This window comes from Colossoma macropomum, unplaced genomic scaffold (assembly GCF_904425465.1).
Source record: "Colossoma macropomum unplaced genomic scaffold, Colossoma_macropomum, whole genome shotgun sequence".
Classification (NCBI taxonomy): domain Eukaryota; kingdom Metazoa; phylum Chordata; class Actinopteri; order Characiformes; family Serrasalmidae; genus Colossoma; species Colossoma macropomum.
The window spans coordinates 44,689,994-44,762,082 of record NW_023494785.1 but is presented as its reverse complement, the minus strand read 5'-3'; the positions used below and the strand labels follow the sequence as shown (position 1 = coordinate 44,762,082).

General features: G+C 41.5%; 1 protein-coding gene across 1 annotated transcript; it reads left to right on the top strand.

Moving 5' to 3' along the window:
* Window positions 1–37,786: 37,786 nt before the first annotated feature.
* On the top strand, window positions 37,787–59,538 carry has2 (hyaluronan synthase 2). The gene is made up of 4 exons (XM_036596329.1): window positions 37,787–38,150; window positions 49,401–50,027; window positions 55,759–55,860; window positions 56,898–59,538. Exons 2-4 carry the CDS (start codon window positions 49,401–49,403, stop codon window positions 57,825–57,827), a joined length of 1,659 nt encoding a protein of 552 aa, XP_036452222.1. The 5' UTR covers window positions 37,787–38,150; the 3' UTR covers window positions 57,828–59,538.
* The last annotated feature ends 12,551 nt before the right edge of the window (window positions 59,539–72,089 follow it).

Below are 72,089 nucleotides of genomic sequence, written 5' to 3'. Positions count from 1 at the left end.
CACCTAGCAGCACCCTAGCAATCACCTTGGGTATCACAGCAACCACCTAGCAACCATTTTGGGTCCCACAGCAACCACATAGAAACACCATAGCAACCACTTTGGGTACCACAGCAACCACCTAGCAACATCCTAGCAACCATCTTGGGTCCCACAGTAACCACCTAGCAGCACCCTTCCAACCACCTGGAATTTTATAGTAATCACCTAGTGACACCCTAGCAATAATCTGGATTACCATAGCAACCGCCTGGAATTCCATAGGAACTACCTAGCAACACCCTAGCAACCACCATGGTTACCACAGCAATGACCTAGCAGTTCCCCAGCAACCACCTGGAATGTTATAGTAATCACCTAGCAATACCCTAGCAACTATCTGCATTACCATAGCAACCGTCTGACAATGCCACAGCAACCACTTGGAAAGTGCTTAGGCTCCGCAGTAACTCTGCATTTTCTACAGGAAATGAAGAATTCTGGTTAATTATGTAATTACAGTGAAACAGTGCAGCACAATGACACTCATAACTCTGGACGAGGTAAAGAGTGTCATTAGCGTAACAGGAGTGCCGTTACTGATTGATGACTGAGCGGCAGTGAGGGTTGCAGAGCGGTTGGGGGTGAAGCAGATAATCTGAGCAGGAGGGCTCTCTAAACGGGGGGTCTGTAGTAAAGTGTGCTGCCCCCCAGACTTCAGCAGCCCTGTGTTTATCTTGGCTTCATGCTTTAGAGTCACTGCTAGAGGTCCAGAGGTGCCGGACTGGTCCAGGGGTTCTGGAGGAGCCTCTAATGAGACCCGACTGAAGGGAGAGGGTGGAGTGGTTTAGAATAATGCATGTAGCCCCCCGCGCTCCCCCGCCAGCCTCTGTGGACTCTATAGATCATTTTTTTGGGGCGGAATGGTTGTGATCAGTGACATTAAACCCCACAGCGTCTTATATAAGGTCTCCATGCATCATGATGTACAGATGTGCAGGGTTGGAGGAGGCGCTGTATTATATGTCTCCTCGGCTTCTTGTGCAAACAGTACTGTGCCAAAGTCTTAAGCAGCTGAGAAGATTGTTTAAATCTGTTTATCTGGGCATTAAGAGTGTTTTTGCCAATACAAACATCATATAACATTAGAATTAATACAAATAAACATTAGAATGTGTTCTTTTCAGTAAAGTTATTAATATGCTGGTTAGATTTATACAGTTAGAACAAGGTTTAGCTCCTGACTTCTCAAAACAAGTCTTAAGCCTCTGAGATGCAAGTCTGAGTCAAGTCCCGAGTCTCTGAAGTGTGAGTCCGAGTCTTGAGTCTCTGAGGTGAGAGTCTGATTCAAGTCTTGAGTCTCTGAGGTGTGAGTCTGATTCAAGTCTTGAGTCTCTGAGGTGTGAGTCTGATTCAAGTCTTGAGTCTCTGAGGTGTGAGTCTGATTCAAGTCTTGAGTCTCTGAGGTGTGAGTCCAAGTCTCAAATGTTTGAGATGTGAGTCCAAATCCGTTTCTCGAGTCTCTGAGTTGCAAGTCTGAGTCTCAAGTCACTGAGGTGTGAGTCTGAGTCTCGAGTCTCTGAGGTGCAAGTCAGAGTCTCGAGTCTTGGAAGTGCGAGTCTGAGTCAAGTCACTGAGGTGAGAGTCCAAGTCAAGTCTTGAGGTGTGAGTCCGAGTCAAGTCTCGAGTTGCTGAGGTGAGATTTCGAGTCAAGTCTTTGAGGAGTGAGTCTAAGTCTCGAGTCGCTGAGGTGAGATTCCGTTTTGAGTCTCTGAGGTGCGGGTCTGAGTCTTGAGTCTCTGAGGTGTGAGTCTGAGTCAAGTCTCTGAGGTGAGAGTCCGAGTCTCGAGTCACTGAAGTGTTAGTCGAGTCTCTGAGGTGATAGTCCAAGTCTTGAGGCTCTAAGGTGCGAGTCTGAGTCTCAAGTCTCTGAGGTGCCAGTCCGAGTCTTGAGTCTCTGAGATGTGAGTCTGAGTTGAGTCTCTGAGGTGAGAGTCCGAGTCTCGAGTCACTGTGGTGTGAGTCTGAGTCGAGTCTCAAGTCTCTGATGTGAGAATCCCAGTTGAGTGTTTGAGTTGTAAGTTGAAGTCTGAGGCTTGAGTCTTTGAGGTGCGAGTCCGAGTCAAGTCTCGAGTCGCTGAGGTGAGATTCCGAGTCGAGTCTTTCAGGAGACGAGTAAAACCCCCATACGTTCACGTTTGAGGACCAGCTTTGTAAAGCAGCTCTCTCTCATTCGAGGAGGAACATGACATGGTTCTCCAGAGGAGCTTTAGTTCCAAGGATATTTTTGGTTCCTCGCGCGTGCCTCTCTCCAGGCTGATGGTAAAGTCAGATATTACAACAGAGCGAGTGAGAAATTGCAGCATCACAGTCTGAAGAACTGAATGAGCCTTTGTGGCCTGGCAGGCGAATGTGTTGAATCACGTCTCAACTTGGCCAAGAAGTGAAGCTCCAGTCTGCGCAGTGAGAAACGTGATACGATCCTGCAGCAGATTTATTTTCACCAAGTCCAAGTTCCAATGAAAACAGCTACACTGAAGACTTTCCAGCACAAACATAGATGAAAGCAGGAATCATCAGTGACTGGAAAAGATTCAGTCAACAAATATTCACTTCTGAAATGGGCTGTTATGGAAAAAACCCTTTTCAGGAATAAACTGAACATGATTAGCATATTTGTTACCGTAACTCAGTTATGACTGCGCGTGATTTTAAACAGCCATGTTTAAATCGATAAAAGTCTGTTTACAGTGTAAGAGAGTTTGTGAGTGTGGGATCTAATAGTTTCCAGTTAAAGCAGTCAAGCTTTTAAATATTTATTAAGTATATTAGCGAGAATGGGCCCTGAATTCATGTTGACTATGGCTTCGTTCACACAGCACTGCACAAAATAGTATCTTGTCGAGTGAACTTACAGACACAGTGCTGTGCTAAACACTGTGTCCACTCACTGTCCACTCTATTAGACACTCCTACCTTGTCAGTCCACCTTGTAGATGTAAAGTCAGAGACGATAGCTCATCTGCTGCTGCACAGTTTGTGTTGGTCATCCTCTAGTCCTTCATCAGTGGTCACAGGACGCTGCCCACAGGACGCTGTTGTCTGGATATTTTTGGTTGGTGGACTATTCTCAGTCCAGCAGTGACACTGAGGTGTTTAAAAACTCCAGCAGCACTGCTGTGTCTGATCCACTCAGACCAGCACAACACACACTAACACACCACCACCACGTCAGTGTTACTGCAGTGCTGAGAATGATCCACCACCCAAATAGTACCTGCTCTGTGAGGGTCCATGGGGGTCCTGACCACTGAAGAACAGGGTAAAAGGGGGCTAACAAAGTATCAGAGAAACAGATGGACTACAGTCTGTAACTGTAGAACTACAAAGTGCACCTATATAGTAAGTGGAGCTGATAAAATGGACAATGAGTGTAGAAACAAGGAGGTGGTCAGAATGTTATGCCTGATCGGTTTGTATGTATGTAGTTTACCGTACTACGTAAGAACATCTCCTCTATTTCTGTGAAGAAATGAAAAAGCAACACAGCAGGCTCCGTTGTCTCTCACCGGTTCCCTCAGGCGTTTGGCGCCGTTCTGGTGGCGTCACCACACAGCCTCGTTAGGACCGCTCCATTTGTGTGGCCAATAAGCTACTAAGCAGGAGTCTTCATAGGACAGTCCTGCCGAGGACCCGCGCTACCTCAGCTGCAGCCTAGGCTCTGGAAGGCAGCTAGAATCAGACATTTTCAGTTCCGATTTGGGAGACTTTCATATGTGGTATTGAAATCTGACACGTATCTGATAAGCAGTCTGAACGGATTACAATCCAGCTCAGCATTTATCATAATTTAATGCTGCTGAGACTCCATAAACATTTGGGCTGATGTTTCTGTAAAAACCGCTGGAAGAGATTTCAAATGCAGCCTCACGCTCTAGAAAAGACGGAGCTTCAAGGGTTCTTTAGTAAAGAAAATGGGCCCTGAATACAACAAAGACAAAAAGGGTTCGGTTGTTATGGTGTCAAGCTTGTCACAATAAAGAACCCTTTTTGGTGCTCTATAGAACTGTCTATAGCACATTCATGCACATTTTCCATCAATCCGAAGAACGCTTTCATGGTCTCTGGCAGTGACTGCATGTTTTTAACCATTCCATTTTTTTATCATCGCACTGAGCGCCGGTTATTTCTTATTTCTTAAGATTACTTTCTATTTCTAGACTTTATTTACTTGTTCTAGGTTATTTTATTAAGTGAAATTCTCTCACTGTAGTGGCAGATAATTTGCTGATTTCAAGCTCATTTCTTAAAACAAGCTAAATTATCTGCCAATATAGTGACATAATTTTACTTGATAAAATTAACAGGAGAAATATTAGATTTATTCACTACATACATACATCATCTAAACCGCTTATCCTTCTGGGTCGCGGTGGGGTGCTGGAGCCCATCCCAGCTGTCATTGAGCGGAAGGCAGGATACACCCTGGGCAGGTTGCCAGTCCATCGCAGGGCAGACAGACAGACATATACAGTCACACTCACTCGCACCTAGGGGCAATTCAGCATGTCCAATCAGCCTGACTGCATGTTTTTGGACTGTGGGAGGAAACCGGAGTACCCGGAGGAAACCCACGCACAAGATAGAAAGTAAGCAGCCAGGTCAACATGAAATCTTGAGTTCAAATAACTTGTAATATTAAGACACTAGAAGAATTACTTGTGTTTTTAAGTTGTGTAAACTATTATTTTAAGGTAATTGGGCCCAACATTTCAAATTAACCCGGTTTCTTACTTTTTTAGTTTAAAAGCTGCGTTTTCTAACTGTGCAAGCTTATTCTAAGATGATTTAGACTATTTCTATCTATCTCTACAGGCAGATAATCTGCCATGTTTCAATCTACAACAAGCAAAATTGCCAATGCAGCACGTCATTTCTCTTAATAAGATCACTTAAAACAAGTAAAAATGTGTAGAAATGAGTGGAATACTCTTATGGTAAGTGTACGAAATTATCAAATTGAGATATATTAGCTGTTTCAGCTAGATTTAGAATAATTCCACTTGCTCAGATCCCATTTTTACAGTGTGATTAATGACTGTAAATGCCGAGGCAGTAAACAGTGAGGCCTGCAGGACGGTGTTGTTGTTCTCAGTGGGGGGGGTCTGCGGGAGGAAGTTAGCCACTCGCTAAGAAAACAAACGCTGCCAGTGAAGGTCTGAGGGTGAAGCCACAGGAGACCCCACACTCTTTACACTCTGACAGCTGGACCCCCGCTCTCAGACGGTCACATGACCCAGCATGGGCTAGAGAGGTCAAACATACAGTCCAGTGCTCCATGCTAACGTCCCCCAAACCACTAAAGCTGAGGATGAAAAAGTAGCATGGTGAGTCAAATGTGTTCCTCACTTCCACATCTGTAAAACAAAAACACCAACACAGTCACTGCCTTTCGCTTCATCACTGACTCCGCACTTTATTTATTTAGATTTACATTAGCGCAGGACAGTTAGCGACACTTTTAGCTCATTTTAGGCCTCAAAACTCTAAAAACGTACTTTTTTCGGTGGTGTTTTTTGACAATGCATTAATCAAAGCAAGTTTTTAACCTTCACAAAGTGTTACTTCCCACCTCAGGCTGTCAAATCAGAGACTTATGAGCTGTTTTCACCAGAAATGACTGAACAACAGGGTTAAATCCTCGCTAACAGGGTCGAACTCAAAGATCATGTTCCCCATTAGGAGGATATCAATGAAAAAACAAAATAAATGAAGCTGAAAACTTGTTTTAATAAAACTGTCTTCATTGAAATCTTTGTTTCGAACCATTTTCATTTAAAAAATTGGAAGGTTAAAGGTTACAGGGTTGCTAATTCAGCCTAAAATATGCAGCACTCAGGAGCGGTTAGCTCATCAGGGTGCACATGCTGCATGCTAACTGCTAATAATCATGTAGTTTACAAAAATTAAACGAATATAAATATTTATTCTTTTTTCTAACAGTAATTGTGGTAAAAGGGTTGAATAATCCAGCAGCTAAATCAGTGATTTGTGTGTAAATTGGGAGAACACTGACCAGTCTGATGGTCATTCTGCAGAAAAGAACAAGAACGTTCTGTACACTGAGCTCATTCAGAACAGCGGCCCTGTGGTCAGGAAGGTGGGAGGAAACGAGAGCGCAGCTGGTGGAGCTGGACGTGGAAATTGAGAAGAGGGCCTGTATACAGACGCGTGCAAAAGTTTGGGCACCCCTCGTCAAACGTTTTTGTTGATCTTTATGAGTGAAGATAAGTTACAGAGGACACAGATCTGCACATTTTACTGCAGAATGCGTGTCTATTTGCTGAACTTCACGTACTAATTTTGCATTAAAGCATGCAGAAGTGTGTTCTACGTGTGTGTGTGTGGTGTGTGCAAAAGTTATGGCACCCTTTTTATATGTTAAACTTGGCAAATACGTAGAAACCGTGCACTAAAAGTTGCATCCTGTACAGCACTGGTCGCCAACCCTCCCCCTGGAGATCTACTTCCCTGCTGAGTTTAGTACCCCCATCCCCCCACCTTACCTAATACTAATGCATCTGATCCAGCCAATCAGGGACTTCTGAAGAGCTTAATTAGCTGAGCAGGTGTGGCAGATTGTGGTTGGAACTAAAGTCCAGAAGAAGGCAGATCTCCAGGACCAGGGCTGATGACCTGCTGGTTCCTGGTGGTGCCCAATAGTCTCTAATGGTGTTCTGTGTTTTCCTGATGGGTTGATATCACAGTGTAAAGGACTCTAATGGTTTAACAGGTGTTCTAAGCCAATTTTTTTTTGCCAGCAGGGCACTGCTGCAATTTAAGTGACCCTTATCAGTCCCACAACGGGGAAATGTCACCTCCACATTTAACCCATCCATGCAGTGAAACACCACATACACACTAGTGAACACACACACTAGGGGGCAGTGAGCACACTTGCCCAGGGCGGTGGGCAGCCCTATCCGCAGCGCCCAGGGAGCAGTTGGGGGTTAGGTGCCTTGCTCAAGGGCACTTCAGTCACGTTCTGTCGGCTCAGGGGATCAAACCGGCGACCTTCCAGTCACAGGGCTGGTTCCCTAACCTCCAGCCCACGACTGAAACTCATGGGTTGGAGGATGTTAATCGAGATCAATAAACATGTAATGTTCACAATACATGTCAATATACATTTGATTTAAACTGTTTGAATACATTAGACTTTAATACATGCCGTATTTGAGTTTGAGTGCATTGCTGTGTGGTGGAAATGGTGCTATTTTTCCTCTGTTAAGGCTTTAAAAGGTATAAAAAGCACTGAATTTAATTTTAATAATTGTACATTAACTGTGGCAAACAGCAAATCATATTTCATGCAGCAAAGTGTCTCCATTTAGAGCCAACTGCAGAGTCATAATCAGCAATAACCCATCACAGACCAGCGTGCTTTAACCTATTTCACCACCTCAGTGTGTTCAAAGGCCTGGAAGCTGATGATCTTGGCTGAGATCTCACAAATCCCCCAGAGACGGACCCTCGCTGACATGTTTATGATATCAGAATAAGAGCTGAAAGTGCAGCGAGAGTGAAAGTGCGCTGAGTGAGTGTGCCGGGCTCTTGAGCTCGAGCCCTCCAGCCTCAGCGTGGTGAACGTACGGCTGAAGAGTGGAGGCAGATGGCCTCGTGGGGGGTGACCCCACCCCCCTGAAAGTTCACAGAATCTAGCTCGGTCCTGTGGCCTGGAAAAACTCACATTCAGGCTAAAAGTCAAAGTGTTAAATAAATCTGTTTCCACTGAGCTGCTCATAAAGCTGCCTTCATGGAGGTTTTTAACCCTTCAGGTCTAGAATCATCATTGCTTTGTTACACTACACTGATGATGATTTAACTTATTTCTAGACAATTTTTCTTGTTTTAGGTATTTTTATCTAGTGAAAGTGTCTTATTTCATTGGCAGATCTTGTTATTGTTTTGAGAAATAGTAAAGATAATTTTGCTTATTTCAAGAAATAAAGCTTAAAATGATCTGTAAATGGAATGAGACACTTTCATAAGATAAAATTACTCAAAACAAGGGAAAAAATCTAGAAATATGGTCAGTAATCTTATAATGTTCTTACAGCAATCTCATAATAAGAAATATTAGACATATTGACTACATTTACGATGTTTTCACTCAGGAAGATCATTTTGTACAGTGTATTTAACTGTAAGTATGTAATTCATTACGTAGTCGGTTACATATCTATCACATTCAAGCCACGTTCTGTATGTACAGGTTCAAGTCTGCACTTTTTTTTGATGTTTTGACGTTAAAAAGTGGCAAGAATAGCAAATATTTTTTGTTTCCACAAAAACAAGACACACAACAATAAATTGTTTGCATCCAATTCAAATCATAATAAAATACCTCCTGTTTTACTTACAGACCGTAATGTGCTACAGATTGAAAGCGTAGAATCTGCACTTTTCACACAGTTTATCCGCTTTTTTCAATGAACAATGAGTCAGAAACAATCCATATAGAATCACAGCATGACTTTGTTATGGCCGGTCATGACTAAGACTAATGGTCAAGCTGAGGAATTCAGATGGGGGAGCGCATATGAAAAAATATATTCCAAATTTGTTTATCAAATATATTTTTGCATGATTAAATGGTTCTTTTCATGGTGAAACAGTTCTTCAGACTGATGGAGAATGTGTTGTATATGGTTCTGAAAAGAACCATTTTGAAAAGGGTTCTATATAGCACCAAAAAGGATTCTTCTACTGTAACAGCACTTAAAATGATGGTTCTTCACAGGTTTTTTAGCAAAGAAAATGGTTCTGTATAGAACAATGAACAATTAAAGAATCCTTTCCGAACTGGTTCTTCAGATCGATGGAGAATGTGTTGTATATGGTTCTAAAAGGGTTCTGCTACTGATTCCATGCCAAGCTTGTAACAATATAAGAATGCGTTTTGATGCTACAGAACTGTTTTCAAAAAAGCTCTATATAGAACCATGTACAGCTCACTCTCCATCAGTCTGAAGAACCATTTCACCATGCAAAGAACCATTTAAGCATGCAAATGTGTTCAAGGTTGTATAAAGAACCACTGTCTTTACTAAAGAACCCTTGAAGAACCATCTTTTTTAGAACAACAAGCATGATATTCTATTCGATAATAAAAGTGTATTTCACAGAAATCATTAGTCCTTCTCTGAAAAGCCGAGAACACTTTGAAGGTTCCCCGCTGATGCCAATTAGCCTGAAGAACATTTCTCGGTCAGAGCTCTGCAGAAATAAGAGCTTGCTAGTGCCAAAGATGGCTCGAATTCCCAAGTCCTCCAACATAAATCAGCAGATATCTGTCGCTCAGTGACCTTACGACCCCTGGAGGTTGTGTAATTCAGCCAGCGGTGTTGCGGCAGTGAGTGCTCGGTGGGCCGTGCCGGAGCAGTGAGGATGTATGGTTCTCTTTAGGGGGAGCAGTAACCCAACACTGATTCATTGGGACCCCAAAGTGTAAATTGTGGGCTTTCTGCTTGTTTTCATTATCCGCTATAGACTCCTTTAAACGGCTCCCATTACCGCCTCCTGCTCTGCAGCCTCGTGCTTTATTTCACTGAAGTCCAGCTCGAGTTTCGGAAGATTAACAGGCCTGAAATGTCATTTACAGTGAGGCTGCGCAGTGGACGTGGGCTAAATGGTGCTCGAACAGATTAATCAGTCCAGACTAACTGCACCACTCGGGCTGTAAGGCTAATACGCTTATAATGGTGATACAATCACAATAAATATACTTCATTACACAACTTTCATGCTGAGCAACTGTGCACAGAGGAGCTCAGCGTCTCTATGGAACGTAAATTCAGTGTCTGAGCTAAGCCCCTGGGGTCTGAGGGCATTCTCCCTTTAAATTCTCCCTTAAAGGCTTTTGCATATAACATAATACTCATATATTTCATATCTTCATCACTACTTTCCAAAATCGCTGCAACAAAAAAAGTTGAGATGATCTGTGCAAAAGTGAAAACGAAATGCAATGATGTGCAACTTATTTAAACCCTATTTTATAAACTAAAAACTGTACAAAGACAACATATCAAATGTTGAAACTGAGAAATTTTATTGTTTTTCAAAAAATATCTGATCATTTTCAATTTAATGCCTGCAAAACGTTTCAAAAACGTTGGGACAGGGCAACCAAAGACTGGTATAGTTGTGTATTACTACAAAAACATCCGGGGGACGTCTCACAGCTAATTAGGTTAATTGGGAACAGGTCAGTGACATGATTGGGTATAAAGTCTTTTAGAAGTAAAGACTGCATAGGTAAATAGTGTGACAGTTCAAGAATAATGTTTCTCAACATAAAATAGAACTTGAAGCTATCATATACAATACATAATATCATCAAAAGATTCAGAGAATCTGGAGAAATCTATGTATGTAAGGGACGAGGCCAAAAACCAGTATTGGCTGGCCGTGATCTTTGGGTCCTCAGCGGCACTGCAATAAAAAACAGACATGATTCTGTAGTGGAAATCACTGCATGGGCTCAGAAACACTTCAGAAAACCACTGTCTGTGAACACAGTTCATCACTGCATCCATACATGCAAGTTGAAACTCTAAAACAAAGAAGAAACCAAATATAAACAGGATCCAGAAATGCTGCCACCTTCTCTGGGCCTGAGCTCATTTAGAATGGACTGAGGGGAAGTGGAAAAGTGTCCTGTGGTCCGATGAATCAACATTTGAAAGTAAAGGGGGCGCTGTTCCACATACTTTGGGCTACAGTCATGATCTTGGTCTCATTTGAAAGGAAACACTCTCAAGTTTTCAGAATAATCGTGTGAATTACTGTCACAGAGTAACAGAGTCTAGAACGGACTCATAGATCCCTAAACTGACCTCTGACTCTTGCTGTGTTATCAGACCACACGTTCTGGATTATGGTGTCTCTGTGGAGGCGATGAGGCTCTGAAGGTGAGGACATACAGATCTGCTGGCGTTGGTGATTGTAACTGCTGTGAATACAATTAAAAATAGTTTGTGGGAATCAAATCCTGAAATTTCAAGCTTTTTAATGGTTTATTATTGATATTTCAACATGCAGAAAACACACCACTGAGTAAGGGCCTCATTTTCCTCAAATTCTGACTGATTATGTTGAAATAATGGTTTGTTATCTAGATATTCTGATTATTTGGTTATGTTGAAATAATGTCTTAATTTCTAAAGCTTTTGACAAATTAGTCAAAATGATGTCTTAATTTCAAATAATTGTGACTAATTATTTTGAAACAATGGCTTATTCTGTCAAGATTATGACCAATTAGGTTGATTTTGGCCAATTGTGTGGAAACGATGCCTTGATCTTTCCAGATTTTGACTGAGTGTGTTGAAATAATGTTTTGTTTTCTCAAGATTTTGACCAGTTACGTCAAAATAATGGCTTATTCTGTCAGGACTGCGGCTGAATTTGTTGAAATAATGGCCTATTTTCCTTAGATTTTAACAGATTATTTTTAAATAATGTTTTCTCTAGAGATTTTAACCAATTATGTGGACACAGTGTCTTAATTTCTCAGGAGTTTGACCAATTATTTCATAATAATGTCTTATTTGCAACAGGACACTTTCACAATGTTAAAAACAATGGGCCTCATTTACAAACCGTGCTTAAGAAGAAATTTCTCCTTCAAACCCACTTTCTGACATTCAGTCAGAAATGTCAGAAAGTTCTCTTATGTGGGATTTGTTCTTAGGTAAGAACAGAATCTACACACACTCAAGAGCACAAAAGTGAGAACAGTTCTGCGCTTCAAGAACACGTCATGAATCTGACGTAGACTTTTTCTTAGAACCTTTCACACTTAAGAACAAACTTAGGAAGATATTGGAGAACGAGGCCCAATGAATGTGGCATCAGCGCATGAGTGATTGGAGCCGCCTGATTCTGATAGTCAACACATTTTAGCATCAGCGTTAATCACCCCCACATAAAAATCACTGCTCTCCCACTTTCACTGAAAATCAGGCACCCCTCAGTGGGGGGATGGGGCCAACCCAAGCATCCTGGTGGGCCACACTGCGTGCAGTCCAGCTCAGATCCAGCTGGGCAGTGTAGAAGTAGAGGACAGCACTGCAGCACATCTTTCACCAGCAGCTGTAAAAGCTCTTACTGGAAAATCTTCGTAGGCAGACGTTGCCAGAATGAAACAGGGCCGCAGTTCGTAAATCGTTCGCACATTAGACAGACGCACTGCGTGTTCAGTGCCAGTCTGCGCCCAAACCCCTCTGAGATGATCTCACAGGGGCTGTTAGTGATAATTACCGCCCAATAACAGAACACAATGACAGCATGCTGCACGTTTCTGGATTAGGCAGCAGAGTCCCGAACACTGAGCCAACTCACACCCTGAACGTCATCCGCTGAGGAGCCCACCCTGAACGAACTCCGGCTCCACACTGACCGAGCGGAGCTGAGTGAAACAGCACCGTCCTGCATCAGCCTGATTAACGACAGCACAGGTTAGCCTCCAAAATGTGCTGCTCTTACAGAAGGTCCTATCATCTGACCTGCTGAGGCCATCAGGACCACCTTGGTGTTCTCTTTCACCTCTTAAAGTGGCGGTCCGGTCAGTCAGGTCAAGTCCAACAGAAACACCCTATTAACCATGCGGGATACCATAGCAACCACCTAACAACACTCTAACAACCACTTGGGATACTAGAGCAACCACCTAGCAATACCGTAGCAACCACCTGGGATACCATAGCAACCGCCTAACAACACCCTAGCAACCGTCTGGAATGCCACATCAACCACCTATCAATACCCTAGCAAACACACCAGCAACCACCTAGAATACCATAGCAACCACCTAGCAACACCATAGCAACCACCTGGAAATCCATAGCAACTACCTAGCAACATCCTAGCAACCACCTGGAATACCATAGAAACCACCTAACAACACCCAAGCAACCACCTGGAAATCCATAGCAACTACCTAGCAACCACCTGGGATACCATAGCAACCACCAAACAACTCCCTAGCAACCACCTAGAATACCACAGCAACAACTTATCACCACTTTTGCATCCATCTAAAATACCATAGTAATCGTTCAGCAACTCGCTAGCAACCAGCTAGCAACTGCTCAACCTGCACAATCACTGCGTTTTCTTCAGGAAATTCACTCTTCATCTTCTTCTTCTTCTTCTCTTGGTTCTTATTGTTCTGACAGGTTTTTGTCCGTTAACTCGTCTCACAGTACTTTACAATGGTATAAATCCATTAGCAACACCCTAATAACCATGTGGGGTACCATCGAAATGATGAGGCACAGAACCCCTCGCTCCATCACGTGACTCCAACCGGTCCACCTGTCAGCGCTCTGCTTCTGTTTCTCCCAGTTTATAATTAGCCTGTTTGTAACCACACATTGCGAAGTATCGTCACCTTGTCGTGCACACGGAGTGTTTCTCATGTTTGTTATCTCTTTTCCGTTTATGACCTCGATTTCTGCCTTTGCTCTGTTTTGGTTTTGTGGTTTTCAACTCCCTGTTTCTGTTTATCGACTGTGATGTTGGATTCTCCCTTTGGCATTAAAGTTCTTAATTCAAGCCTGTTCTGCAAGTGTCTGGTTCCGTCTGCCACCGTTACGCTACAGGGAACACACTTAAACATGGCATCTTAAATTCATTTGTATATATTTGCTTAGCTCCATGTGTAGAATGTAAAAATGTAAAACATAAAATGGAAAATGTGATATAACTTTTTGCACAGGCCACATTTTATATCTTAGTACACACCATCTCAGTTCCGAGGGGCAAGGTGACACCCAAAAACAAGGGGTAGCGTAAAAATAAGAAGTGGGATTGGACCATAGCATGTTTCCTTAATGTCTGATGACATATCATAGTCATTTGATGATTTAGTGCAGTAAATAAATGACATATTGTTCCTCTAAGGGGTTAATGAGAATCTGGCCGTTGAGCTCAGCCCACTAAAAGAGCTGGTTTGGCTCCTTCTGATCATCTAACACGCTGAGAACCGAAGTGATTTCCATCAATCATCTGCACATCAGCGCTACACTGCGCATTGAATAATCACAACTGCTGCCAAACACTATAATAACCGCAAGTACCACCAGTGAGACGTTGCAGCCGCAGCCTAATTATGTCTGGTTATTGGTTATTGGTGGTGACTAACACAGTGGGTTCTGGGAAACGGCTGCACATTCCACTCCTCACCTTATTCACAGCTTCTTGCGTCAGCGCTGGGTGTGAACAGGCTAATTATTCAGGCAGCAGCTGCCCTGTTCAAACTTTAAGAGCATCGAAATGGAGAAAAACTGTCTGTAAAGACACCTTAAAGACCACCCAACACCTGAAAGACCCCCAAAAACACTGCAGCTCAGTTTCAGCATGAGATACTAAGCCCAAAGTCCACTTTAGGACATTTAGAGTCCCTGACCTGCTATCAAGCATCCTTCACCTTTACACTACATCCTTAAAATAGATTTCTTTGGTCAGGAGAATGGTTCTATATAGAACCATGAACACTTAAAGAACCATTTGTATGTTTAAGTGGTTCTCTGCATGGTGAAAATGTTCTTCAGACTGATGGAGAATATGTTGTATATGGTTCTGTATGACAACAAAAAGTGTTCTGCTGTTGTTACAAGCTCAACATCATAACAATAGCAGAACCTTTTTTGGTGCTAAATAGAACCATTTTCAAAAAAAGTGCTATATAGGATATAGAGGATACTATGCAGAACCATATATAACACATTCTCCATCAATTTGAATTTTGTACAAATGCAATATATTTTAATATATTGATGAATATGCGCATATATTGGTTAATATTTAAATAATCAAAATAACAGTTAAATATATTTATATCACACATGGCTGCACCTTTAATATGAGCAATGATTTGTGCATATAATTTCCTCCCATATGGGGTTTATTAGTTGATTAGAAAATCATAATATAAAATAGATGGTTCTTCCAGGGTTCTTTAGCAAAGAAAATGGTTCTGTATACAACTGTGAACACTCAAAGAACCCTTTGCATGATTAAACAGTATATTGAGTCAAGAAATGGTTCTTCAGTTCTTCTATATAGCACCAAAAAGAGTTCTGCTATTGTTACACTACAAGCTTGTAACAATAGAAGAACCCTTTTCGATGCTATATAGAACCATTTTCCAAAAGGTTCCACATAGAACTACCTAGAGCACTTTTTCCATCAATTTCAGATTGAACCATGAATATTCCAAAACCCTTTCCATGATTGAAGGGTTGTTTGCATCATGAAAGTGTGGTGAATGTGCTGTAAATGGTTCTATATAGCACCAAAAAGGGTTCTTCTATTGTTGCAATGCTTGTTGAAATAGAAGAACACTTTATGGTGCTATATAGAACCATTTTCAGAAAGCATCCATTTAGAGCCATATACAACAGGTTCTTCATCAGTCTGAAGAACGCTTTTACAACGCAAAGAACCCTTGAATCATGCAAAGGGTTCCTTGAGTGTTCATGGTTCATTTTCTAAAGAACCCTTAAAGAGTCAGCTTTTTTAAGTGTGTATATATCGATGATGCAATTTCCAAACAACCCAAGAACATCAGGTTCCCCAGGCCTGCCTGAACATTTCTGTTGGGGGGGAGGATGTGGGGGTTGGAAGCAGGCAGCTTGTCATGTTACCCCCCCCCCCCCCCCACCCACTGCTGTCTAGACCACAGCGCTGACTCCAAACTCATGAATGAGCCCTTTGAGCTGACGTCACGCTGAGCAGCGTGTCAGCAGACAGGTATTCCAGCAGCTGAGAGGAGAGCGTGGAGGAACCCTCTGAAGAACTCAGACCACCAGGCCTTCGTGCCGTCACCTCCGCGTGTGAGCAGTGCTGTAGAGCCCTGTCTGATGTCTGAGTTTTAAAGGCTGGCGAGGATTCTGACACATTCAGAGCGGGTGAGATAAACCCGCCCTCTGTGAAGCGGCAGTAGCAGCTCGAGGGGAGAACGTGCTGGACGTGCTGAGAGGCCTGAATATTCATGATGACTGTAAAAGCTCCGGTGAGGTCCTGTTTCAGACTTTGAGGAACAACGTTCCTGACTTCACACTGTGGAACCCTTCATTCACTTCATTTACAGCCATTTAGCACCAGCGTTATTATAGTTTTCTTAATGAAAGAGATGGTCCTTCAACGGTTCTTTAGTAAAGACAGCGGTTCTTTACAGAAACCTGGTTCTTCAGATTGATGGAGAATATGTTGTACATGGTTCTACATAGTATCCTATTCATCCTATTTAGCAGTTTCTTGCAAATGGTTCTGTCTAGCACCAAAAAGGTTCTGCTATTGTTATGATGTCAAGCAGAGCCCTTTTTGGTTTTATATAGAACCATATACAACACGTTCTCCATCAATCCGAAGAGACTTTTCATGATGCAAAAAATGCTTTAATCATGCGAAGTATTCTTTGAGTGCTCATGGTTCTATATAGAACCATTTTCTTTACTAAAGAACCCTTGAAGAACCATCTTTTTAAAAGTGTATATAGCAGGTTTTTAAAAATGGTCCTATATAGCACCGAAAGGGCTCTGCTATTGTTACAATAATGCCAAGCCTGTAACAACAGCAGAAGCTTTTTTGGTGCTATTAGAACCATATAGAACACATTATCCATCAATCTGAAGAACGCTTTCATGATGCAAAGAACCGTTTAAGCATATAATTGTTCTTTGAGTGTTCTTTTCCATGCTTAAATGGTTCTTTGCATAGTGAAATGTTCTTCAGATTGATGGAGAATGTGTTGTATATGGTTCTACATAGAACCTTTTTGAAAAGGGGTCTATATAGCACCAAAAAGGGACGATGTCAGGCCTGTAACAATAGCAATAGCCTTTTAGACCCTTAAAGAACCATCTTTATTAAGAGTGGTTTTCATTTAGTGTCTCATTTTTGATCTCATTTGGTTTCAGTTAGTTTTAAATGTGCATTAAAGGTTAAAGTTGTTTTTGTTTTCTGAAAAGTCATAGTTTTAGTTCTAGTTTTAGTCTTTAGTCTTTAGTATGATGATGAACGCTGTGATAGCAGGTTTTTAATAAAAGTAGAATAAAATGACCACAGCAGTAAACTGAGCTCAGCTCGGCTCCAGCTTTATTTAAAGACCAAACACAGAAAGAAACACACCTCTGAACTCCCATTCACACTGAAAAACTAAAACTAAAGCTTTTATTTCAGTAAATCTATTTAGTCTTGGTCAGTTTTGCAGTGAACAACATAGCTCTGATTTAGGAAACTGGCATTTTTATTTTCATGCAGTTAACGAGCACATTTTTCACTGTAGTTTTAGTTTTAGTGAACTATAATAACCCTGTTAGGAACCAGTTATTCAGGAATAATAGCAGCAAACACATTTAACAGAACATTAGTCATCATCAAATCTAATCTCAGCTGTGTGAGAGTTCAGTGTTCAGTGAGTCACTCTTTCCCTTTATTCCAGCTTCCATTCTGTTCAGGAGCCTCACTTTCAGCTCCTCAAAGAATCTGCAGACACACCTCCAAAGTTCTTAGAAGCTGATTTTCTCAAGTAATCAAACACATTCAGTGGTATTGAGGTCTGGACTCTGGGGTGGTCAGTCCATTGTTCAGCTTCTTTGTTTGATGTGTCCGTCTCCTTTTCTCAGTGAGGTTCTTCTTGACAGCTACACATCCTTTCAGACCCACAGCGCTGAGTCGTCTTCTCACAGTGGAAGGATGGACAGAAACACCTGTGGATGTTTTCAGATCTGATCAGCTTGATTTTCTCCTCTCTCTCAGAGATGAAAGCTTTAAGTGCTGTTTATCTGAAGGGGGCAGTTTTGGGGTCGACCAGCTCTTCCAGGTGGTTGTTAGGAGACCCATTTTCTCTGGAGCTTTAAATCAGATTGTTTTCATCCAGTTCATTTCGACCCGAGTGGATTGTCTTCTATGTAACCTAAAAAATGTTTCCTGAAAAGCCGAGAACTTAACTTGAATAACTGGAAATGAAATAAACAGGACTTTTGCGTCGTTTTTGCGCAGGACTGTGCGCTACGTTCGTCTGAAGTATCCTTTTTGTTCCCCCAAACCAAAGATCGCCTGGAAATATCAGTGGATTCCCTCCAGAAGTTTCTTTGTGAGGTGATTAGGAACAGACCGCACGCGATTGCGAATGTTGTGCTTTCAATGGCGACATAAGAGTCTTTTCATAAGGAAAACCATGCAAATTGCTCGCACAACATTATCTTCAGAGCCCTCTTTCTGCTGCAGGATACGCTTGGCAGAATATGGACGTGTAATTGGCTAAAACAATGGCTCCATTCTTTGCATTATGGCATAATAACCAATGCATCCAGATGTTCCCAGGGTGTAGGGCTACCACTCTGGTTTTCGAATGTGTTCCCCATTTCCACAGGCCTGGGAAACGACACAGCGCAGACCCCATCGGATATACACAATCGGCTCTTCCTATGCACCCCCCCCACACACACTCCTGACCCCCGAAGACAGTCAAAGCCGACGCTGAGCCTCTTTTGATGAGCAGAAGCCCCTTTGCATCTCTACCACACTGACCTAAAGCCATTCACTTTGATTGATGACCACTTTCTCCTGCTCGTATTTCGTGGAGCTCCACACAGCGCTGCGATGTCGCAACGCTTCTCCGCTTTTCCTGGATTTTCCTTTCGTCCTCGGAACCGCCGAAGGAGCCCAAACGAGGGGAAGGAAAAGCCATGAATTCGCAGGGGTTCCGCTCGCAGCCAGGGAGCGATTGTCAAAGACAGAAAACAGAAGGAGCTTTCTTTTTTTCGCAGTTTAAATCAGCGCTAAAGACAGGCCTGTATATCAGGAGGTAAACAGTTCCAGCTGGCCGGCGGTGGCATGCCTCTGGATATGATGGCTATATTACACCCCCCACCGACACGCCGGGAGAGCAGGCCTCGGAGGAGCAACTTCTCTCTAATCTCAGCAAACTCAACTGCGAATTTCCTCCGCGCCATTTAGAGAATCAGGTTGAACAAATCACTCTTGGTTCTCATGAGCTGTCTGGAAGACGTGGCTCTGCGGAGCTGAGAGAACCGAAAGAAAGAGCGTATTCAGAGAAAAACCAAAGAATAAGAACGGCCAGCACTGCTGGACAGCCTGCTCGATATTAATTAACATAAACGGCCCATATAGTCAGGATTTAACACTAATTTTTCAATTTTATTGTGATGGCAACTCATTTTAAGATATTTCCTGTAATAACACAGCAAACTAGCAAGAGGACCCCCACAGGACCCCCACAGAGCAGGTATTATTTGGGTGGTGGGTCATTCTCAGCTCTGCACTGACGTGGTGGTGGAGTGTTAGTGTGTGTTGCGCTGGTGCGAGTGGATCAGACACAGCAGTGCTGCTGGAATTTTTAAACACTGTGTCCACTCACTGTCCACTCTATTAGACACTCCCACCTTATCGGTCCACCTTGTAGATGTAAAGTCAGAGACGATAGCTCATCTGCTGCTGCACAGTTTGTGTTGGTCATCCTCTAGTCCTTCATCAGTGGACACAGGACGCTGCCCACAGGACGCTGTTGGCTGGATGTTTTTGGTTTTGAGTGCAGCAGCACTGCTGGGTCTGATCCACTCGCACCAGCGCAACACACCACCACCACGTCAGTGTCACTGCAGTGCTGAGAATGACCCACCACCCAAATAGTACCTGCTCTGTGGGGGTCCATGGGGGTCCTGACCACTGAAGAACAGGGTAAAAAAGTATGAAGAGAAAGAGATGGACAACAGTTTGTAACTGTAGAACTACAGAGTGAAACTATATGGTCAGATGTTGGCCCTCGGCCCTCACTATGCACTTTCGTAGGGCCTTGCAGGGGGCCCCTCTCTTCAAAGCTGCTGATTGTTCACCACTTCAATGAGAGGATGAAGCAGAACTGTCCATCGGGTCACGCAAAAATAAGCACCATGAGAGTAAGCTGAACATCAATCAGATCAACTTCTGACTTCATGTTGGATGTCCGGTTTGACTGTGTGGTGATTGCAAAAGGTTTGGCTCATGGGGTCAGGTAGGAGGACCCCTTTGCAGAATTTTGCTTAGGCTCCTCAGGGAGATCAGGACCGGCGCTGGTGGCGGGAGGGGTTCTTCATGATCACTGAGACCTTTGCCAGCATCCCTCCTACACCACCATCTCTACTGTGTCCAGTTTAGCCCCCAGGACTGAGTCGGCGTTTCTAATGATCTTGTTCGGTCTATTAGCAGCATAAAAGACAGCACCCGACACCACAGACTCACAGAAAGTTCTCAGCAGCTGGCCTCTCACACCAAAGGACCTCAGCCTTTTCAGACAGTAGAACTGGCTCTGGCCTTTCATAGTGCATTGCTGTGAAAGTGATGCAACTAGTAGCCGGTAATTTACTGTGATGTTATGCTGAATATTGGTACATTCTTCATATATTTTATATTTGACCAAAACCAGTCATGTTTCATTTCTACATGAACATTTTCCTGCCTCCCTTGAGCCCTTAGGCCCGAAAATACCTCACGCAAAGACGCGAACGCAGACGCTTCGAGCTACGCAGACAGGTTTTCGCGCATAGTTCTGCTCAATACATTTCATAACGTAGTTACAGCAGGGGGCGCTATAGCGACAGCCAAGCCTGTCCAAGCGGTCTCGTATCGCCAGTGTGTTTTCTCAACTGCCACTTCAGACAGGTCTCACGCAAAGACAGCTTACATAAACATGAAAATATGATCCATTATAGCGCCCCCTTCAGTACTGAATGTATTAACCGCCACATTAACGTAAGAACACACGATGAGTTTGTACATTTGCATACTTGCATACTTAAGTCTGTCTCTGGACTTACAGTTAAACAAGCTGTTTTTGTTAATGTACATTTAAGACTGATGTATGTAAATGAGCTCTGTTTATGACGCAGTTTGGGCTCCCTAAAATTTCAGTGTAAATGGGCGGGGCTTAACTGACATCACAAAAACAATAATCCAAAACAGGCTGTTTTTGAGCTTCATTGCTGTATATAAGGAATGAACTGAAAAGCAAAGTTTACGTAAAACTTTAGCAATGTTTTAAATAATTATTAATAGTTAATATTATTTGGCACTGCCCCCTGGTGCACGGTGACATCATCAAAAATCTGAAAAGCTTAGAGGCAGGGCTAAATAAACACATTTTCATAATCATAATGATGTGATATGATTAAAGAAGGTGTTATGTGTGGATTTCTGCCAGCCGTGACTGTTTTATGTATGTTTATCTATGTCCTCTACTTCATGTGCATTTTTGCTGCTGTATGTTTTATAACAATATCATTTTAAAATATACAAAAACAGTATACTGTCACATTTTTAACCTGCTTAATTTGAGCTATTCAGAGATAAAACAAACCTTACTAAACCCGCGAATCTGGATTACAGAACCGTTTTATTTCACTTTGATTGATGGGGGTCTTGAACTCAGATTTCAGGACTGCTTTAATGAGTAAAAGTTTCCCCTGTGCAGCATCTTTCAAGCTATCCTGTGATTCATCCTTCTAAATCTTTCACCGGTCAGTCTGTCATCTCGCTGGCCTCACACAGGCCGACACAGTCCAGACCATTTTAAAATAATTCTTTTATAGCTACTGAAGTTTATATCACAATACCTACATTTAGAGCCAGTTATTCATTCAGCCTAATGAGAAACTGTAGAACAGACTCAGTTTATATCACAATACCTACATTTAGAATCAGTTATTCATTCAGCCTAATGAGAAACTGTAGAACAGACTCAGTTTATATCACAATACCTACATTTAGAGTCGGTTATTCATTCAGCCTAATGAGAAACTGTAGAACAGACTCAGTTTATATCACAATACCTACATTTAGAGTCAGTTATTCATTCAGCCTAATGAGAAACTGTAGAACAGACTCAGTTTATATCACAATACCTACATTTAGAATCAGTTATTCATTCAGCCTAATGAGAAACTGTAGAACAGACTCAGTTTATATCACAATACCTACATTTAGAGTCGGTTATTCATTCAGCCTAATGAGAAACTGTAGAACAGACTCAGTTTATATCACAATACCTACATTTAGAGCCAGATGGGTGAAGGTCACACCGTTGGAACAGATCAGGTGGAGTTTTTTTTGTTGTGTAATCAAGGTTACTAATTGGAACTAGGTAGCTTACATGTAATACTTTCTAGACCAGTTTCTGGAATGTGGATTAGGCCTAGTTTGGATTAAACTGCAGTGCTAATAGTGAATCACCACAGGAAATGTTTTTAGTCTACACTTAGGCTTAACCTGAGTCTGGGAATCTGACCCTCTAAACCATAAGAATAAAGTGTGAAGTTGTAAATAAAGTGATAAAGCATAATAATTAGGCTAATGCTAGCATGTTATTGCTGTATAGCAGGGGTCTCAAACTCAAACTACATGCGGGCAACTAGCCAGGTGGTCTTCTATAAGGAGGGGGAAGCTGAAAATGTGAAGGAATACAGTGTGCCATTTTTTTTATCTCTTACAGAAAAGCCAGATATATTTTACATGTGAAGAGTCAAAAGGGTGATCATATGTGGCGTGTCCAGAAAAACTGATCACGTGAAGTGTCTAAAATTCTGACCATATTTCAGGTGTCTGAAAAAATAATCACATGTAACGTCCAAAAAAGTGATAATTTGAAGTGTCTAAAAACGATCACATGTGAAGAGCCTAAAAACAGGATCACATGTGACGTGTCTAAAAACATGATCACATGTGAAGTGTCTAAAAGCGATCACATGTGAAGAGCCTAAAAACATGATCACATGTGAAGAGCCTAAAAAACATGATCACATGTGAAGTGCCTAAAACATGATCACTTGCGAAGTGTCTACAAACATGATCACATGTGGAGTGCCTAAAAACATGATCGCATGTGGAGTGCCTAAAACATGATCACTTGTGAAGTGTCTACAAACATGATCACATGTGAAGTGTCTAAATATAATGATCACATGTGGTGTCTAAAAACAGCCACATGTAAAGTGTCTAAAGACATGATCACATGTAAAGTGTCCAAAAACATGATCACGTGAAGTGTCTAAAGATATGATCACATTCGAAGTGTCTAAAAACATGATCACATGTGAAGTGTCTAAAAAAATATGATATAATGTGAACTGGCTGGAAAAGTGATAACACGTTAAATGTCTAAAAATCATAATCGCATGTGATGCGTCTGAGTACCACAAGATCACAAGTAAACCCCTATGTGGTCACATGTAACACGCCCTTGAATAGCGTAATCCACACGTTTTTACTTGTGATCAAGAACGATCATAACAAAACTGTGAACCCAGGAACTCGTGTAGTTAGAATAAACAATTTAAACAGTGACATTACTTAACTCTATTCTTACTCTACCAATTAGGAGCCCTTCAGAAGGCCAGGCCTGGACTAGATTATGGGGTCAGTGAAGGTCACCTGCTTTAACATCACAGTTAAACAGGTAAACGTTTCACTTGCCTGTACAAACTGTGTAACTGCCAATCCTCCAAAATAAATAAATTCTAATTAGGCTGAGGTCTATTTTTGCTGTGGCTAACAGGTTCGCTTAGCTGCGGTGAGTGTCCTTCATGAGAGGCCTGGCTGGAGAGTTTAGAACAGCCTCATACTTACGTTTGAAAAGCTGCAAATCCCCTCTGCAGTGGTGTTACCATAACTGCAGCTTGTTTACGCATCTCCAGGAGCGTGACGTAGCTACCTAATCGCACGGGCCCGCGATTGTGGTGAACCCTCAGAACAATAAGCCTGCGCTTCCTCCACTTGGAGACACGTGAATTAGGAGGTTTATTTTGTTCTGAATCCTCCCTGCATCCCAGTAAAGAGTGTTTGTTTAATATAATGAATAAAGGACACTTTCATGAAGAGAGTGATGACCCTCGGTGTGCGTAAGCTCTTCTGGGTTTACAGGGTGGAGGTGGTGGTGAGTCTGCTGCGTGGGTCCTTCAGCCCTGGCCCGTTGGCCCTGGACTGCCGCCAAAGAGCCATGGGGGACATCCGTAGATCTCCACGCAGCTCAGAAAGGTCCTTCCCTGACAGCGATTAGCTCATCCTCACTGCAGTGAGCAGCAGCAGCAGAGCTACACTGCAAAACAACACCGTCAACAGTGAATCATCTCAATCCAGTCAACACATCCTACATTTCTCATTACGAGAAGGATGGATTACCCGGAATGAAGCAGGCTAATTGGTTCTAATGGCTTAGCTAGAATTATGTAGGCTAGTGGGTTCTAATGAATCAGCTAGAACGAAGTAGCCTCATTGGTTCTAATAGCTGAGCTAGAATGAAGTAATTGGTGATTGTTATTGGGGCAATGTTCTAATGGCTTACCTAGAATAAAGTAGGTTATTTGGTTCTAATGACTTAGCTAGAGTGATGAAGACTAGTTAGTTCCACTGAATTAGCTAGAATGAAGTAGGCTTGGTTGTTCTAATAGCTGAGCTAGAATGAAGTAGGCTAATATTAGGGAAAATGTTCTAATGGCTTACCTAAAAAAAAGTAGGCTAGCTGGTTCTAATGGCTTAGCTAGAATGCAGTAGGCTAATTGGTGGTTGTTATTAGGGGCAATGTTCTAATGGCTTAGCTAGAAAAAAGTAGGCTAATTGGTTCCAGTGGCTTAGCTAAAATTAAGCAGGCTAATTGGTTCTAATGGCTTAGCTAGAATGAAGTAGGCCAGTTGGTTCTAATGACCTAACTAGAATAAAGTAAGCTTGTTGGTTCTAATAGCTTAGCTAGAAAAAACAGTAGGCTAATTGGTTCTAATGGCTGAGCTAGAGTAAAGTAGGCTAGTTGGTAGTTGATATTAGGGGTAATGTTCTAATGGCATACCTAGAGTAAAGTAGGCAAGTTGTTGGTTGTTATTAGAGGTGGCGTTTTAATGACTTAGCTAGAATGAAGTAGGCTAGGTGGTGGTAATGTTCTAATAATTTAGCTAGAATGAAGTAGGATAGTTGGTGGTTGTCACTGGCATAATGTTCTAATGATTTAGCTAGAATGAAGTAGGATAGTTGGTGGTTGTCATTGGGGGTAATGTTCTAATGAATTAGCTAGAATGAAGTAGGCTAGTTGGTGGTAATGTTCTAATGATTTAGCTAGAATGAAGTAGGATAGTTGGTGGTTGTCACTGGCATAATGTTCTAATGATTTAGCTAGAATGAAGTAGGATAGTTGGTGGTTGTCACTGGGGGTAATGTTCTAATGAATTAGCTAGAATGAAGTAGGATAGTTGGTGGTTGTCATTGGGGTAATGTTCTAATGAATTAGCTAGAATGAAGTAGGCTAGTTGGTGAGTTGATATTAGCGTGGCATATGTGTTCTCAATGGCATATCTAGCTAGAATGAAGTAGGATAGTTGGTGGTTGTCATTGGGGGTAATGTTCTAATAAATTAGCTAGAATGAAATAGGCTAGTTTGTGGTTGTCATTGGGAGCAATGTTCTAATGAATTAGCTAGAATGAAGTAGGCTAGTTGGTGGTTGTAATTGGGGTAAAGTTCTAATGAATTACTTAGAAAGAAATGAGTTAGTTGATGCATATCACTGGCATAATGTTCTAATGAATTAGCCAATGAATTAGCTAGAACGAAATAGGCTAGTTGGTGGTTGTCATTGGAGGTAATGTTCTAATGAATTAGCTAGAATGCAATAGGTCTTAGCACTCAGATTCTCTCAGGTTATTGACGTCACTGGCACCATGACGAGGGTCCGGCGTGACAGGCGGGGGGACCTTCGGAGGGCCGCAGATTACGGAGGTGACGGGAAGATGGTGGGTGTTGTCCAGCTCCAGCCCTCAGAGACTCCCTCCAGCTCTGTAGGTGGGGTTGTTTTGTCACAGTGCTGGATTTGTCATCGATGGGAGACGAAGCAAAATGTGCTCTCAGAGTTGAAGTCAATGCCATTTCAATTCCAGAAAGTCTGTGGACGGATTTCACAAGTGCCCAAACATGGAGGGAATGACATTAATCTAGCAGCGGGCAGCCCGAGGTCAGTCAGCGGACTCCAGGATCCACTCGGTTTAGTGTTTTCTCTACTCTGACACACCCAAACCAGCCAATGAGGAGCTTTTAATGAGTTAATGAGTTCAGGTGTGGACAGTGTGGAGTACCCAGCACTCACTGAGGAGCTCCTGAACTGGATGTGTTTTGTTGTTGTTTTTGTTTTTTGTTTTTTTGTCTTCTTTTCCGTCTGCAAAAGTTAAAAATTGGATGTTTATTTTGTTCATGTTGCAAAACTAACTAACAAATAAATAGATAAATAGATGAATAAATAAATAAATATTATTTAAAATAATAAAGAAAGAGAGAAAGAAAATAGGAATTTGGGAAATGAAATCGCCTCAAATCTAGTCTACATATTTCATATTTCTCGTCATGAGACTGTAAGAATTTTATAGGAGTATTAAACCTATTAATAAATGTTTTTACTTCATTTAAGTAAATTTAAAAGTAAATTTAAAAGTAAATTTATTCAGTGACAATGTCTTTTTTCATTGGCAAATAATTTTGCATATTTGAGGAAATAATGCAAATAATTTGGTTCAAAAAAATAATGTTTGATAGGAGCTAATTTATTTTTTTATTTAATGACACATTTACTAGATAAAATGACCAAAAACAAGGAAAAATGTTGAGAAATAAGGTATATTAATCATATTCTCACCACAATCCCCTAAAGAGAGTGAATTTGAGAGGCTCTGACTGTCTAAGATTCGTTGTGGTGTGTCATGTTAATGGTGATAAGTGTTTCCACAGCGTGTTCTGAATGTACACAGTGATCGGAAACGCGTCAGCTCCCTGAGAGCAACAGTTACTGACCAACGTGGACATGAGCGCTGACCAACGACTCTGAGGAAGGAGTTTAATCATGTAGACAAACACAAGCACAATGAATGGATCACCACCATATGGGAGGACTGATAGGGTTCACTTCTTATGCTTCCTTTTTACAGTTCTACGCTCTTAAAAAAGATCCTCAAGGGTCTTTGAGTCCTAGATACCGAGCACATATCGGTCCGCTGGCTTGATAAGGTCGGCACCCCGCTGACTGTTTAGCACTGCTGGTCCACTCTCGCACCACCCACATTACTGTCCTGCATACAAGCTCTACCTAGTTTTTAATCTCTCCAAACAGATTTTAAATGCACAGAGACTTTTATTTTGGAAAATAAACTAAGACAAATATTACGAACAACCGAGAGAAAACTAATTTACAAAGTGTAACTAAAGAAATGAAGGAGGGAAAAATCAGTAAATTGGACTGTAAGTGGAAAATCAGCGACGATAAGTGGAATTTTGTCTAATACTCTGCTTAACCACCGGTGGGCCGCCCGGAAAACGCTGAGCAAACTGCCAGTGGACCACCAGCTTTGCCATCAGTGGGCTGACAGTGGTCCACTATCCTCTTGCTATCAGGGGTAAAGAAATTGGTTCTACATAGAACCATAAACACTCACCAAACCTTTTTCATTCTTTGCATGGTGAAATGGAACCTTAGATTGATGGATAATGTGCTGTAGATGGTTCTATTTGAAAGAGGGTTCTTCTTTTGTAACAAGCTTGAAGAGAATGACCTTTTTGGTGCTCTATAGAACGCTTGTAAAAAAGATTCTTTATAGAACCATCTACAGCACGTTCCCCATCAATCTGAAGAACGCTTTCATGATGCAAAGAACCCTTTATGTGTAACGTCCTTTGAGTATTCACGGTTCTACAAAGAACCATTTTCTTTGCTAAAGAACCCCCTGAGGAACCATCCTTTTTAGGAGTGTACATGCTTAAAAACCATGGTTCTTCAGAAGTTCTTCAAGGAAGAAAATGGTGCTACATAGAACCATGAACACTCAACGAACCCTTTGCATGATTTGCATCATGAAATGGTTCTTTAGATTGATGGAGAACGTGCTGTACACGGCACTAAAAAGGGTAAGCTTGTAACAATACAAGAACCCTTTTGGTGCTATATAGAACTCTTTTCAAAAGTATTCTACATAGAACCATCCACAGCACATCCTCCATCAATCTGAAGAACGCTTTTATGATTCAGAGGGTTGTTTGATTGTTCATGGTTCTACATAGAACCATTTTCTTTACTAAAGATCCCTTGAAGAACCTCTTTTTGAGGGTGTAGTCTTCAATCTCTTGGTCTTTGAGAATCCATGTCTAGTTGACCAACAGCCAGTTGATCCCAGTGAGTATCTGGCAGTGTGTTCTAAATAAGTGTGGAGGGTTCTCTGAGTCTGATGGAGTCCTGGAGGAACTCAACGCTGTTCTAAACACGACCTCTCACTCAGGCCTGATGCAACCGGCCTAAAAGATCACATCACTGATATCTTCGAGTGATATACTGTCCCACGTCTCTGACCTCATTATCAATAGCGTGTCACTGAGTTCTAAAAGTCAGCCGGACAAAGAGAACACGATTTATGATCAGCCTGCTGGCCAGGAACCCATTAACTTCTACAGAGGGACGCGGCAGGAGGTCACTCAGCACTGCAGTGTTCACTGTCCTGAGAACTTAACGCTGTTGTCGGAACAAAACCTCGTATCTCCAAAATGACAACTTTACAGGAGAAGGAAAAAACATACTTTACCTTTAATGTAAGTCAATGGAACCAGAGTTTTTTCCGAGTCATTTTGGGTCGTTTCTTTTGGTCCATTCTTTATGAAGTTTACACACATGGTAAAGAGCAACAAGCTCTTCAAATTATGTCAAAAACTGAAAAATGACAAAAATGAAGATACAAGGTTTTGTTCTGACAGCAGCTTTATGCAACTTGAAAACCAGCAGTTCTTCTCCAGTCAGAAGACGATTACAGCTGCATCACTGGCTCTCTGTGCCACAGGAAGTTCCCCCACCATGGGTGGGATCTTGTTAACTTATGCATCCCAAAAATCAAACATGACAGAGAAATGACTCAGTCAGTCCTGAGGTGAAACAGTAACTGTGCTGAAATGACGGCTGAGGGCATAACTCAACATGGAACCTACAGCTGGACCGAAGGGCGTACTGTTGGTTTCAGGAGTGAGGTGGGGGCGGGACTCGGGGGAGGGAGGGGTGGGGTTGGATTAAAATTGATGAAATGTTGTTGAAGTGCTGATAGAATGGATTCTCCTCTCATCAGCTGACTTACAGCTCTTTTCTTCTGATTTCTTAACCTCTTCATTTTAACACTGTAACAGCATTCAGCCAGTGATGGGCCCTGTCTTGTGGAACCATGGAAACGAGTGTAGTATAACCATGTAAACGAGTGTAGCGTAATCATGGACATGGGTATAGCAAAACCATGTGAATTAGTGTAATGTAACCTTGAGAAACGAGTGTAGTGCATCCATGAAAACGGATGTAGTGTAACCATGGAAATAGATGTAGCGTAACTATGGCAATGGGTGCAGTATAAACCATGGCACGGGTGTAGCGTAAATGTGGAAGTTACTGTAGCATAACCAAAGAAACAAGTTTAACCATTTAAAAAGCAGGTGTAGTGTAACCATGGAAATGGGAGTAGTGTAACTATGGAAATGCAGGTAGAGTAACCATGGAAATGGGTGGAGTGTAACTGTGAAAGCGGTATAGTAGCGGTGGACCATGTAACTGAAGGTAACGTAATCATGGAAGTGGATGTAGCGTAACCATGAAAACAGGTGTAGTGTAGCAATGGAAACTGGTGTAGTGTAGCCATGGAAATTGGTGTAGCATAACCATGGAAACAGGTGAAGTGTAACCATGGAAATAAGTGTAGTGTAACCATGGAAACAGGTGTAGCATAACCATTAAAACGAGTGTAGTGTAACAATGGTAATAGGTGTAGTGTAACCATGGAAACTAGTGTAATGTAACCATGGAAACAGGTGAAGTGTAACAATGGAAATGGGTGTGGTATAACCATGGAAACAGGTGTAGTGTGACCATGGAAATTGATGTAGTGTAACCATGGACACAGGTGTAGCATAACCATTAAAACGGGTGTAGTGTAACAATGGAAATAGGTGTAGTGTAACCATGGAAACAGGTGTAGTATAACCTTGGAAACTGGTGTAGTGTGACTATGGAAACAGGTGTAGTGAAACCATGGAAACTAGTGTAGTGTAACCATGTAAACTGGTGTAGTGTGACTATGGAAACTGGTGTAGTGAAACCATGGAAACTAGTGTAGTGTAACCATGTAAACTGGTGTAGTGTAAAAATGGAAACTGGTGTAGTGTAAAAATGGAAACTGGTGTAGTTCACTGATCCATATATTAGTGGTGTAGCTGTATTCCAGAGAGATGCTGATCAAACAGTCCATGTTTTAATTGTATTTCTATCATCCAGATTAGACAGCTGAGCAGACCTTCACTGTTATTAAAGGGTTGTGGTGGGTAGTAAATCTGGATTTTGAAAAGTGAGACAGTTCCTCAGTGGAACTTTCACCCCTGGCAGCTGAATGAGGCCAGTTGTAAAAGCTGAAGGCTGATTATTTGAAGTCATATCTCCTACAGCCCTTAAACTGCCTGATGAACCAGAGGCTGTGTGATTCTCCTCCGCTATCGCTGCAGGCCTGCCGGTGGACGCTGAGTCACTTTATGCTCAGTACAGTCGTTTCCCGCTCTCTCCCTCTCTCTCTCCCTCTCTCTCTCTCTCTCTCTCTCTCAGTGGAGAACTTAACTGCTCTCACTGGCAGTGACCCAAACACTGAGCCCACAGACTGGACACACAGCCGTAAAGCCGCTTTGAAGCTGCCTGAAGTGCTTCAACAAGGAAGTGAGACCATAACGAGCAGCCTGGACACTTAAACCTCTTTAGATCTATTAGCACCGAAGTGAGCACTCAGCAGCGGTTCCTCGCGGCTCCTGTTTCCATCTCTGCTACGGTCGTGTTGCTGAAAGGCTCACATATAAAACACAGGCCTGCTCAGGCACTGCTTTAATGGCAGATACGAACACAGAGTGAAGGTTCTACAGACAATAGACTTTGTTGTTATATTTATTTTTTACACACATACTCACACATATTGGCATTATTAATTACATTTGCATCTGATTTGCATTCTGTGTGGACAAACACTTTGACTGTTTTTCTGTCAAAGTATCGCAAAAACAGCAAAAAATGAAAAGGGTGTTTTTCCTTTCTGCAGAATGAGACTGAACACTCAACCATGACCAGTATAACTGAGCAAGAGCGCAGTGAATAGGTGGAGCTAAACTGCTATAGGCTGAATAGGGTGGAGCTAAACTGCTATAGGCTGAATGGGTGGAGCTAAACTGCTATAGGCTGAATGGGTGGAGCTAAACTGCTATAGGCTGAATGGGTGGAGCTAAACTGCTGTAGCTGAATTGTGGAGCTAAACTGCTGTAGACTGAATGGTGGAGCTAAACTGCTGTAGCTGAATGGTGGAGCTAAACTGCTGTAGCTGAATGGTGGAGCTAAACTGCTGCAGGCTGAATGGTGGAGCTAAACTGCTATAGGCTGAATGGTGGGGCTAAACTGCTGCAGGCTGAATTTGACATTCTACATTAAACTCTGGTTTAAATACTAATGAGGAAAACTGCATTTTTTTCCATGATATGGGCCCTTTAAAGGTGCTGGGCCATGTGTGCCCATATATCTTTATTAAAATATTCCGTGATAAACTCCTGTAAATACAGTCCTGTGACCGCTGCGCCTGCCCTGCTGCTCCACTGTTCATGACAGGAGTGAAGTAACAGCTTGTTTTGTGGACGGTGACCTGATATAATCCTCTGAGGATGAACACAGAGAGGTAGCAGAGGGACACAATAACACGAACGCCTTCAATTCATGTTCACAGCACCAGCACTCACTATGGCAACAGTGAAAACAAGCAGGGTGGACCATCAACATGCTCTCTCCCTCACTCTCTCTCTCTCTCTCTCTCAGAGAAACACATGTTGGAGTTCCTCTGGAGTCGGGTCTCACTCTGAGCCTGATGATAATGACCACCGCTCAGTGAAAGAGCCAATTATTGCCGGCCAGAGATGATAGTGCAGCCACCGGACGGTAATTGTGGAAAAAGTGAGCGGCGGCTAGCAGTGAGTAAGGTGCTTTCCTTTGAAGGTCGAAGGTCACGTTCCCTCATTACTCACTCTCCAGCTCTACTGTTGCGCAGAAGGTCCAAGAAGGTCCGTTGCCATAAAACAGCGCTGCAGACAGAGCTTGAGGGACGCCACTGCACAGAACTGAACCCGGCCCCACCAGTCCATCCAAAATCCGAAACCCAAAGCAGCTCCAGCAGCTTGTCCTCTCCTTCTCCTTCAGCAGTTTCACTGGGACCCAAGCGCGCTGACCAGTAATGACAACGCCAATAACACAGCACCGGGCTTTTTCTGTGTGTTTGTTTGTTTATTTATTTATTTATTAATAATTTATAAATTGAGACTGATCTAGACAATTTATTGTCATGATTGAGATTTATGTACCACAATTAATTTTTTCATCATCGTTTTATTCCTTAGAATCAAACTGGTGGTTTTTGTTACTGTGCCTTTAAGACTGATACATGTAAATGAGCTCTGTTCGGATTGGCTGCCCTGCATTGGGCTTCGTTCAAAAGGCTGAATGGGTGGGGCTAAACTGCTGTAGGCTGAATGGGTGGGGCTAAACTGCTGTAGCTGAATGGGTGGGGCTAAACTGCTGTAGCTGAATGGGTGGGGCTAAACTGCTGTAGGCTGAATGGGTGGGGCTAAACTGCTGTAGCTGAATGGGTGGGGCTAAACTGCTGTAGCTGAATGGGTGGGGCTAAACTGCTGTAAGATGAATGGGTGGATCTAAACTTCTGTAGACTGAGGGGTGGGTCCAAACTGCTGTAAACTAAATGGGCGGGCTAAACTGCTGCAAACTTAATGGGTGGGCCCAACGTGCTGTAGCTGAATGGTGGGGCTAATCGCCTGTGAGCTGAATGGTGGGGCTAAACTGCTGTAGACTGACGGGGTGGGTCTAAACTGCTGTAACTAAATGGGCAAGGCTGAAGTGCTGTAGGCTAAACTGTATGTTTTGGGGAGTGAACGGTACATTTTTAGAACTTTAACAATGTTTACAAACTACATTAAATTCTGAAGACCAGTTTTGTCTTTTGTATGGAATTTTGTTTTGTTTGCACCAAAAGTATGAACCAAAAAAGTCCCCTCTGATCCAGTAATCTTAGGTCCGCCCACTCTTTCCCACCAAGTCGGACTGGTTTTGGAAGGTTCTCCTCAAGAGAAGGGAGGACTACTTTTTACATGTGGGCAGATTAGGACGAATCTAAAGAGGCCTGTGGGAACAGCTAAGAAAACACTAATCATAATTTATAAGTGTAGCAGATAAACAATAAGCAGTCGGAGAGAAACGGTGGATTGGTTCCCGCACACACTCCCATACAGACCTTCCTCTGCAGGCTGAGTCATCTCTCACAGCCCGGCAGATGGGGAGCAGCACCACATTCAAGCAATACTTCAGCAGAAAATCGCCCAACTTCCTCTCTTTACCCTAAACATCGTCTATCAGCCAAGACATGTTTGGCGCTTCTTTAGTTTCAGCACTCAAGCCTTGAGGCTAATGTAGCTAACAAGTAATGGGAGTTAACTGCATTTACACTATTATTAATGACACAGTGTTACATACACCGATCAGCCATAACATTATGACCACCTCCTTGTTTCTGCGCTCATTGTCCATTTTATCAGCTCCACTTACTATATAGGTGCACTTTGTAGTTCTACAGTTACAGACTGTAGTCCATCTGTTTCTCTGATACTTTGTTAGCCCCCTTTTACCCTGTTCTTCAGTGGTCAGGACCCCCATGGACCCCCACAGAGCAGGTACTATTTGGGTGGTGGATCATTTTTCAGCACTGCAGTAACACTGACGTGGTGGTGGTGTGTTAGTGGGTGTTGTGCTGGTCTGAGTGGATCAGACACAGCAGTGCTGCTGGAGTTTTTAAACACCTCAGTGTCACTGCTGGACTGAGAATAGTCCACCAACCAAAAATATCCAGCCAACAGCGTCCTGTGGGCAGCGTCCTATGACCACTGATGAAGGACTAGAGGATGACCAACACAAACTGTGCAGCAGCAGATGAGCTATCGTCTCTGACTTTACATCTACAAGGTGGACCGACAAGGTAGGAGTGTCTAATAGAGTGGACAGTGAGTGTTTAAAAACTCCAGCAGCACTGCTGTGCCTGATCATCAAATATGTCTTGGCTGAATGTTTTTTGGTCAAACTATCACTTTAAGACAGAACTCTGGCTCAGTGCAGGGTCAAAATTTAATACATTTTAAGCCCATGAACTTTTTGCTGTGATAGTGTGAACGCTGCTAAGGCCAAAGAGCTTTCAATAGGCCAGTGGGTCTCCACACACACATAATAAATACCTTCAGATATTAATAACTGACTCTAAATGTAGGTATTGTGATATAAACTGAGTCTGTTCTACAGTTTCTCATTAGGCTGAATGAATAACCGACTCTAAATGTAGGTATTGTGATATAAACTGAGTCTGTTCTACAGTTTCTCATTAGGCTGAATGAATAACCGACTCTAAATGTAGGTATTGTGATATAAACTGAGTCTGTTCTACAGTTTCTCATTAGGCTGAATGAATAACCGACTCTAAATGTAGGTACTGTGATATAAACTGTTCTGCAGACTTTTTTTTTTTACCGCCGTTCTGTAAAACTCGTCCAAACAACAGTAGCTATGAATTAGCCACTTGTGGGCAGAGCCTGGAGAGTTCAGTTGTACACAAGAACAGGGAAGACCTTAGTCTTGCAAGACACACACCCTCTAATCCCCGCCCCCATTTTTTCTAGTCCATGCTCTTTAAATCTCCAATCGACAACACAATCAATACAAGCTAGCTAGCGAAATGCTGTTGTTAGCTAGCAAAGCTGTTTTTGAGGTGATGTTTATTTTTATTCTCAATCACATCTGCAGGCTTTAGGGGTTTTTTTCAGCCAGGCTAAGAACCATGTGTCAACGACAGGCATCGCTGACCATCTAATATTGTTGACGAGCGCAGCAGCGCCCCCTATTTTGAGTGGATTGGTTTGGAAATTACACTGTCAGCTTGTTCCCCTCACATTTAGCCCAAATTTTTCTCATGGTTCTCCCCAGATGTTCTTGTTTCTCATGGTTCTCCACAGACCTTCTCGCTACGAGATCACGTCCAGCCCCACGAGAGTACAGAAAAGCACAAAAATGAGCTCAGGAGGCCAACAGGCACCACTCAGACTGTCCTCATTTCCTAATTAGTTATCAGCACAGGCCCCCAGTTCACTATTCATCATTCGCGCCTGGCAGCTGAGGGGGATTCTCAGTCCAGAAACTTCAGCTGGGAAAATGTCGGAGCGCCTCACAGATCGACAGGAACAGTGTTTAGGAGTAAGCAGCGCTGGCTTTGAACTTCAGCAGCACAACAGAGAGAAGCTGGAGGCTGCAAGGGAGGCTTAAGCACCGCAGAATATTTTAATCTTCGGCTAAAACCGCAGCCAACGACGAAGCCTCGCTTCTGAAGCGTCTGGCTGTGTTCTCTCTGGTTCCAATCCCGACGCGAAACAATAACTAGCCTACATCAGTGTCTTTGATCAAAACAGAATGTGAAATGGGCAGCACATGGGGCTCTCAATGATGCCATTGTTCGCAGAGGAATCAACAAAGAGCCTTCCGGGTCCATCAAGCTAAAACTAAAGTAAACTCTCTGCGCTCGCTCTCTCTCATGTCTTGGCCCGTATACGCGGCACGGACCCCTAGGTGGTATTTAGGGTGGTTGGAAAGGAAGGACAGGATCCATACGCCGCCGAGCACAATGGAGTTTTGTGCCGGGTCCTCGTTGGCCAATACGGTCCGGGGGCTTTAAGTGAGTCAGCAGAACATATGGTTGCTGTTCATCAAAGTCAGCTAGGGGTAGAAACCTCCCCCCAGGCATTAAGCTCGTCGGCCGCTGGCCCTCAGCGCCTCTCCGGACTACTAGCAGAAGACAGAGCCTTCATGTTCGGCACGCCTCCCTGGGAGTTCCTCTGTAGCCGAATTAGCATTAGTGCGCCACTCTACCCTCAGGCAACCCCACAGAGCGCTCGGTCCTCCGTTGTGTATTCCCAGCCAAATAAACATTCGGCCAAATTAACACGTAGGGAACTTGATTTTCACATGAATGGACCGTTGCCAGATTGGGCCCCCAGCGCTACTGCCAAATGGGCACACAGTCTTTTTTAAGGGTGGGGGGGGGCACTTATTCCTACTTCTTTACAATAACTATTCAAAAATATCTTATTTGTCTACTTCATTTAAACAGGGCCACTATCCTTTAAAACGTGTGAACGAACCAATAGAAATGCTCCAAAATTGCTCTTTTATTAACTTGCATTAAAGGTTAGGAACTTTTTTGGCTCTGTCCTGTAAAGTTACATTTTGGAGATGCTTTTCTTTGGACAGTGACAACATGCAAAATGTAAAAACATGCTATTAAAAGTGCATTTTTGCATTAAGATTTTGCTTTGCATTCCCAGATATTTCTACACAATGAAATGATTAAGATGTAAACAGAGTCATTCAGAGTGGTTTGGTGTGAAATGCTCCATTCTAGAGAGAATTGTTTAAAGCACTGGTGATAGGAACCAGGCGTCTGAAGCTTTTGTTGCATCTAAAAGCGACACTTAGTGCATGAAATAGTTATGAATTCACTGCCTGATGACTGAGACACTGTTTATGATAGTTAAACTCTTTCATGGTGGAGGGATACATAATATGCAGGGCACTGTGAGGCAAAATAGGTTCCTTTCACAGACAGTGGACACAGCGCAGCACTCCTCACTGTCGGACACAGAAGACTGAACTGAAATCTCGCTTTTGTACTAAAAAAGTGCCTTTTTAAAACTTGTACCCTGCTTTCCAACTGCTGGACCATCTCAACCACAAAGAACGGACCCTCTGCTCAAGACTTAAAGGGGAACTCCACCAAATTTGCAAAATTTGGTTTGGGGTAGTGAATTAAATGGCTACACTTGTGTTGTACAATGAACCTTTTCGCACCAAACCACTCCGAATGATTCTATTTACATCTCAAACACTCAATTATGCAGAAATAAAACTGTAATGAAATATTAGTGATGTAGACGTCGACCCTGCTTCCCACCACCACCAGTTCCACCACTCTGAATGCCATCTCAGTCATGCACCTTTCCTTAAAACGATCAGTGAAATTCACCTTTGAACATCCAACATCTGAACACGGGGGCCCTCACGCCAACGATGAGCCAGAATTATGGCGCCCCCTGCTGCCACACAGAGGCATTGCACCCCATCAGCTTTATATCGAATATAAACTCACTGCAATACAATTAACTGGCTGAGAAAGTGAACAAAAGAGCACAAAAGGATGCAGTGAATGTTCTCAAGGTCATTGTTCTTTAATACAGACCTTAATCTGATATGTTTAGTTGCGTATATGTGTTTAAAAAGTCACAGGGAAAGTTGGAAAAAGTTTGAAAGTTTGAAAGTTTGATGCTCTGATGACTAAGATGAGGCTGAGTATTAATGCTGGTGATATTCGTTCATTAGTTTAATGGTTATAATGATGTATTGTGAAGTAGTAGTGAACGTGTTTAAAGTGCCCATCCCCAGTACAGAAGTTTGAATGAGCAGCACCCCCCCCCCTTCCTTTCTCACTCCAAGTCGTTTGCTCCTCCTCACCCCCGAACCTTCCCCCTTATTAAAACAACTGCCCGGTTAAAAGACTCTTTACAAATGTATGAGCTACAGGACCCATAAACGTGTGGCGTCTGGAAGAAATTAGACGCAGGGAAAAAAGAAAAAACAAGTTTAGTTCACACTAGTTTTTTACTTGGGGGAAAAAACTTGACAATTTATTACCACTTATTACCACTCATATTGACTACTTTTGGGATATTTTGTCTCTTTTTTTTAATCATTTTTACGCAAAAACACAATGCCTGTCAGGACTTTGCGTGCTCCGTGCATGTGAGGAGGACCAGCTTCAGACTTGAACAGCCTTTTTTCCATGGATACAGCGCACAGAAGGGAGCTTTAATGCAGGTTTCTTCTCCACGGAGCCTCCACTGACCGCATCCATCCAGAGGGACACGTCCAGCGAGCTGCTTCAAGGTGAGACCAATTAATCAATTAACCCGTTTCGTTCGCAATCTGGCCGAGCTGGACGAAACTTTGATCTCGGAGCTAAACTTTTCTGGATGCTCCGCGAGAATGAATGAATGGAGGAGGCTCCGTTTCATTGGCCCGGTGAGCTCGCGCAGCTGCCTCCCGTGCGCGTGCGTGAGCGCGCGGCCAGCACGTTTGCCTGGGTTCTCGTGTGGCCAGCATCCCCACACCGACCAGAGCATCTGTAAGATTAGGTATAGTTTACTTTAGCTTTTGTGTCCACTTTTCCGTTCCCCCTTAAATCCTGGAGTCAGGCGTTATAGTAACAACTGCGGCACCATTTAAGGTGGAACGGAAAATTGGAATAGGAAGACGGCTTCAGTTTTTATTTTAATTTTTTTTTTTGGGTGGAGGAGGGGACGGGTGGCTGAAAAAAGTCCAGATAGACAATGTTTGACATCCCCTTACGTCTTTTAAAATAGTCTAAAATAAAAAAAAAATCTGCAGATTTGCTGTTTTAGAGAGGTGACGCAAGCACTGATGTCACACCAATAGCCACGTTTTAGCATAGCTTCAAAAATCACTTTATTTTGCTTCTCATCGCCAATACAACGTTAGTCATGTCCCATAATCACTGTATAGGAATGGATACAAACAGATTTCATTCATTTGGTGTCTTAGCAAACTTCTTACCCTGCTTAAAAAAACCAATAGAAACCAGTAAGTGCTTCTGTTGGTGCCTGATGGTTTTCTAATGCGTTTTGGCTTTTTAATGGGTTGATATCACAATGTAAAGGATCCCAGTGGTTAAACAGGTGACCAATGGCTGATTCTAAATGCATTTGATGGATTCCTAATGGGATCTAAAAGTGTTCTGCAGAAAACTAGTGGTCTCTGTTGGAAACCATTAAGCCAATTCCCATTCATCCCATTCCTCCTTCATCAGCAGGGTTGCTATGTATGCTAAAGCACTTATACATAAGCTCCTACTCTCATATATAGGATATTGTAGGACATAAGGCGCTGCTTGCTACCCTGAGTGACCTGCCATGATGCTTCAGACATTATATATTAATATACAGTTTGTTTATGTTATTAAACTGATAGGACACATTAGAGAGTGAATCCACACTGCAGTAAACTTTAGTCCCAAGTTTGGACGCTCTAGATGAATGAATGGACACGGCTAATGTCTCCACGTGCTTATCCAGTGGTAGACAGTAGTAAAGCTGCATGCACTTAATTACTATACTTAAGTATCCGTACTTAATTAAAGTATTCCCAGTTTCTCTGACTTCACTTTCACTGCTCTACCCTGTGCAGCTTAACTGAATTGTTTGCACCAGTATAGAAGCTGGAGAAGGTGTTTCTTTGGCATTAATACAAAGGAAATGTTGGTCTTTCTACCAAAGTCAAGGGTCAAACTATAGCTAGAATGACTCGCAGTACTTCTACTTTTGATGCTTAAAGGGGAACTCCACTGATTTTAAAAAAATCTACATAATGAAGTGGCTAAGGTGTAAACAGAGTCGTTCAGAGTGGTTTGGTGTGAAATGCTCCATTCTAGAGTCAGAACTGTTCACAGTGGTGGTGATAGGAACCAGACGTCCACCTCTAAAAGCTCCCTCACAGAAAGTTACTACATGAAATGGTTATGAATTCCCTGCCTGATGACTGAGACACTGTTTTATGATAGTTTGGAGAACTTAAACTCCATTCATGGTGGAGGGATACATGCAGGGCGCTGTGAGGCAAAATAGTCCCCAAAGAAAACGTATTATTTCAGATTTTCCACTATTTTCCATCATCAACATTCCATATAAACTCAGAAGACTCGTGTAGGTTCACTGGTGGTTCTGGATAGTAAATACAGTGTCTATATTTGTGTTGTAGTCATGGCGACCCCTGGTTCCTATCACCACCACTGTAAAGACATCTACAATCAATCAGTTATTCCGATATTATGAAAAAATGGTGGAATTCCCCAGTTTTGCACAAATAATATAAATATCTCTGCTCTCATTCGAGTACAGGGTGTGTGTACTTCATTCACCACTGCTTATTCCCAGTAAACTACGCTCCCAGCTGGAGGAGGATCAACGCAGACCTGAACGCAACCAGCCCCGTCACCTGCTCGCCAAATCTGAATGCCGAAAGTTAACCAATCTGACCCCTAATCCCACAATTCCTCAAAATCTCTTAACTACACGATCCATCCAGTCATTAGTGCCATGTTGCCAAATCCTAAACCCCAAACATCCTGACGAAGCCCTCGTCCCACACGCAGCGGTGACGCTACAGCCAGCAGGTCATCTGCTCCCACAGTCAGAGTTCACCACAGTAATTTAGGTGGAGACTCACTGAACTCCAGAAACCCTCGCAGTAAACACAAAGACCCAATTATCGCGCAATAATTACATCTCTTCAGCATCCTTACTTGTGATTAGTCATCTTTTGCCGTGATTGCTAAATTCTTACTTATGAGTCAGCAGTACCCACAGTACTCATGCACTTCTCTCCAGCTTCCATATATATGCATATATTATTACTGTTGGAACAAAACCACAAAACCTTGTATCTCCAGAATGGTAACTTTACAGGAGATGGACAAAACATACAAGTAATATTGGTCCATTCTTCATGAAATTTACACACAATGTAAAGACCAATCAGCACAGAGTATCAGCAATGCCAACCAATCAGTAGCAGCAATGCCAACCAATCTGTAGCAGCAATGTTAAGCAATCAGTAGAGTAACGCTAACCAATCAGGACTCAGTAGCAGTAACGCTAACCAATCAGTGCTCAGTAGCAGTAACGCTAACCAATCAGCACTCAGTAGCAGTAACGCTAACCAATCAGCACTCAGTAGCTTACCGTCTTTGCTATCTTTTGCCTGTATCTCTTTTCAGAATTTTTCAAAATTAATTCATTAAATTAAACTCACTTATTTAGTAACGTTGAGCCTTAATAAACCATCTTGGGTACCTGTTTATCACAACACACATCCATGTGCAAAATCCTGCTGGTGTGGGTTCTTGTGTTGATTTTACCTTTTTTTAATGATGCACAGAAGTTCTGTTTGAGTGCTAGTAGCGCCCCCTTGTGGGGAATCTGAATTATTGTCAGTACAGTCTGTATATTTAATAAAATGACAATTAAAATTCAAATCTTTTATATGCTGCTTCTGTTTTTTCACGGTTAAAATGTTTTACAAGTATTATAATGTAATTTGTGCATTAATAATCTTACTTTATATCTACACTCATTAGTGATTTTATTAGGAACACCAACCATATAGTTCCACTATGTAGGTGTAAAGTTACAGTAGTATCAGCCCACCTCCACCCCATCCATCAATGAAAAGGGACCACCATAGGACCACCACTGACCAGATATTATTTTGGTAGTGGACCATTCTCAGCACAGCAGTGACCATGACATGGTGTGCGTGGTGCTGGTCAAGCAGTGGCGCAGGGTTTTTAGGCACTGTGCTGGACCGTGTGTCCTCCAGGTGGCTTCAGGGTGAATGAGTTGACAGCAGGTCTGGAGGCACAACATGCCTGTTCCTTATTAGCACAGTGAGGCTGGAAGCTGTTTGAAGGAGCTGGAGGCCGGCGTGATGGGCAGGAAGCAGAGGTGAGGGAAGCTCAGCAGAACCAGCTTCTGACCAGAGAGGACCTCCAGACCTCCAGAGCTGGGAGAATGATGGATGTTCTGGTGGTTGGAGTGATCGTTTGGGAGGCGGCTGTGGCAGGACGCCATCTCTGTCGCTCAGTGTTCGCCAGATTCTTCTCTGGCTCTTTCCCAGAGTGCTCTGCTGCCCACCCAGGAGAAGAAGGAGCCTTGTGGAGGCTTGAGGAGAGGAAGATCTCCACCAGAGTCTAGCCGCCGGTTTCCTGTGGATGGATTAAGTCTAGTCTTGGACTAAATTGCAGCGCCGGTGGTAATTCTCCATTGAAGGTCTAGGCTTAGGCTTAATGTGGGTCTGGGAAAGTGGCCAGAGGAGTTCTGAGGGACACTAAGACAACCCATAATAAGCCCTGCACTGTAGATTTAGGGCTTGTGTCACAATATAAAAATCTCATAATTCTTTTTATAATTTAAGAAAGCCAGATGCTCTTTAGGTTATGCAAATTTTCCAACATTTCATGATGAACGGACCAATAGAAAGGCTCCAAAGTCTTGTTACATTAACGTACACTAAAGAAAGGGGAATTCCACCAAATTTCTCTCAATAATTCAGTGTGTGAGATGTAAACAGAGTGATTCAGAGAGGTTTGGTGTGAAATGGTTCAGATGTCTTTACAATGGTGGTGATAGGAACCAGGGGTCGCCATGACTACAACACAGATATAGCCATTTTATTTACTATCCAGAACCACCAGTGAACCTACACGAGTCTTCTGAGTTTATATGGAATGTTGATGATGGAAAATAGTGGAAAATCCAATGTGGGAGCCTTCAGAGGTGGACGTCTGGTTCCTATCACCACCATTGTGAGCTATTCCTAGCATTTCACACCAAATCACTCTAAATGACTCTGTTTACATCTTAACTGTTTAATTGTGCAAGAATTCTAAAAAAAATCAGTGGAGTTTCCCTGTTTTTCCTTGTCCTATGGTGTTACCGTTGTGGAGAAGTTACCAAAAAGGAAAAAGGTGTCAAAAGAACTACAAAACAGTTCCAGTGAGCTCAAAAGTAAAACGGTCCTCTTTTCCCTTTTACTGTAATAACAGTGAAGATGAGGAACTGTATATTATCCACACTATTACAGGTTACAGTAGATTACAGCATCTGTTTGAACCCATGTTAGTAAAACATGAAGGCTGTTTTAAAGAGATCTGCTGAACAGTCTGCTGCTAGCATTCCCCGTTACTTTCCCACACCCAAACACTACCAGCTCACGGATTCATAACAGCTGTCTGGAGTGTCGTCTGTGAGTTAATGTCCTTCAAATGCAGCACAGACTCTAAATACAGTGCAGAGTTGTAGTTAACTCCGATTGCTAATTGATAAACTGATTAAATAAGCTATATTTAATTGAAGCACTTCACTTAGGGTGACCATCTAAAAGTACAATGCTCAACCAGTAGCACTAATGCTAACCAATCAGCACTCAGTAGCAGTAATGCTAACCAATCAGCACTAAGTAGCAGTAATGCTAACCAATCAGCACTCAGTAGCAGTAATGCTAACCAATCAGCACTAAGTAGCAGTAATGCTAACCAATCAGCACTCAGTAGCAGTAATGCTAACTAATCAGCACTCAGTAGCAGTAATGCTAACCAATCAGCACTCAGTAGCAGTAATGCTAACTAATCAGCACCCAGTAGCAGTAATGATAACCAATCAGCACTCAGTAGCAGTAATGCTAACCAATCAGCACTAAGTAGCAGTAATGCTACCCAATCAGCACTAAGTAGCAGTAATGCTAACCAATCAGCACTCAGTAGCAGTAATGCTACCCAATCAGCACTAAGTAGCAGTAATGCTAACCAATCAGCACTCAGTAGCAGCAATGCTAACCAATCAGTGCTCAGTAATAGTAATAGTAACTAATCAGTGCTCAGTAGCAGTAATGCCTACCAATCAGCGGACAGTAGTATTAGTTGTAACCAATCAGCACTCATTAGCTGTAAAGCTAACCAATCAGCACTCAGTAGCAGTAATGCTAATGAATCATTAGCAGTAATGACTAGAAATTAATTGACATTTTTAGCCGTTTAGTTAAATTCCCTCCTATTCATTGAGGACTCTCTCTGGCGCCCTCTAGAGTTCTGCAGTCATGTTTTGGTATAAAAATAGTTTAACCCCGTGGCTTAAACAATCTTCTATGCTACAGAAAGAAATCCACAGCCAACAGTGGCACTTATTAGGAATACCACTTACAGTAACAAGCAGTTCTGCTCTATTTTAGACCAGATTACAGAATCGGACTGGGTTCCTTGTTTTTTCCCTGCATTCTCTGGGTCCCGGATCAGCGCCATCTCTACATTAACGCCTTGCTGAACCTGCTTTTACCTCTTTCTCCCCTGATTTTACTGACTGATAAGAACAGAAAGCAGTCAGTTCACTCTGTGTTTGCAGTCGCTGGTCCTGCCGGCTCTGTTTCAGATTTGTGCTGTAGTATTAAATCCAACTGGGGAACTCCGAGTTTTCCCAGTAGATGATGATTCAGCTGACCGGTTCTGGTGCTGTGTGGCCGCTCCCTGCACAGCTTCAGCTCCACTAGAACACAGACAACTCTAAACCGCCCATGCTGTGTACACGCATAAGCAGGAATGTAATGTTGGTATATTACTGTTAGCACATCTTCACTGCAAAGTACTGCATCCTCATCCTGATGGATGATGATGATATGAATTATTCAGTATCCACTATGAATTATTCAATATTCACTATCAATTATTCAGTATCAACTATGAATTATTCAGTATCAACTATGAATTATTCAGTAACTTCTACGGACAAATCAGTATCCATTGTAAATTATTCAGTATCCACTATGAATTATTCGATGTCCCCTACAATTCAGTTTTATTTATCTTAGAATTATTTCTATCTACTATTAATTATTCAGTATCCACTATGAATTATTCAAAATATTCAGTATTCACAATGAATTATTCAGTATCTACTGTGAATTATTCAGTACCTACTATGAATTATTCAGTATCTACTGTGAATTATTTAGTATCTACTGTGAATTATTCAGTATCTACTGTGAATTATTCTGTATCTACTGTGAATTATTCAGTATCTACTATGAATTATTCAGTATCTACTGTGAATCATACGGTTTTGTAACTGGGTCTCTTCTCAGAAAGGGAAAGTAGTCTCAGGGAAAGGACAGCGCCCTCCCAGTAAACAGAGCACGCCAATCCACAAGCATCTGTGGAGCAACGCCGCTCTGAGTAAACATGAGCAGTGACATCAAGGAACCAGCTGTAACTCTTTAGATATTAAAGCTATAATTCAGCTAAAACATACTAACCTGCTCCCCCACCACCACCTCAGATGTAGTTGATCAGCCTAGACATGTTTTTTGCTTCTTTACCATTAGCACTGGAGCTACAAAGCTAATGTAGCGAACAAGTACGGTTAGCAAGGTGCTAACTGCAGGCCTAAATCATCACTCACGCCCCTGAAATCATGCAGAGTTGTTCTGTAATCTCTAATAGACTTGCAGCCCTGTTATACATCGCAAGCATGTTATAAATGCACTATTTAAAGATATAATCACAATATTAGTGTTTTGTTTACACTGCGAGGCGTATCATAGTTGCAGCATCTATCATTATAATCACAATATAGCCTTTTGTTCGTATCATTCAGCCCTATGATATAGGCATATCATAATTGCAGTGTTTTAGTTTGCCTCTTTAGTTTTTGTTGTTTCTGAAACTGTATGCATGCAGGTTACTTTTGTCCATGTTTATAGATAACAGTATTATTCTTCCTCAGGTTTGAGGTCTGTCAGAACTCTTATTCCAGTAATTCCACCAATAAGCAACCATAACACTGTAAACAGTGCGAACCATGCTAATTGTCCGAGTCAGGGATGTTTCGGTCACGTTTCAAATGAAGATAAAACGCACATCGTCTCCTGCTGTCTAGTCCGCTCCATCTAAAGTAGTGCACTTTGAAATGGCTGGTCGTTTGGGGTTAGCATTAGCCTAGCATGGACACCAGGGCGCTTCTGTTTCCTCCCGTACTACCTAAGAAGGAATTTTCCAAATTCCAGCAGTATTTGAGACTTTCAATGAAGCTGAAGTTCTTATTTCAATTTCCCATTCCACCTTAAATGGTGCTGGAGTTACATTCAGGCCTGTACAGCTGCTCCATTTAAGGTGGAGCGGAACATGTGATCAAATAGCTGGCGAATAAAAAGACAACTTTTGTTGAAACAACATTTAGCAGCGTTTTTGCCAGGTGTTAGAAAGCAACATTGACAAGTTTGTCTGTGTATTGATCGGTTTTCTTTTTATTAATTAGCATTATAAAAAATATGATTTACTTAGAATGGTAAAAATAGTTAGTTTATTAAAAAGCAATGAGACTTTGCTGAATAATAAGCTACTCATAACCCACAAGAAATAGGTTTACTTAAGCATCCAAATGGTTTTATTTAAATAAATAATACATACACATTCATATAAATCGAATATATAAATATTGGCGTTCACTGCTATTAAGAGGACACAGTCATTGTGCTTTATTAAAGGCAGCCCCACCTTCACAATAAGAGTCCTTATCAGAATAACTCAGAGAACAACTTTAGACAACAAATATCTCCTGGCTGATCCACTACGTTTGGAGGTGTGTGTGTGAGGGGGTGGGGGGGTAAACAGGGTAGATGTAACGTGTAACTCTGCTGAAGGTCCTTCACGTGTCTGGCTGTAAGGTGGAGTCTGGTGGGTCGCACAGAAGAGGGCCGAGGGTCCTGTAAACGCAGCGGTGACGTTGAAGGCCGCGGCACGTGCCAGCTAAACTGTGTTAAAGAGTCGTCATATTGGCCTCGCTTACAAACAGCTCCACCCCTGCCAGAGCCAGCTGTGTGACCTCAGCCAGAGGGGAGAGTCCAGATGTGCACACGTGCACACGGAGAGAAAGATCTCAGTGTTTAGAGTGGATAATTCGAAAAGCGCTCATTAGAGAGAAGGGGTCTTCCCCCCGTAATAACAGCACAGAGGGTCCATAGTGTAAAGACCACCCCCCACCCCACACACACCCCCGCACCACCCGAAAATCTGACTCTTCCCACGGAGATATAAACAGATGATGTCAGAGGGTGGTGCTGCTCGGCGCAGTCTGCCAAGCAGATGGGGAAATGCGTTAGCGAAGTTTGGAACAAACGGCCGCTCAGATATTGAGTCTGAGTGAGGGGGGTGTGAGTGGGGGGGGTGTGTGAGTGTGGAGGGGCAGGGAGCTATACTGCTGTCTGAAATACTTTACTGCTCATGTGTCATGTAGAGGATCAGCCTGTATGGTTTGTATGATGCATTATTGGCAGAAGGGCCAAACGATATAAACAAAATACAGTAGTGTTGTATTAAATCACAGTTGTAATGTATTGTAATATATCACAATGTTGACATATTACAGTTATGATATGCTTATATCATAGAGCTGGACGATACAAACACAATATAATGTTGCGACTGTATTAAACACTAATTGTGATATGCCCATAAAGGGCTGCATGAAATCGACAAAACGACTATCATTTTGATCATATTGCTAGATATTGTGATTGTGATACACTGTGCTGTACATCTTAGGGCTGCACGATATGAACATGATTATATAGTAATATACTGTAATTCTGATATTGTGGAGTTGAACTATATAAACTTTGTATGACTGTATAGCTGAATATTGCAGTTGTGATATGACTACATCATAGAGCTGATGATATAAACATAATATCATATAGTGGTTAAATTGCCTGTATTGTACACTGTATTGAACAAAACTGTTCTACAAGGGTTTTTTTGTAAAGAAAATGGTTCTGTCTAGAACCATGAGCTCTACACAGAACTATTTCATGCATAAATGGTTCTTTGCATGGTCAAGGTGTTCTCCAGATTGATGACTGATGAAGAATGTATTGTATATGGTTCTATACAGAACCCTTCTGAAATACGTTATGAGCTTGAGATCAGAGCAATAGCAGAACCCTTTTTGGAGCTATGTAGAACCATATACAACACATTTTCCGTCAATCTGAAGAACATTTCACCATGCAAAGAACCATTTAATCATGCAAAGGGTTCTTTGAGTGTTGATGGTTCTATATAGAACCATTTTCTTTACTAAAGAACCCTTGAAGAACCATCATTAAGAGTGTACACTTATAAAAAAGGACGATTCTTCAAATGTTTTTTGGTAAAGAAAATGGTTCTATGTAGAACCGTGAGCTCTACATATAACCATTTCATGCTAAAATGTTTCTTTGCGTGGTGAAATGGTTCTTCAGATTGATGATTGATGAAGAAGGCACCGTATATGGTTCTATATGGAACCTTTTTGAAATAAGCTGCAAGCTTGAGATCATAACAATAGCCGTATGCTGATGTAGCTGGTGTAGAACCATATACAACACATTCTCTGTCAGTCTGAAGAACCATTTCACTTAGCAAAGAACCATTTAAGCATGAAATATATATCTGTATCTATATAGTTTACTAAAGAACCATCTTTTCTGAATGAATATATGGTAGAGCTGCACGATGTCAACAAAATACTAGCGTTGTATTTTGTATTATATACAATTGTATTGTATATTTGATTATAGTCCTATTCATCAGTGGTCACAGGACGCTGGTCACAGGACGCTGCCCACAGGACGCTGTTGTTTTTGGTTCTGGATGTTTTTGGTTCTCAGTCCAGCAGCGACACTGAGGTGTTTAAGCACTTAAATGGCCAGGGCCTGCCAGTGGGCCCAAAGTTATATTACACACTTCTACACGTTAAAAATCATGGTTTGTCAAGGGTTCTTTAGTAAAGAAAATGGTTCTAGATAGATGATTAAAGGGTTCTTTGCATCATGAAAGAATTCTTCTGATGGATGGAGAATGTGCTATAAAAGGTATAGAACCTTTTTGAAAAGGGTTCTAAACAGCACCCGAAAGAGTTCTTCTATTGTCACAAGCTTGATATTGTAACAATAGCAGAACCCTTTTTGGTGCTATATTGGACCTTTTTCTCGAAACGCTTTTATGATCAAACAACACTTTAATCATGCAAAGGGTTCTTCGAGTGTCCATGGTTCTATATAGAACCATTTTCTTACTAAAGAATGCTTAAAGAACCATCTTTTTTAAGAGTGTATAACCTAAAAATAGCCCAACCAGTCTGCACTGAAGTCTCTGTAGTTACTGAACAATAAGCCTGAGATTTTAAGGGGTTAAAAACTCCAGCAGCACTGCTGTGTCTGATCGACTCACACCAGCACAACACACACTAACACACCACCACCACGTCAGTGTTACTGCAGTGCTGAGAATGACCCACCACCCAAATAGTACCTGCTCTGTGAGGGTCCATGGGGGTCCTGACCACTGAAGAACAGGGTACCAAAGTATGCAGAGAAACAGATGGACTACAGTCTGTAACTGTAGAACTACAGAGTGAAACTATGTGGTCAGTGGAGCTGATAAGACTGAGTGAAGTGGCCAGTCAGTGTGTAGTTGTTGTGTATTCTTCTGTCTCCTTGTTTTATTGTTAACGGCAGGTGTTTTGTGCTTTTCAGATGAGATGTGAAAAACTGATCACCTACCTGAGGATTATTGGGACTACACTGTTCGGCGTCTCGCTGCTTGTGGGGATCTCCACAGCCTACATCATGGGCTACCAGTTCTTCACCACTACAGGCAATTACCTGTCCTTCGGGCTTTACGGGGCCATTCTGGTTGTTCACCTCATCATCCAGAGCCTGTTCGCTCTGCTGGAGCACAGAAACATGAGGCAGTCCCTGGAGACCCCCATAAAACTCAACAAGTCGCTGGCGCTGTGCATCGCCGCCTACCAGGAGGACCCTAACTACCTGAGGAAGTGTCTGATCTCGGTCAAGAGGCTCACCTACCCGGGCATCAAGGTGATCATGGTGATCGACGGAAACAGCGAAGACGACGGCTACATGATGGACATCTTCCGTGACATCATGGGCTGCGACAAGGCGGCCACGTACGTGTGGAAGAGCAACTACCACCAGCGCGGGCCGGAGGAGACCGAGGAGTCGTACGCCGAGAGCCTGCAGCAGGTCTCCCGCCTGGTGCTCAACAACAAGTGCGTGTGCATCATGCAGAAGTGGGGCGGCAAGAGGGAGGTCATGTACACGGCCTTCAAGGCGCTGGGCAGGAGCGTGGACTATGTACAGGTGAGCCCACCTCTAAGCACAGAGGCGCCTCTGTGCAGGTTCAAAGGGGCGCCGGTCTGATGTGTCCGGCTCTGAGGTTTTAAAGGGAAATGAGTTTCGTGGAAAATGAACTCGTTTGCGGCAAAAACTTAGGTTTTTCAGGGGTTCTTTAGTAAAGAAAATGGTTCTATATAGAACCATGAACACTCAAAGAACCCTTTGCATGATTAAAGGGTTCTTCGCATTGTGAAAGCGATCTTCAGATTGATGGCGAATGTGTTGTATATGGTTCTATATAGCACCAAAAAGGGTTCTGCGAGGCTAAGTTCTATATAGAACCATGTACATCACGTTATCCATCTGTCATCAGTCTGAAGAACCATTTCACCATGCAAAGAACCATTTTGGCATGAAATGGTTCTATGTAGAGCTCATGGTTTTAGACAGAACCATTTTCTTTACTAAAATAACCTTGAAGTATCATCTTTTTGTATGTGTGTACACTCTTAGTGATGGTTCTTCAAGGGTTCTTTAGTAAAGAAAATGGTTCTGTATAAAACTATGAAGACTCAAAGAACGCTTTGCATGATTAAAGGGTTCTTTGCATCGTGAAATGGTTCTTCATATTCATATAGAATGTGGTGTAGATGGTTCTACGTATAACCTTTTTGAAAAGTGTTCCATATAGCACCAAAGAGGGTTCTGCTATTGTTACACACTTAAAAAGACGGTTCTTCGTGATTCTTCAGTAAGAAAATGGTTCTATATAGAACCATGAACACTTAGAGAATCCTTTACATGAATAAATGGTTCTTCAGATTGATGCAGATTTTGAAAAGGGTTCTATTTAGCACTAAAAGGGTTCTTCTATTATTACAAGCTTGACGTCTTAACAATAGCAGAACTCTTTTTAGTGCCATACACAGCCATGTGCAGCACATTCTCCATCAATCTGAAGAACGCTTTCTAAATGCAAAGAGCCCTTTAATCATGCAAAGAGTTCTTTGAGTGTTCATGGTCCTATACAGAACCATTTTCTGTACTAAAGAACCCATCTTTTTTTAAGAGTGTACATGACAGAATTGTCTAAACGTCCATTCCATACAGTCCATATGTGGAAACTAAACTGCAAAAAACAGCCCATTTTGAATTCATTGTTTTTATGATGTCACAAAAACCAACACACATATGCCCACTTATTCACCCTACAGCTGTTTAGCCCCGCCCACACAGCAAAAAAATGATATCTAAGCAACTAGAACATCTGGAAACACCTGCAATCTAGACAATATATCTAATATTTCTCATTATGAGAAGAATTTAACCTATTTCTGTACATTTTACTAGTTCTGAGTAATTACATAAGAAATTATATTTAAAAACAAGTTCAATTATCTGACAATAGAGCAAGACACTTTCACTACTATATCATTGGTAGTCAATAATATAATAATAATGTAAGGTGTGTTCAGCTTTAAAGGGGAATTCCACCTATTTTCCCAAAATTCCCCCCATAATTGAGGGTGTGGATGTAAACCGAGTGATTCAGAGTGGTTTGGTATGAAATGGTTCAGATGTCTTTACAGTGGTGGTGATAGGAACCAGGGGTCGCCATGACTACAACACAAATATAGACATTTTATTTACTATCCAGAACCACCAGTGAACCTACACGAGTCTTCTGAGTTTATATGGAATGTTGATGATGGAAAATAGTGGAAAATCTGAAATAATAAGTTTTCTTTGGGGACTATTTTGCCTCACAGCGCCCTGCATGTATCCCTCCACCATGAATGGAGTTTAAGTTCTCAAAACTATCCTAAAACAGTGTCTCAGTCATCAGGCAGTGAATTCATAACCATTTCATGTAGGAACTTTCTGTGAGGGAGCTTTTAGAGGTGGACGTCTGGTTCCTATCACCACCACTGTGAACAGTTCTGACTCTAGAGCAGAGCGTTTCACACCAGACCACTCTCAACGCCCCTGTAAGGGTTCAGGGCCTTGCTTTGGAGTGTGTTTGTTTTGACTCGGCTCCAGTTCCTATCAGCAGCGACTGAAAACATCACTCCGTTCCACTTCGTTAGTCAGTCGTTATCGTTCAGCTTTACCAACACAGGAGCCGAAGTGGATCTCGTGAGGGTTTCGGAGACAAAACAGACGTGTGTGTGCTGGAGGCCACTCTCTTTGGTGACGGAAACGTCTGTAGGTCAGTCTGGAAATAAAGGAATGAGCCTAATGAAAGAACGGCCTTGTTCCTGCAAACCGAGCCGCAGCTTTTAAACGCAGGTAATCGTGTCAGGACCTCTTGGGAATCTTTACAAACGGTGTGATTTCTGTCCCGACGCCACCTGCTTCCAATGAAACTCTGACCTCTGCTCTGCGCTGAGAGCCTAATTGTGTTTAGCTTATCATCAGTCTGTCAGAGCTGCTACCAGGCTGGAGCTGACTGCGGGGTCTCGATGGATGAGCTGACTCTGAGGGGCTTCAGGCTGGAAATGGGAAGGTTGTGACCCCGCTGTAATGCCTGCTCGTTGAAAGGCTTAGTTATAGCACAGCTTATCCTTAGTTTTGGATAAGTATAGATTACAGACTTCATAGTGAGTGCAAAGCGTGACAAATTTAATAATAATTGTCATTAATTTGGGGTCCACACTGCAACAAAAATGGTATCTTGTCAAGCGAAATGATGTTAAATCTAGTCTATATCTAATATTTCTCATTTTAAGATTGCTGTGACCTTATTATAAGATAATGCAACTTATTTCTAGTAATTTATTACTTGTTTTAGTGATTTTAGACGAATGATCTCACTATAAATATACTTAAAACGAGCCAAATTATCTGCCATTATAGTGAGATCATTTGACTTGCTAAAATTCATTAAAACAAGAAAACAACGTGTAGAAATAACGAGGGATAATGAGAAATATTACATTTATAGATCATTTAATATGATTAATAAGATTTAATATGATTTAAATTGCCAATATCTATTTTTTTTTGCAGTGCACATCATGGAAAACCAAATTTCCTTTGAAATCACAGTATATAAATGTACCATTCACTCCCAAATCCATACAATCACATACTAAGACGTAAATCTCCTCCTATGGTGGTGCTACAGCGTCATCGTATGTTCTTTTTTAAATTTAGTGGGTAAATATTCTAAAAACATTCTCGTAAACATCCAAAAATTCACTGCATTCTGAAAACTGCCTTTACAAAATGTAACTTGGACTGAATACAGATATTTACTTTCTGATTTCTGAATATATATTCCAAATACTTGTATTCCATTAACACTCCAACCCTGGCTGTAGGCTAATAAATACAACTGTGCTAACCCAAAAATTTCCACCTTCAATAAGCATCATCTGAAGGGGGTTTTCCTAGGTCTTAATTTTGGCTACAGTTCTGATAGATGAGTTATGAGACGTGCCTTTATAAGTGGTAGATCTAATATCTCATGAGGCTGTATTTGGTGTAAGTGTCCTTGGACGACCCGACGCTGGGAGCTCAATGAGCCTGTTGTTCATCGGTTTACATGCTTTTCTAACTCTGTGTGCTGGAGGTGCAGATTTTTACACCATTTAAAGTGCTTTATTTGTGATTAAGCATTCACTGACTTTGAACATGAGCAACATGGTCATTAAAACAGTGCAGATTTCCATTAGCATCTACTTTAGTTATTAAACAAAGGCCTTATCATCTGATCTGTTTCAGATTGTCTTCACTCTGTATGTTATTACGTCCTTAATCTTTTATAAGCGGCATTTAAAGAGTAAAGCTTTGATGTAGCTGAGAAACTGAAACATTGCCGATGTCTTTGTTTGGACGTTTCAGGCAAAAATGTGGACAATAATGAATTTTTACCTGATTAAATAAGAGAGTCAGTGCGCTTTGATACGTTTAACAAGCACACCTTTTCCATAAGAAATGGAACTGAATGTTGTGTTTTATATGTTATTACATTTGTGTGTCAGAGAACAAACCTTCAATGAACAGAGAAACTCCACCAAATTTTCAAAATTTCAAAACATTGAGTGTGTGAGATGTAAACAGAGAGATTCAGAGTGGTTTGGTGTGAAATGGTTCAGATGTCTTTACAGTGGTGGTGATAGGAACCAGGGGTCGCCATGACTACAACACAGATATAGACATTTTATTTACTATCCAGAACCACCAGTGAACCTACACGAGTCTTCTGAGTTTATATGGAATGTTGATGATGGAAAATAGTGGAAAACCTGAAATAATAAGCTTTCTTTGGGGACTATTTTGCCTCACAGCGCCCTGCATATTATGTATCCCTCCACCATGAATGGAGTTTAAGGCCAAAATCGCCTCAAAACTATTATAAAACAGTGTCTCAGTCATCAGGCAATGAATTCATAACCATTTCATGTAGGAACTTTCTGTGAGGGAGCTTTTAGAGGTGGACGTCTGGTTCCTATCACCACCACTGTGAATAATTATGACTCGGTAAGTTGAGCGTTTCACACCAAACCACTCTGTTTACATCTTAACTGTTTAATGGTGCAGGAATTTTAGGTGGAACAGTCTGAGAGGTCACGCTCCAAAAGATCATGATGTACAAACATAAGCTTTCCTCTCTAAAAACAGCCCCAATGAAGACATGAAAGAGGAGCTTTAAGCAGCACACAAAGCACATCTGTCTGAATATGAGTTTGTGAACACCGTTATAGAAAAGCTGAAGGCTAAAAACAGCAAAGAACTCCAGTAACCTGGGGCCAACTCTGATCTCTGATCTGTTTAGTCTCCATGACGACTGAATTCAGGACAGTAGCTATTCCAGAATAACAGTTCCTAACTTCATAATCTCATCATGAACTCCAGATAAGAAAACAGCATCACACAAACATCCTAACTGGACTAAACCTCCTAAATCCTGTCCTAACTTTAGGATGAACCCCAACAGGGTCCTCACTTCTGTTTAAGGTCCGTTTCTATGGTTTTTAGGCAGCTGAGTCAGCAGCATAGTTCACTACCAGCATAATGAGCTCCATTTATTCCTACTGTAAAACGCTGCTTTCACTGTGAGATGATTTTCTTTTCTAACTCTGCGTTTTAAAGATCTCAGACGCTGCAGACTCGATCTCCACCGCCCCTCTGATCACCTTCGTGTGTTAATGTTGATGATGAAATATTACAGTGATGGTGGTGAATAATGAGGAGACGGAGCTGAACGTGTGTCTGTTTATTAGGAGGAGTAACGTTAGCGCGCTCGGCTAAAGCGTTTGGGGAAATGGAGACTGAAACTGGGGAGCGGCGACGCTCTGATAAACAGCAGGGGGCGCTCTCACATTGTTTACAACCTTCAGTTTATCACACTGTAGTTTTGTTCGATCTTGAGGCTGAATGGGTAGGGCTAAATTGCTGTAGGTGGGTTTATGGGTGGGTTTATGTAAATACAAATGTATGTAAATACATTGTTTTTTACAAAAAAAATAAATGAAACAGGCTGATTTTGCAGTTTGGTTTCCATATATGGACTGTGTGTTCTGCGGCGTGAAGAGTACAGTTTGAAATTTTAACAGTGGTTATATATGTATGTATGGTTTTCTATGATATGAGCCCTTTAAAACAGGCAAAGAACGGCTAGAAATAAGTTAAATAATCCCATAATACTCGTATCACCGTCTCAATGTGAGGAATATGAAATTTAATGACTAGATTTAAGATGATTTTCACTGCAAGAGCCCATTTTGAATATTATAATTTGCTTTTCCAGGTGTGTGACTCGGACACCATGCTGGACCCTGCGTCTTCAGTGGAGATGGTGAAGGTTCTGGAGGAAGACCCCATGGTTGGGGGGGTCGGGGGAGATGTGCAGGTACCTGTCCTTTCTGTTCTAATTCTAATTACATCACAAATGTCCGTCTATTTAGTCAATAAACAGGCCAGAGGTTTGACCTTCTCTGCCATGAATGGGGTTTTTATGCGTTCTCTACACTGAGCGATCATTTCACGATGAACGGGCCAATAGAAACACTCCAAATTTGCATTTCTTCCTCCTGCTATAAAGTTACCACTGATGATCAGATGTTCATCTATTAATGACTATTTGAAATATAATTGATTATAAACATATTCAACAAAGTATGTTCTTATTTGTGCAGGAAATAAAGACTTTTTGCATGTTATTTTCCTTTTCTGAGATTCAGGGATTCCTTGTGGGCCCATTTCTGAACATTTGGGGGACATACGCCACACTTACCCATCCACCCTAATAATATTCTTATGTATGCAAGAATAGAACAAGAATGAATACTTAATCGATTGTTTCAAAGAAATTTATTGACACATAACGTTAAAAATTTGTGCCCCACAGCAGCTCAGAAGCTCCTAAGCATCTGCTTGTACAGCTTATTAGTAAGAAACAGCCCTGATTCAGTGAATCATTTGCTAAAGAATTGATTCACTCATTGAATCGGATCAAATCCTGAGCTCAGAGACCCCCCCCCCGTATATTTCCATACGTTCCATGTGTTTTAATTCTATATTTTATTGATATTTTATGCCTGTTTTCTATTTGAGCTGTTATTATTATTTTATTTATTTATTTTTTTTATAAATAAATCTTTATTATTATTATTATTATTATTATTATTATCATTATTATTTTTTTTTATATATATAAATCTTTTTTTTTGGATGATTTTCATTTCAACTTTTTCAATTTCAACTTTTTCAGTCCCTTTTAATTTGCATGACTACATCATAAACGAGGGTCACCCTCAAAGTACTTCCGAGTCGAAATAAAGGTTGATTGATTGACCGATTGATTGATTGATAGGTGGCGTATGACTGGTGTACACATTCACAGCAGAGCCTTCGCTCACGTGTGGAACGTTCTGTTTGTCCCTGCAGATCTTGAACAAGTATGAGTCGTGGATCTCCTTCCTGAGCAGCGTGCGCTACTGGATGGCCTTCAACATCGAGCGGGCGTGCCAGTCGTACTTCGGCTGCGTGCAGTGCATCAGCGGCCCTCTGGGGATGTACAGGAACTCTCTGCTGCACGAGTTCCTTGAGGACTGGTACAACCAGACGTTCATGGGCAGCCACTGCAGCTTCGGCGACGACCGCCACCTGACGAACCGCGTGCTGAGCCTGGGCTACGCCACCAAGTACACGGCGCGCTCCAAGTGTTTGACGGAGACCCCCATCACGTACCTGCGCTGGCTCAACCAGCAGACGCGCTGGAGCAAGTCCTACTTCCGAGAGTGGCTGTACAACTCCATGTGGTTCCACAAGCACCACCTGTGGATGACCTACGAGGCCGTCATCACCGGGTTCTTCCCGTTCTTCCTCATCGCCACGGCCATTCAGCTCTTCTACCAGGGCAGGATATGGAACATCCTGCTGTTCCTGCTCATCGTGCAGGCGGTGGCGCTGATCAAGTCCTCCTTCGCCAGCTGCCTGCGCGGGAACATCGTCATGGTCTTCATGTCCTTCTACTCAGTCTTGTACATGTCCAGTCTACTTCCGGCCAAGATGTTCGCCATAGCGACCATAAACAAGTCGGGCTGGGGCACCTCGGGGAGGAAGACCATCGTGGTGAACTTCATCGGACTCATTCCCATCTCCGTGTGGTTCACCATCCTGTTCGTCGGCATCCTGTACACCGTCGTCCAGGACACGCGGAAGCCCTTCGGGGAGTCCGAGAAGATCGTGCTGATCATCGGCGCCATCGTGTACGCCAGCTACTGGGTCGTGCTCTTGACTTTGTACATGGTCCTCATAGCCAAGTGCGGGAAGAGGAAGAAAGAGCCGCAGTACGACCTGGTGCTCGACGTCTGACGACGGCCGACTTGCCCCGCCCCCCCATTTTTCGACGTTTACATTCAGACTTTGGAGCGCTATGGGTTCTCCGCATGTGACGGGACGTCACAGGAGAGAGATGTTGTTGCTGCTGTGACTGACACTAAGGAAATTCCTTCGAAGTGAAAGGTTCAAATAGAGCTTAGGCTCTGTTAAAGCGATAGTTTGGCAGGAAATCGAATTCATTTGCACGATGCTAAGCTAAATGTTTAAAGTGTTTGGGTTTTATTTTCTTCGTGGAAATAAGTTGAGACGTCCTCTACAGGGAGCAAACATTTCTAGAAATTTTAGTGCACAATTTCTATTTATTTGTTGATTTTTGCACAGTGAAAAGGTGTGAAAATGATGTGTACCTAAAATTTTGTTTCATTTTCAATTAAAAAAATGGAAAACTCTGCAAAAAATCTTAATTGCATTAGTAGAAATAGAATAAATAGTAAGCGTGCCATTAAAGTTCTTCCCTGTAGAGGATGTTTTAACTTTTCACTCCAAAAGGCCAAAAAAGTGTCAAAATTTTAAAATTTGGATTTTTTTTTTCGCCAAATTGTCGCTTTAATGTGATAGTATTCCAAAAACCACCAATTGAAATTGCTGTTTCTTTTGGTTTTGTTGTACAGACGTGTGCGACAGCTTGGCTCAAATTTTTTTAAGCGAAAATAATGTTTACAGAGAACTGAAATATGAAATTTCTGCAAAATTTTAGTGCACAATTTCTATTTTGGAAAAGTTATGAAATATAAAATGCGCCACTTTTGCACCACATTTTATGTTTTATTATTTTCTAATGTTTTTAATTGAGAAAATAAAGAGTAACTGCTTTTCACTCAAATAATTTCAGAATTATTTTCAGCAAAAATTTGCAAATTTGAGCCGAATTTTTTGCACACGTCCGTTGGTTTTTGACACGATTCCTATGCACTTTTATGTCTCTCTCTCTCTCTCATCGTGCATGATGCTTGACAAAGAACTTTAATTAACAAAATACCTCAGTGGTTAATGTTTGCATTGTGTGAGTGATTGGGATGCAGTCACATGAGGCTCATTCTTCTTTAATAATTTATTGTGTTCATGTTGTTTTCTTTTAAAACTTTGTTTTTTATATAAATGTAAACTTTTTTTTAGAATGAAAGCGAGAAACAGAAAATTCTGTTTGGGCCATGCTGTACTTTGTATTTGCATATTGCCTTTTTTTATATAGACATGTTTATTTTTGCTTAGCCACCAAAGATTCTCTATTTTCAATCATATGTTTGTGTATGATAAAATTTTTAAAAAATGCATCGTGCATTTGACTGTTACGACAATGACTTTTACCAAAAATGTGAAATTTTAAGAAGCTGGGTTTCGTGTTTTGCATTGATAACAATAAAATGCAGTGATAAGTTATTGGTTTGGGAGGAAAAGGAGGAGTGAACCTGTGTTATTATTAAAAATAAAAGTATTATGTGACGAGAAAACCAGCGTATTTATAAAACACTCTGTGGTTCATAGCTTTTGTACCTGATTAATTGTATTTTGCTAGGTGTTTCACATCACCTGTCGTATTTTTTCGGAAAAGACAGCGCTCCGTCCTAAGAAGCCCCTCCGTCCTGAAAAGGCTGCACACATTTCAGACAAAGTATTTGCACAGAAAGACTTTTTATCTGCGCCGGAATGAAATTTCAATCTCCATTTACAATGTGAGGAGTTACAAACATTATTAGCGTTGTTATATTGTTATTTATGATACGAGTGAGCCGATTGACAAATATCTAAAGGGCGAGGCAGAGTCATTGTGTTGTACATGAAATACGTCAAACAGACGTGAAAGAAATTTGTCAAAATCTTTAAACAAAGACTGACCGACTTCTTCCAGTCCAGTCATGCCAAATGTTACTTAGGCAGTGTTGTTATGAAGCACTTTTTGTGTTTGTGCCAAAATAAAAGACCTGTTTTATACATTATGCATACATAATGTTTTTGTTTTCCTTTGTAAACATTATGTCCTTGAAAAATAAACATGTGACTTGATTGAGCTGAGTGCTGTCGTCGTTTGTTGTGCAAACTTAAGAGCGCTGTTAAGCAGATTTTTAGGGGAATTCCTCTGGATTCAGGCGGACGCACCAGGCCTTTCTGCTGAGAATACTTCATTGAGCATTGCATCATAAGAGGAAGGTTGCCGTGACGACGCCGTGTTTACGGTATATACAGCTCCGGCAGGGTGAGGGCAGCCAAGACAGCAGGAGTCTAGACTCAGTCTGAGTGACTGAGGTGACGGCGTCCAAAATACGAGCCCATGGTTCTAGATAGAGACAGACAGAACACCCTGAAGGAAATAAAAGAGTTACAGCAGCAATAACTCACACTCACACACACATATATCTGGAGGAGCTCTGAAACATGCAGAACTCACAGAGACGCTTATGAAGAGGCCTAAACAGCCCTGAGGGGTTTACAGACGTCCGCTTTACAGACACTGAACGTTTACGTGTGATACAAGCTGAGGTAGCTAAGTAAGGCTTTCTTTCACAGTTCAGCGCATTAGCTAGATCAGGGTGAGGTACTAGATCATTATTTTGGCTGGCATACAGCCTGAATGAATTACACTAAAAAGAAGTTTAGAATAGACATAGTATATAGAATACATATAAAATACGTAAAGGTGCCATGCGTCTCCTCACGTCTCCTTACTTGATAGCGTAACCATGTATGTAGGTGTAGTGTAACCATGGAAACTGATGTAGTGTAACCATGTAAATGGGTGTTGTGTAACCACGGAAACTGGGGTTGTGTAACCATGGAAATTAGTGTGGTGCAACCATGTTAATGGGGGTAGTGTAACTATGGATATGGGTGTGGTGTAACCATAGAAATGAATGTGGTGTAACCATGGAAATGGATGTTGTATAACTATGGATATGGGTGTGGTGTAACCATAGAAATGAATGTGGTGTAACCATAGAAATAGATGTTGTGTTACTATGGACATGGGTGTGGTGTAACCATAGAAAAGGGTGTTGTGTAACTATGGAAATGGGTGTGGAAATGAGTTCAGTGTAACTATGGATGCAGTAGCGACCTCACAGCACTCTCTGGCTGAGCAAATGTCTTTTAATAGTAAGTCCCTTAAATGTAAACGTCAACACAAATCTACCCCAGACCTGTCCGAGTGTTGTCACGCAGGATTATGTGTAACTGGTAGCTGCTGAAGTTCGGGAGCCGTGTGAGGTCAGCCTCCTGCAGACTTCCTGCTGCAAAACATTGACAGTTTTGGCAAACTCACCGGCCGCTCTACTGAACTCCTCCAGGTACAGCTGTAAACGCTCACCAAGGAAAACTGGAGTTTTCCCCTCGTGTCCCTTCAGAGCGCTTCAGTTTCACATAAGTGAGCCTCTGACTTCAGAATGATTCAATTTAATTACGATTCTTCAGGAAACGATTCAATCGCACTTTGTGATTATTTTGGTATCGGTTTTTTAAAATACACTGAGCCGGAGCCTCTTTAGCTGTTGCTTCTCTACTGTTCTCTACTTCCACTACTATAGACTTCAGTCCCCGCAAGTTCCTCGTGCTCTTGGCAGGACTGTGTGCAGAAACACAGCTGATCTGTTTACCGCGAGGAGCTCTGAATGATGCAACCTCTCTCATAGTTCTGTAAAGGCCTCATGTGCAGCATGCATGACTGTCCTTAGACACAACTAATTACACAAAGACTGGAGTTGGAGTGATTCTTTACCTGTGCAAATATACAGAAATACACTGAAATGCATCGTTCAGACTGACTCATGCAGGCCAGGCAGGGGGAATTTTGCAAAAACAGCAACTTGATTTATTTTTACACAAGACCACTGGAGCTCATACTCTGAAGGCTCTGCTTATTTAAATGCGGAGGGGTTCCTAATAATAGACTATATAATAATAGACTATTATGTAATCAGATAAAAGAGGGTTTGGAATGTCAGCTTTCCTCCCAGTGATGCCAGTACTGATGCATTTTGAAGCTAACACTAGTGCATTTTAGAGTTAATGCTAAAGCTGATGCATTTTAGAACTAAAGCTAGTGCTGATGCATTTTAGAACTAAAGCTAGTGCTGATGCATTTTAGAACTAAAGTTAGTGCTGATGCATTTTAGAACTAAAGTTAGTGTTGATGCATTTTAGAGCTAAAGTTAGTGCTGACGCATTTTAGAACTAAAGTTAGTGCTGATGCATTTTAGAGCTAAAGTTAGTGCTGATGCATTTTAGAACTAAAGTTAGTGCTGATGCATTTTAGAACTCAAGTTAGTGCTGATGCATTTTAGAATTAAAGCTATTGCTGATGCATTTTAGAACTCAAGTTAGTGCTGATGCATTTTAGAGCTAAAGCTAGTGCTGATGCATTTTAGAACTCAAGTTAGTGCTGATGCATTTTAGAGCTAAAGTTAGTGCTGATGCATTTTAGAGCTCAAGCTAGTGCTGATGCATTTTAGAACTAAAGTTAGTGTTGATGCATTTTAGAACTCAAGTTAGTGCTGATGCATTTTAGAACTCAAGCTAGTGTTGATGCATTTTAGAACTCAAGTTAGTGCTGATGCATTTTAGAACTCAAGTTAGTGCTGATGCATTTTAGAACTAAAGTTAGTGCTGATGCATTTTAGAACTCAAAGTTAGTGCTGATGCATTTTTGAACTAAAGCTAGTGCTGATGCATTTTAGAACTCAAGTTAGTGCTGATGCATTTTAGAACTAAAGTTAGTGCTGATGCATTTTAGAACTCAAGTTAGTGCTGATGCATTTTTTGGAACTAAAGCTAGTGCTGATGCATTTTAGAACTAAAGTTAGTGCTGATGCATTTTAGAACTAAAGTTAGTGCTGATGCATTTTAGAACTCAAGTTAGTGCTGATGCATTTTAGAACTAAAGTTAGTGCTGATGCATTTTAGAACTAAAGTTAGTGTTGATGCATTTTTTGGAACTAAAGCTAGTGCTGATGCATTTTAGAGCTAAAGCTAGTGCTGATGCATTTTAGAACTCAAGTTAGTGCTGATGCATTTTAGAGCTCAAGCTAGTGCTGATGCATTTTAGAACTAAAGCTAGTGCTGATGCATTTTAGAGCTCAAGCTAGTGCTGATGCATTTTAGAGCTCAAGCTAGTGCTGATGCATTTTAGAACTAAAGCTAGTGCTGATGCATTTTAGAACTAAAGCTAGTGCTGATGCATTTTTTGGAACTAAAGCTAGTGCTGATGCATTTTAGAGCTAAAGCTAGTGCTGATGCATTTTAGAGCTCAAGCTAGTGCTGATGCATTTTAGAACTAAAGCTAGTGCTGATGCATTTTAGAACTAAAGTTAGTGCTGATGCATTTTAGAACTAAAGCTAGTGCTGATGCATTTTAGAGCTAAAGCTAGTGCTGATGCATTTTAGAACTAAAGCTAGTGCTGATGCATTTTAGAACTAAAGTTAGTGCTGATGCATTTTAGAGCTAAAGCTAGTGCTGATGCATTTTAGAGCTAAAGCTAGTGCTGATGCATTTTAGAACTAAAGCTAGTGCTGATGCATTTTAGAGCTAAAGCTAGTGCTGATGCATTTTAGAACTAAAGCTAGTGCTGATGCATTTTAGAACTCAAGTTAGTGCTGATGCATTTTTTGGAACTAAAGCTAGTGCTGATGCATTTTAGAGCTAAAGCTAGTGCTGATGCATTTTAGAGCTCAAGCTAGTGCTGATGCATTTTAGAACTAAAGCTAGTGCTGATGCATTTTAGAACTAAAGTTAGTGCTGATGCATTTTAGAGCTAAAGCTAGTGCTGATGCATTTTAGAACTAAAGTTAGTGTTGATGCATTTTAGAGCTAAAGTTAGTGCTGATGCATTTTAGAGCTAAAGCTAGTGCTGATGCATTTTAGAACTAAAGTTAGTGCTGATGCATTTTAGAGCTCAAGCTAGTGCTGATGCATTTTAGAACTAAAGTTAGTGCTGATGCATTTTAGAGCTCAAGCTAGTGCTGATGCATTTTAGAACTAAAGTTAGTGCTGATGCATTTTTTGGAACTAAAGCTAGTGCTGATGCATTTTAGAGCTAAAGCTAGTGCTGATGCATTTTAGAACTCAAGTTAGTGCTGATGCATTTTAGAACTAAAGTTAGTGCTGATGCATTTTTTGGAACTAAAGTTAGTGCTGATGCATTTTAGAGCTAAAGCTAGTGCTGATGCATTTTAGAACTCAAGTTAGTGCTGATGCATTTTAGAACTAAAGTTAGTGCTGATGCATTTTAGAACTAAAGTTAGTGTTGATGCATTTTACAGCTAAAGTTAGTGCTGATGCATTTTAGAGCTAAAGCTAGTGCTGATGCATTTTAGAGCTAAAGTTAGTGCTGATGCATTTTAGAACTAAAGTTAGTGCTGATGCATTTTAGAGCTAAAGTTAGTGCTGATGCATTTTAGAACTAAAGTTAGTGCTGATGCATTTTAGAACTAAAGTTAGTGCTGATGCATTTTAGAACTAAAGTTAGTGCTGATGCATTTTAGAAATAAAGTTAGTGCTGATGCATTTTAGAACTAAAGCTAGTGCTGATGCATTTTAGAACTAAAGTTAGTGCTGATGCATTTTAGAACTAAAGTTAGTGCTGATGCATTTTAGAACTAAAGCTAGTGCTGATGTATTTTAGAACTAAAGCTAGTGCTGATGTATTTTAGAGCTAAAGCTAGTGCTGATGTATTTTAGAGCTAAAGCTAGTGCTGATGCATTTTAGAGCTAACTTAGATTAAATTACAATATTAGATTTGAATTATGGTTTTGTATCTTCTGTGATTATCATAATTCCTGTGATATTAACTTCACGTGAAGCCAAACAGGAAGTTTAAGTCTATGTGAAACTTGCTTTACAGGGATTAACATCATTTTAACATGCACCAGAGTAAGAGAACATGCAGGCCGGCCTGCGGGCAACGTTCTGCGATAAAGATTTGATTTAAGAATAAAAGCTGAACCGCCTAATGGGGGGATATGGGGCTAATTGACAATAATTAGCTAACTGGCCCGACTGCACGGCTTACTGGAAGCCCTGAATGGAAGAATTCAGTCCATATCTGGGTTCTTTGATTTGTAACGAGACCCATGTCCATGTCCATGACATTGTAGAGGAAGAGGATGTGGGACCGCATGTGAGTTGCTTACAGTATCTTAATGTCATAAAATTCTTTTTGTGCGAAAGGAACAAGGTCAGCAGAGGCTGAATCCAATAAAGCTGTTAGATCAAGCAGCATCTGCCAAACAGTTGTTTCTAAAGGTCCTGTAAGGTCAGTAGAGTTCTCTGTTCTCATGCACAGCTTCAGTGGCCACATTTCATTAATTACAAGAAAAATCATTAAAGCAAAGCTGCAAAAAATATCTTGGCAAGTGAAATCAACTTACCTCAGACCTGAAAAATGCAGCTAACTTTGCTTTTTGTCAAGAAATAATGCCTAAAACAAGCTGCCAACAACCTCAAAAAGAGAAATCCTAAATATTTAGACTAGATTTCAGATGATTTCATTCACTGACTTTATATTTTACAAAGAACAAGGACAGAATACCAGTGTTGTGAATATACTGGTATATATTGTGACCTATTGTGGCCTTTTAATAAATTATAAACTCATTGGTGAATCCATAATTCTTCAAAACACCCACAGAAACTCATCTGGAGCTGTGATTGGTCAGGATACTCTGTAAACCACACTGTGATTGGTTAAAGGGCTTGTTTGCATTGCAGCCTTCTGTAACATCACCACTGAAAACCTAAATGTAGTACAGATTGACTTTTTAATATAATCATCATGCTCTTTGTAACTCCATAGGTAATGTAGTAATACACTTATGCCACTGTTAAGTTTTGGCTGAAAACTAAAGGGTTAAATTCTTGAAACGCCCAGCAGAAAATCATCCAATCAGGATTGTTTTCTTTATGGTATCTAGGTAGATACAGCGGAGCAAGCTCTGCCATTGGGTAGGACTTCAGGAGCTGGACTGAAGGCCTTTAGCATTAGATTACCTACCAACATAATTAGGAAGTGACTGAAGAACCAACCAACCATGCTTTTTTTTTTTACAGTGGAACCAAAGATCCATCACTCTAGACCTTCTGGAAGTTCTAGATACATCACTGATTGTGAATATGAGCCATGTTTTAATGAATGCTTAAATCTATAACTGTTAAGACGTATATGTCAATAGTATTAAATATGTATATTGTCTGTGTTTAGTCTAGAACAGACAAAATATGTTCAAGTGTTAGCTTGGTGCTAACATACTACTAGAAATTCCATAGGGGCACTATCAGAAATTAGCATCAGCTGGGTTTTTCCCGCTTTTTGAAAAGGTTTTGATATTTATGGCCCATCACTAGTTGGAAATAATTGATTTTGCATTATGCCAAGCGTTATCTCCATCAATAACTGATTTCTAAGGGCTAAAGAACATGCTAGAACCCCGAATGTCTGAATCAGCGTGTTCAAAGGCCTATTCTTCCAGTCCGCAGTGAACATGTGTCTGCGTTTTATTTTAATCGTTTCATGGTTGAGCCTGGTGGGAATTGACTCACACAGAGAGGCAGTGGGTTTCACTCTCAGCAGATTATCCACTTCGCATCATTAGGCCTTCATTACCAACCAACCGCTTTCTTAACTTTGTTGATAAAACAGCAGATGGAGGCTGGGCTCTCCCAGAGCTTTAGAGCCCACACAGCCAAGCAGGGATGTGTAATAACAAGCCCTATTTAGTCAGTTACATGTACTTATGATAGTACTTTTACTTCTACTCAAGTGTATTGGTTCTCAGTTCCACTTTAGTTCTTCATTTAGTTTCATTCTGTTGTGCTGAATCAGCTCCTGGAAGGCTTTAATGTTGCTGCACCGTTTAAGGTGGACTGGAAAATTACAGCAAGAAGACATTTTCAGCCTTGTAGTTGCTTCTCTTACAGATGCTGGTTTTCTAAGACGTTCCACTGTGGTTCTCTGGGGGAACCCAGCACTCCAGGAGTTGTTAGACCTCAGACTTGATACTTACCACAGCCATGATTTCAATGCAGTAGCAATATTGTATCATCAGCTCCGTCAGGGAGGGGGCAGGCATAGTGCTCGGTACTCCCTTCCTACAGGCTATGTCTTCTTCACCATCCACCTTTGAGTTTATTGATGCGCCACTCATCTTCTTATAGCTTGGTGACTCACTTCTGACACCAATGTAGCGTCAGAAGAAGACGTGGACAATACAGCGCGTACTGGCAAATGCTCTTTTATTTTGAACAGGCAGCAAGAAATTGCCATACCCCCTAAGTTCATTGCAGTATGTAAGTTTCAGCTTGTCAAAACTCAGAAAACCTAAATATTGTAATGCATTTTGAAGTATCGCAACGTCATGTTCTTTCAATCAGTTTTAAGCATAATACGTAAAAATAACTTCATAAATAAATAAAGCTATTTATAACAAATAGTCCTGTAAATAAAGTTATAGCAGATTGTAAACCATTTCTACAATAATTTAGGTCTTAATGTTCACTACAGTCAGCTAACTGAAGCAGTTACCTAACTGTGCAATTATGTGATGCTTTTGTTTTTGTTTTTTAATAAACTTCCAGTACATATATCCACTTCAAATTTGCACACAAATTGGCCCAAGTTTGCACAAAGAGTGCAGATTTGAGTGTCTTTACTGACGTACGAATTGCTCGAGCAAAGTAGACAAAAGTAGAGCACAGATATCTTTCAAAAGGCTTTTCTACGCATCTCTAAACACAGCAGGCATCAGTATGTCGGACATAAAGGAACTCAACTCCCCCCCAGAAATCCCCCCACCTTCTCTCCAGAGGTCTCCTCATGACGCTCATGATTCTGTAACACCAGAAAGTGAGAGGAACTTTAGAGAGGTGCTTAAGAACTCCACTCTGTCAGCTAGATGGCACATCAAAGCAGACTGTGGGCGAGCGAGGTGTCTGAGATGGAATGAAGTGTCTCCCTCTCTTTCTCTCATTCTGATAGGTGTTTGCTAACATCAGAGTGTGAATGGGTCTTTAGCCTTAACTCAACAGGCAAACGTTCCTCATGATGAAGGAACCTCTTTCAAACTTCATCCAGCAGATGTTTCTCCCAGATGAGGAACCAGTTTCACAATTAGGTTGAATTTAGTAATTAGGGGTTAAACGTGCAGGATGTGAGGTGAGAAACAAAGCGTCCGTGACTCAGACGTGCTAATTAGCATTTCAGACACCTTGCCATCTCCCCACCCCCCAAACCCCACCGACACACATTTGGTGTCTGAAGTTTCTTTACTTTTAATACTGGAGAATACTGGAGAATTTATAGTGAAATAATGTCCTCTGGGTTTGTCGGACACGAGGGGGCGCTCCTGAGTGAGTCCCGAATTAATGGGTTCCTAAGGAGCTTTTGTATGGAATCATAGTTTGTAGCTGCTTAATCATTTTTAGCCAGCGTAAAATATTTCAACACTGATGTTATAATTTTGAGCACTTTTAAACTCCAAGATTTAGGACTTTCTAACAGAGTCTTATGTACATTGATAACATTAGTCAATGCCAAACAATCAGCACTCAGTAGCAGTTATGCTTACCTATCAGAACTTAGTAGCAGTAATGTCAACCAATAAGCGCTCAGTAGCAGTAATGCTGACCAATCAGTAGCAGTAATGCTGACCAATCAGTAGCAGTAATGTCAACCAATAAGCGCTCAGTAGCAGTAATGCTGACCAATCAGTAGCAGTAATGCTGACCAATCAGTAGCATTAATGGCAACCAATCAGCGCTCAGTAGCAGTAATGCTGACCAATCAGTAGCAGTAATGCTGACCAATCAGTAGCATTAATGGCAACCAATCAGCGCTCAGTAGCAGTAATGCTGACCAATCAGTAGCAGTAATGGCAACCAATCAGTGCTCAGTAGCAGTATTGCTGACCAATCAGTAGCAGTAATGCTGACTAATCAGTAGCAGTAATGCTAACCAATCAGCTCTCAGTAGCAGTAATGCCAACCAATCAGCACTCAGTAGCAGTAATGGCAACCAGTCAGCGCTCAGTAGCAGCAATGCTAACCATCAGCACTCAATAGCAGTAATGCTAACCAATCAGTAGCAGTAATGCCAACCAATCAGCACTCAGTAGCAGTAATGGCAACCAATCAGCGCTCAGTAGCAGTAATGCTAACCGTCAGCACTCAATAGCAGTAATGCTAACCAATCAGTAGCAGTAATGCTAGCCAATCAGCGCTCAGTAGCACTCATGCTAACCAATCAGCGCTCAGTTGCATTAATGCCAACCAATCAGTACTCAGTGCAGCAGAATATCAAGTTGCAAATTCAGCATCAAGAATCGAATCTGGGGTTGAGAGTATCTTTTCAATCCTACTAACACATAATGGAAGCGTTTACCCCACCAGTTAGCATAGTGCTAACGGCACACCTACATGATCACACACAAAATCAAAGTATGTTAGCATAGCTGAAATCAGTAGCATATTAATAGATGACAGTGTCATAAAGTGTCAGAACCTTCATAATCAAGGCTAATAGAGATTTCTGAACAACTCCACACAGTTTGAGGCGACTGTGTGATGATTTATGCATGCAGTTAGCTCCATGCTAATTGGTGGGGTATAAGCTTCTGTTACTTGTTAGCTACATTAGCCCCATAGTCCCAATGCTAAAACTGTTAAAATTAAGATTACGTGACCCTTATTAGTCCCACAACAAGGAAATTTCACCTCCACATTTAGCCCATCAGTGCAGTGAAACACCACATACACACTAGTGAACACACACACTAGGAGGCAGTGAGCACACTTGCCCGGAGAGGTGGGCAGCCCTATCCACAGCGCCCGGGGAGCAGTTGGCAGAGGTGTCTTGCTCAATGGCACCTCAGCCACGTGCTGTCGGCTCAGGGGATCAAACCAGCAACCTTCCGGTCACAAGGCTGGTTCCCTGACCTCCAGCCCACGACTGCTCCCAGAAGAAGAAGCAAACCTCAGATCTCGGCTGATCCACTACATCTGAGGTCATTTTGTGTAAATTCGATTTTTCGCAGAACTAATGCTTTAATCAGATGTAGAGTAGGGGTCACACAGCAGCAGCACAGACCCCACCAAACCAGTCTTCCAGTAATTCCGCTTCTGCTGAGCGCAGTGGGCTCTGCCAGCTGGCAGTAACAGAGCTGGACAGAACAGAATCATGCCTATAAAGTAAACATGATGTCATGGGCTGTAAGGGACAGACTCAGCACGCAGAAGCCGTAGCACACATGCTAACACGCCACACAGGGCTAATAACAACTGCAGCGGTTTATATGAACAATCACTGTGAAATTTCTCATGACAACCCGTCCACTTTTAGAGGAATTCTCGCTTTTTTCTTCTGCCAGCAATAAGCAGAAAACCAGTTCAGTTCAGTTTCATTTCACGTTTATTTTTACTGCACATATTGCAGACAGTAATAATGAAGTGCACTCAAGCTATTCTCAGGTATGCAATGCAGTATGATCGTAGTGATTAATAAGGTAGCAAAGCAAAGAAGTTTTGCAAAAGTTATCTTTACAGAACAAAAAAGTGAGTAAAACAGTAGTAAAAGTTTTACTTACTAAACAGTGTGTAAAACTTATCCTTACAGTAGTAAAAGTGTGCAAAATTTATCTTAACAATATAAAAAGTGTGCAAAAATTATCCATACAGTGCAAAATGTCTGTGTATGTTATCATTACAGGATATCGTTACACACAAAAAGTGTGTAAAAACATATCATTGCTGTATAGAAAGTGTGTAAAGGTTATCTTTACAGTAAAAATAGTGTATAAAAGTTGTCCTTACAGTACAAAAAGTATGCAAAAGGCATTCCTATAAAAAAGTGTATACAAGTTATCTTTACAATACAAAAAGTGAAAAAGTACAAAAATATGCGATAGGTTATCTTTACAGTACAGAAAGTATGTAAAAGTTATCCTTACAGGAAAAAAGTGTAAAAATGTCTCTTAACAGTACAAAAAACGTGCAAAAGTAATTTTTACAGTATAAAAATGTGTAAATGTTATCCTTACAGGACAAAAAGTGAGAAAAATGTCCTTACTGTACAAAAAGTATGCAAAATTTCTCTTAACAATATAAAAATGTATAAAAAATTATCCTTATAGTACAAAATGTGTGGAAAAGTTGTCCATATAAAACAAAAGGTGTATAAAAGATCTTTACAATACAAATGTGCAAAATTGATCTTAATCTGTAAAAATAATATTACAAAAGTGTGCAAAAGTTACCTTTACAGTAAAAAAGTGTGTAAATGTTATCCTTATAGAACAAAAAGTATGCAAAAGCCGTCCTTACTGTACAAACCATGTGCAAAGGTTATACATATAGAACACAAAAGTGTGCAAAAGTATAATAGTACAGTATAAAAAAATGACATCTGGGATGTCATTAGCTGTGAACATGATTGTGATTTGCTGCTGGACGCTGCCCAGTATTATTAAATGCCCAGTACAGTCACTGTGTTCTCATATAATTTAATTTACTGCTCGAACTGAAGTCCCACATTAGTGCAACGGCCTTTCCTGATTGCACAACTTTGTATAAACTGCAGTGCCGAGTTTCTGTTTTACTCGCGCTGCTACATGCTCTGCTTATCAAGCACTGCTTTGTTTCTTTTGCTTTTGTTCTTCTAGATTGACTCGAGTCGGAGATCCAAACTTTAAGTCGTGTTTTGGCAGCGCGAGGTGTGTTTTATTCCTCCTCCATGAATTTGGCCGTAAAACGCTGGACTTGTCGAAGCTCTGGGGGGAGGGCTGTTCTCTGAGTGCCCAGCATTGTTTCTATTCTCCACGTCTCAGCAGGATGCCTACTATAGGACACCCAGAGGAGACGGAGCTGGACACGCCGGACTGTTTACTCTCTCTCCCACTGTGTATGAGTCTACATTACACTACCAGTCAAACATTTGAAGCACATGTCATAATAACTGTTATTATTGAGTGCCGTCAAGTGGAGTCCGTCTCCTGGTGACCATATGGGTGGCGTTTCACCAAAATGTCTTGTCTTCTGCTTGGATATCCAGGCTTCTTAATAGCTCATGAGTCATGATTCCGCTGACTGTTTAATTCATCTTGTTGCTGGACGTTCTCTTTTTAAATTGAAGTTGAGTTTTCTAATGTAAAACATCCTGCAACTCATTTGAAACTCAGCTGCAACAGTTGCAAGAAACTTAACTTTGTGAAAGAAGTTTCATGAAACACCAATTCAAACAAATGTGTGATCTCACAGAACG

Bases quoted from the DNA above. Each gene is read 5' to 3' on its own strand.
- has2 (XM_036596329.1), top strand. From the start codon at position 49,401: ATGAGATGTGAAAAACTGATCACCTACCTGAGGATTATTGGGACTACA. The intron at 50,028-55,758 runs GTGAGCCCACCT...TTGCTTTTCCAG, and splicing joins GGAGCGTGGACTATGTACAG to GTGTGTGACTCGGACACCAT. The intron at 55,861-56,897 runs GTACCTGTCCTT...TTGTCCCTGCAG, and splicing joins GGGTCGGGGGAGATGTGCAG to ATCTTGAACAAGTATGAGTC.